Source organism: Myotis yumanensis, unplaced genomic scaffold (assembly GCF_028538775.1).
Source record: "Myotis yumanensis isolate MYYU_CA2020_CCGP unplaced genomic scaffold, mMyoYum1.0.hap1 SCAF_8, whole genome shotgun sequence".
NCBI lineage: Eukaryota > Metazoa > Chordata > Mammalia > Chiroptera > Vespertilionidae > Myotis > Myotis yumanensis.
In genome coordinates this window covers 50,612,518-50,677,416 of record NW_027223759.1, presented here as the reverse complement: position 1 = coordinate 50,677,416, position 64,899 = coordinate 50,612,518, and the positions used below count along the sequence as shown (strand labels likewise).

At 37.5% G+C, this 64,899-nt stretch overlaps 1 protein-coding gene across 2 annotated transcripts; it reads right to left on the bottom strand.

Annotated features, from left to right (window-relative positions):
• Positions 1-4,608: 4,608 nt before the first annotated feature.
• Positions 4,609-52,777, bottom strand: SLC38A11 (solute carrier family 38 member 11). Of its 2 annotated transcripts, XM_070423434.1 has the most exons (12): positions 52,728-52,777; positions 52,094-52,211; positions 50,282-50,356; positions 43,089-43,223; positions 42,151-42,216; positions 38,179-38,285; positions 35,553-35,632; positions 20,778-20,848; positions 19,939-20,100; positions 16,275-16,387; positions 13,249-13,380; positions 4,609-4,966 (listed from the first exon to the last, which is right to left on the bottom strand). In XM_070423434.1, the coding sequence occupies exons 1-12, from the start codon at positions 52,764-52,766 to the stop codon at positions 4,673-4,675; spliced, it is 1,392 nt and encodes a 463-aa protein (XP_070279535.1). In that variant the 5' UTR covers positions 52,767-52,777; the 3' UTR covers positions 4,609-4,672. The 2 variants fall into 2 exon arrangements, with proteins under 2 accessions (XP_070279535.1, XP_070279536.1); XM_070423435.1 differs by lacking the exons at positions 42,151-42,216; positions 52,094-52,211; positions 52,728-52,777 and having other exon boundaries at positions 50,282-50,342.
• Positions 52,778-64,899: the final 12,122 nt, after the last annotated feature.

The following is a 64,899-nucleotide window of genomic DNA, read 5'->3' as shown; positions in this document are numbered from 1 at the left end:
CCATGACATTAGTTCAGGTGTGAGGTGGTAAGGACCAGCATTAGGTGGGAGTTAGGAAGGCAGGGCAGACTAAATCTGTATGTGCCCTTAAAAAAATAAAATAAAATAAAGCATTTAACATGTTGCTATAAACATATAATAAAATTTCCAAAGCTAAATTTACTGGTAATCTTTATTGTTGAAGAGCAAACGTTAGTGGAATGACTATGTACGTATCCTATAAAAGACAGCTACATGAATTTTTATCTGCATGATGACTATAACCCATTTTTACTTCTGTTCCCTGAGTAATTTTCCAATTAAGACATTCCGTTGAGAGTTTAGTCTGGCGTATTTTCTTTCTTCTCATATTAAGAGCTGAGAAGCCCAGGCAATCTTCCCTGAAGACATGTAGGTTCCGAGCCAGGCTTTCAGTTTAACCACTGCAGCTGTGTTGACTTGACAGTACATTATAACCTCTGTTTTCTCCTTTGTTAACTCTCTTCTCCTCTTACTCTTCATGAATCTTACCATCTTGGTTCCTCCTTAAGCATCACCAAATGGTTTTTCAAGGAGGAAAAGGATGAGTACACTTACTAAGTGCCAGTAGCTCTCCCTCCTGCCTCCTGCCTGTTTTTTTCTGAGCTCCAATGTGGCATTTCTACATCTTGCTTGTATTTTTGCCCAGCCTCTAAACAGATGGCCCTAGCTAGCATCTCTCTTATGTCCAACCTCCTACCTTATTCAATTGTGATCTTATTCAATTGCAACACCGTCACCTATCTGGGAACTTTTCTGAAATGTAGGCCAGGCAATGTGTGTTTTCACAAGCCCTCCAGGTGGTTTGGGCCCGTGAGAAGTTTGAGAACCAGCTGCTTTAGCGGATGACTATACTCTTGTCTTTCTCTCCTAGTCCAGGGGTTCTCTAGTTCATGGTGTCTCTTATCCACTCAGTGTGCTCTGTTATCCAGGCAAATCCTTTATATACTTTTTAGAGTAATCATAAATTCTTAAAGGGGCCTGTTTGGTGTAGTTAATTATTACCCCACCACAGTCAGTGAAGCATATATGGTACCCTACCGCCCGGTCACTGGCTGGTCCATGCTTGAGCCAGTCTTGGCATCCTGGCCAATACCAGGTCCTGTCAGGGGCCAGTGCTACTAAAAAGGAGACTAGCACTGCTTTCCCAAGTAGAGTGCAGCAGACAAACCAGAAGGAGGCTTGCTCCGACCAATAAATTAATCTTTACCGGAGTAGCTGTGTGCAACAGAGGAGTAATCAGAATTTTCTTAGTTGGGTAACCTGGACTTCAGAGTCTTTTAAGAAAGACAAAAAGCAACAATTATTGCTTGACACCATTGCACACAGTCAGAGGCAAGGCAGTCTACCTGTTCTGATATTTAAAAATGAAAAATGATTCCAGTTAGGATTGAGATGAAAGATCCTATCATCAGTGACATGGACAGGGACCGAATTTATGTTATACAGATGAAATCCCATCTATATCCTTAAAGGAAATGTATTGTTGGGCATTTGCATTAGTGTGTAAAGATACTATCTCCTCCTTTCTTTAAAAACTAAGCATTTTATAAGTTCAAATGTAGTGACAACTTCAAAAATTGGTTTAAAAATCTCAAATTGCTTTTTTTAAAAATACATTTTATTGATTTTTTACAGAGAGGAAGGGAGAGAGACAGAGAGTCAGAAACATCGATGAGAGAGAAACATCAATCAGCTGCCTCCTGCACATCTCCTACTGCGGATGTGCCCACAACCCAGGCACATGCCCTTGACCGGAATTGAACCCAGGACCCTTCAGTCCACAGGCCGACGCTCCATCCATTGAGCCAAACCGGCTTCGGCTCAAATTGCTTTGTTAAGAACAAGAATTATCAGAGAGGGCATGAGTTTATTTGAAATCTCACTGAGGCAGAAAATAGATTGGGGGGTTTCTTAAGGTTCTGAATGGTGGCAAAATAATGAAACAGACAGATATTCTTGCAAAATAGATGTGAATTTCTAAGATTTATTCTATCATACCTTAAAAGCATGATAACTGCATCCAAAGCAGTCTTGTTCTACAGTGGACTTGGAAAAACAACAGAACAAATATTTATTTGGCCTTAATGTAGCATTCAGTTCCTATCAAAAACTTTTGACTTACTTGAAGAGTCAAGGTTAATTTATCTGAAGCCATAACGAAAGTACAAGATAATAGGCAGTTAGGTGCTAAATTACGTTATCCTTGACGTGTTTCTCTTTGTACATTCTTGGCAATCTCATCTCTCATGATGTTATCTAATAACTATGTAGGCCAGTGTTTCTCAGTCTTGAGTAATGTAGAGATAGGCTGCTAAATTTTTTTTTTCTTACACTCCCTCAGTATGGAATGAAAGAATTTTTATTATTTTACCAAAACATGTAGCAATCTAAAAATAGCCACAAACCACTTAACCTTATGATTCTTGAGCAACTGTAAAATCTACAAATTAAATACAGGAAATCTTCATAGTCAATAGAATTTAAATTGATTTAGTGGCATGCGCGATGCTGAATTGAAGCAAAATCACTGCTCTAAGCCTGAGCATGGATCTGCCTGCTAAGGTGCAGCTTCCTTTGCTTTCAATAGGCCTTTCTTACTATGCGAGACACATGATGACTCAGCCCTCACCACTTCTTTATTCAAACGACAGTGAAACTCTCCTTTATATGCTTCCTGTGGAATTTTTTTTTTTGTGCCTGTGATTTGTACAAACACACATGTATGTATGTATTAACCCGGCTTGTGATGCTGTCTCGGTATTTGGCAATAGTTAATGTAATACTATGGATTGTCAACTTGATTGAAATATAAATGAAAAGGTGAGAAATAAAATCTTGGGTGATACTTGATATAAGGTAGCCACTCAGATGGTCCCAAAGTATGTTGTTACTTTTAAAAGACTGTCATAGAATGGTGCAAGATGGGTACTGGAAATATCGAGGGAACACTTTGTAAAGTATAGGAGTGTCCAATCACTACGCTGTACACCTGAAACTAATACAAAATAATATTAAATGTAAATTATAATTGAAAAACAAAATAAAAGATAGTCATAGATATAAAGACATAAAATCCTCATTTCCTGCCTTGGACAGTGTGGCTCACTTGGTTGGATCATTGTCCTGTTCACCAAAGAGTCGTCGGTTCAATTCCCTGTCACAGAACATACCCAGGTTGTGGGTTTGATCCCTAGTTGGGGCACATAGGGGAGGCAACGGATAGATGTTTCTCTCTCTCTTCCTCGCCCTTCCTCTCTCTCTAATATCAATAAAAACATATCCTCGGGTGAGGATTTAAATTTAAAAAAGAGACAGATATAAGAAATCCTAATTAAAACTGAGGTCAGCTGTGGTGGACACAGCTGTGCCTCTCAGGTCCCCTACAAGGAAGCATGTGGTGCCCCAGCTACCAGCAGACAGCCTCCAGCTTTCAGTTGCTTTAGCATTTGGTTGGCTGCAAAGAGCTGCCTAGCCCAAGGGCACGTCCTTCCACTGGAGCCCACCTTCAAGGACTGATGCAGGTGGTGGTGCTGAAACCCGGCCATTTCTCCTGAACAGGGACAACTCTGATGGGCCAGGTATGCTCCAAACTCCCTGTGGACTCGGCTGAGGCTCTGTTGGTCTGCACTGCAGTTCCACTTTGCCCTCCCAATCCTGCTTTCCTCCTCGCTCCCAGTAGCTGTGATCCCTAATAAATACCCAGCATGCCAAACCTCATCTCAGTGTCTGCTCCTGGAGAATCCAGGCAACCAAAGCTCCCAAGAATTCCTCTGAGGAACGCCCCCACCCACCCCACCCCGCCTCCGGAAGGAGTGAGAATTCCTTTTCTGCAGCCCTGATTGTTCTTGCAAGTTTCTTGTCTGAAAGTTCAGCTTCCAGTTGTATATTCCTGCCAGCATTTCAAATTCAACAGGCCCAAAGCTGATGCAAAATGACCTCGTGAGCTCCTACCTCAGAACAACTTGTGGGTTTTTCCCCTCCTGTTTCATAATTCATATAATGGCACTACCCTCGTATTCTCACAAGATCAAAAGTTGGGAGGTATATTGATTCCTCACACACCTTGCTCCGAAAATCCAGTCTATTATTCATGCTCTTAACACAGCAAGGACCTTACTCATTTCTCCAGGGATTCCCTTCCCTCTAAACAAGGGATGCTGCTGAAATTATAATGAGAGCTTCACTTTGCTTTCAGAATATTTACTCTCTAGCAGTTTCCCTTCTCTTCCCTTCGATACCAGAGACTTTAAAAGACAAAAATTATGGGGTTTTTTTTGTTTGTTTTTCATAACAAACAAAATTTATACCAACCATCACCCACTTATTTGAAAGCAGAGTATGTTGGCTCACAGATTAAATAACAGAATAATGCTTTGAGAGGATGACAGCAAATGTCAAAGGCTTCACTTTCCTTCTGAAATTAAGATGAGTGCAGCCGTCAGTAAAACAAGACATTTATTTTGTCCCAGCGTAGAATAAAATGGATTTGATTCTCCTTTTTACATTTCCTATTGAGCTAAAGAATAAGGAAAGCCAAGTCTTAATAAATGCCAAGGCAATAATTTTATAATATAGACACTAAAACATGTGTGAATGCCATGATGTGGTTAAGAAGTCTATGAAAATGTACATATTTTTTAAAGCAGTCAACTCATTGAAAGGTACTGATGTTTAAAACTGAAAGTTGAGTTGTCAGTTGAAAATGAGAAACTGAGATGTTCGTGTGAGAGACATTGTCAGGAAAGCAATAGAACATTTCCTGGCCGTGCGTGCAGTCCTGCGGATTTGTCACAGCCATGACGAACCCCACGACCATCACCACAGCACCAATGGGGAGCATGACACAGGACATGATCTTATCGGAGTGTGTCCTCGGTTCTTCAGACAGTTTCAGATAACATGCTGATGGAATGATAAAAATTAGGGGAGCTGCACAAAGCACACCCTGCGTATTGAAAATGAGAAACGAGATAATGTTATCGGGTGGAACATTCCTTGGACAGTTTTTAAAAACATTTACAAACTGTATTTGTCACTGCACATGTTAAAAGTTAGATAGGTTTGGTTAACTCAAACAAAGGAAAGAAAAAAAAATCCCCAAATAAATTGAGAAATAGGGTTTTTCTTTTCTGGTGGCATATTTACAAACGAGAGAGTGAAATAAGAGTGGAAAAAATATACATACAGTAGATTAAAATATAATTCAGTAACATAAAATTGTATTAAATAAGATAAAATAAAAATTTTAAGACTAGAAAAATAATCAGAAAATAAAAATGATGGTAAAACTGACTTCTGAAAAACTTGAAATTTTTCATATTTTCATTATATCATAATACCTTATACAAATTATTTCGTATGTACTATGCCATTTAAATCTAAGAGATCTATTTGTCATTGTGTTTGAGAGGGAACTATTGAGATGCATGTTGGACATATCATCTTTCCTTTTTTACTTGAGTTTGTATAAAAGTAAGTGCCTATTTGAGAAAGAATAACTATAGCCCTAAGGGCACTCAACATGAAATTGTATTTCTAAATCATCTTTCAAGTAAAGTGAAACACATTAATTACCCTAGAAAATTGACAGTAGAACCTAAATGAGTGTGACTCATTCGCCCTCCCCCACACTAGTTTATGGATAAGTCTAACCCGAGGGGAAATGTTGGATTGAAAATTATGAGTAGTGTTTGTCTAGCATACAAATACCAAGAGTGTTTGACTTCAAAGGAAAAGAGACTTTCCCCTGGAGGAGGCCAAATTTGCACTGGAGACAGATTAATAGCAGGCAGACAGCTCTGGTTGAGGGGAGGGGTATTGGGATGGTGGAGGGATTAAGCAAAAAAGAAAAGTGAGAGAACTCATGGACATTGCGGGGGGGCGGGGGGGAGGGAAAGGGAGGTGCAAGAATGCATAGAGGGGATAAATTGTGATGGGAAAAAAATAAAATAAAAAATATAATGTTGCCCAGCTGCGGTGGCTCAGTGGTTGAGCATCAACCTATGAACCAGGAATTCACTAGTTCCATTCCTGGTTAAGGCACATGCCCAGATTGCAGGCTTGATCCCCAGTAGTGGATGTGCAGGAGGCAGCTGAGCAATGATTCTTTCTCAACATTGATGTTTCTCTCTCTCTCTCCCTCTCCCGTCCTCTCTGAAATCAATAAAATATATTTTAAAAATAAAATAAAAATATAATGTTAAAATTTAAGTCATTTTAATAGATTTACTAATTCTATTAAATGTTAATTACTATATATTAAACAAAATATGACACATATTAATTAAATATAATTATATAACAAATAATATTCTCTTAAGCCATAAAACACAAGTTGTTTTTTTTTTTATAACATATACTCAATAGCAAATGTGACATGGGTTTAAGATTAAAATCAAGTTTCCATAAAATTCATGTTTTGCTATATTTGAAAGAGTTATGAAATTTGTAAATGTACAGAAACAAAGAAAGATGAATACTAGTATAATGAAACCTTATACACCTATAATCTATGATCTAAAAGCTTTTTGATGACACAGTATTTGGGTAATTTTAAGTTTAAATATTTTTCTAAAAAATTTTGAGCCCTAGTCAGTTTGGCTCAGTGGATAGAGTGACAGCCTGTGGACTAAAGGGTCCCATATTCAATTCAGGTGAAGGGCACATGCCAGGGTTGCAAGCTCGATCCCCAGTAGGGGGTGTGCAGGAGGCAGCCATTCAATGGTTCTCTGTCATCATTGATGTTTCTAATTCTCTCTCCCTCTCTCTTCCTTTCTGAAATCAATAAAAATATATTTTAAAAAAAGATTTGAAAGCTTTTTGACACAACTGTAGTTATTTGGTAAAATCATAGAAAACTGATTTTGAAGTTGGATTATGTAAAACAACATTTTATACCCTAAAAATAGGTTTAAAGAAAATATTTTCTTCATATCACCATTTACTAAAATTACTGGGTTTTATAATAAGTACCATCCGCATACCAGAAATATTACAACTATGATTCCCAAAATATATTTAATTTTTTTAACAAAAACAGCAAATGCACAGAAGAATGGAAATTAAGGAGGACAGGTTATAAAATCAGACTAGCCAGGCAGCATCTAAAAATCTGGGGATGAATAGGACTGACCACATTTCATGGAAAATATTTCTACAGTCAGAGATATAAGAATGACAAACTACTAAGAGGTACCAAATTGTATTCTAATTTAAAATATATGGACAATATAATTTTGCCATTCAAATGGATACCTATAAAGGTACACACTATACACATGATTAGTTTTCATACAGAATTGAATGAATGATGGATCCCTTAAGCTCCATAGTGACATTTGAAACTGACATTCTGTTTTAAATTATGGGAAATCCTGGATGACTTAGTCTGTGTTGATAATAACTATTTTTCAATATCTTGGAAATAATTTTTGAAAACAACAAAAAGACAATTAACACACACACACACACACACACACACACACATATATATATATGTATGTATATGGAGAAAGTCTTTTCTCTTTATAGGAACAAGCTATAATTCATCTGGAATTGGGACTGTGGAAGTGCCATCAGGGTGAACACTGCCACCAGCTGCTGCTAAGAAGCTGTTGTCAGTTAGCATTCTGGGACTGTTCCAAACCTAACTTGCTGGGCAGTGCAAAGCATGGGTGTTCTGTTTATATTATAATTCTTAAGCATTGAAAAAGTAGCAACCCTATATAATAAAAGACAAAAAGGGAAATTGACCGTACCTTCGCTATGCTTCCCATTGGCTAATCAGCTCCATATGCATATTGCAGGCAGGGCTGGTCAGCGCCAGACGCCATCTGGGCCCTGTGTTTGGCCCTGGGTGGCTGGGCTTAGGCGGCGCGATCATGTCACCTAAGCCTCGCTCCAGTCGGAACGCCCGTGTGCCGCCTAAGCCCCCGCCGCCTAAGCCCCACCCCCAGCCAGGACCCCCATGTGCCGCCTAAGCCCCGCTGCCAGCTGGGACCCCATGGCAATTCCAGAGCAGGCAAGTGCAGAGGGCGGAGGGCCCCCAGGTGGGCCTGCTCCTGGGCAGCACCCAGCAGGGCAGCACCCAGCAAGGCCTGCCCCCCGTTTCTGCAGTGATCCGGTAATCCATGAGCAGGAAAGTGCAGCCTGTAGGCAGCACCCCATCCTGGCCACAGCTCAAGGGAGAGAAAAACATGCAGTGGAGGCCAGGAGCCTGAGAGGTCAACACAGAGGGGCACCTGCTCCAAGCCTCCACGGTGTGGCTGGGGGCAGGTCCCCAGCAGACACACACACTCACACACACACAAACACACAGAGGACGCCTGCTCTGAGCCTCTGCTGCCAGACTGTGGCCGTCAGTAGGACATCCACTGAGGGCTCCTGGACTGTGAGAGGGGCAGGCTGGGCTGAAGGAACTCCACCCCCCAGTGCATGAATTTTGTGCACCGGGCCTCCAGTTAGACTATATAGCTGATGTTTGTACTGGAAGAAGTCCAGTTGGGCATCTTGTCTAGGTAGCCGTTACTTTATTAACATATGAAAGCCCAGTCTTGCTACAGGTTGTTGTGAGGACCCAAGATCAAGTGTAAAATGATCGAGCAGTCCCAGCTGCTGTACTTCTCATAAAGAAGTGCAGCTTATTTAATCTATTTAATATGGCCATGATTCAGAATACACCACTGGGTTTGGAATAATTTTTTTGAAATTGCTTGATAGGACATAAAAATACCATAATTGTTTCTTAAAGAGATAATAAAATATAGCCTTATTTATAAAGCCAGGACAGCATTTCCTTTGATAATAACACTTTTGATGCCAGGGCATTTTGTAGTCTGCTGTAGGGAAACAACAGAAGGTGTTAAAGATTTTTATTGGTAATACAGATGGGAAAAGTATCTGAATTCTCCTACCTGAATAAAAACCTCTCAAATGATGAAATGAAGCTGAAAACTAAATAAAAGAATGCTTTTAAATTTATACTCTGGACTCATGAAATGTATTCCTATATCTTAAGAACAAACTCTGGCTGGGGAGGGCTTTGATAGCTTGGACCATGTCCTGCTCACCCTCGTGACTGGCGCTCTACATCTGGGCACTGGCTTACTTCCCCCCCCCCCCCCCCCCAACTGTAAGCTGCACACAATGCTTGTTGAGCTGGTTACTCTGGCCACAGGCACCAGCTGCTTCATCTTTTCTGTTTGTGCTGCTGCAAGTGGGAACCCCTAGGGCCCAATTAACACAGATGCCTCTTTTCTCCAATGGCAGCATCAGTGTGAGATGCTACCAAGAATGGGACTTATATTTATTTTATTTGCTTCTAAAATGAATCCTTTAAAACCAAGGATGAGTTTGCTTTGGAAAAACTTGTCATTGTTGTCTATTGCCATGAAAACTATGAAATTACAGGGAAGCTAAGTTCTAAATAAGGTTTTGCTTTTTATTAAACAAATAATATAACACTGAATAATTTATCCAATTTTTTATTATACTAAGTAAAAGCATTTCGATAACTTTACAAATTGAAGGTCTGATTCTATTGTACATCTCATCTGTGAAGATCATTATTCTACTTAGTGATGATTCAGAAGCCACAATAGAAAATAATTCCTAAAGTATTACAATTATTAACTAAGATAAAATCTATTAGTTAAAAATTATTAGTTTAGATGAAAAGCTTTTAGTCCCATTTTATTTCATCTCAGGGTATTCATTTTAAACCATTATTAAAATCTATCCTATATATTATGGATTACTCTTACTGGTAAACTCAATGCATAGATTTTTAACTTAAAAAATGAATAGAGAAATGAACATATTTATTTTACATAATTTAGAGCCCATGCTTTGGAAACCTCAGACTAGCATAATGATTAAAAATGTGGGCTTTAGGTCTGGAAACCTGTGTTCAAGTGTTGTAAACACAGTGACCTATTTAATCACTTTGCACCTCTGTTTCTTCATCTGTAACATTAATGCAAATGAAGGAAAATAGTGCATGCAAGATGCATGGCACAAAGTAAGTATACAATACATGTTAGCTCACATTGTTGTTCTGAAGTGGAACACAGATGCGTTCATTACGTTTAGTGATATATGATCCAGCCTGCATTAGTTACTGACAGAAATGATGCCTGATGCGACTCTATTAAACATGACAAATGTCCACACCAAAGGGAGCTGAGTGAAGGCCTAAATATGTCATTGTGTGTACCAAAAGGCTTTTCTTTGGAAAAATATGCTCAGGTGGTCTAGAAGAGAAAGGAGATCTTAGATTTTATTAACATACCAAGTGCTTTAAAACTAGTATAACGGTTTATTGGATAATAACAGAAAATTTAGCACTCTTCTTTAGTTGTTTTTTTTCTAATGAATGTCTATATAACCAAGTTTTTAAAAATCTAAAGAACTACAAGCATGTTTTAATTTTTTTAAAAAAGTAGTCCCCTACAGCCAGCTCAGATCTTGACTTTATTATGCATACTCACTGAATATTTTTCTCTGATTACAATACCAGAATTCTGCCTGAATCACAAAAAAATTTTCAACATAAGTACAATAGAGAATATTTAATGGATTGAATACTTAAAAAAGGAACCCTTCTGCACTGCTGGTGGGAATGCAGACTGGTGCAGCCACTGTGGAGAACAGTATGAGTTTACTCAAAAAACTAAAAATGGAACTCCCATTTGACCCAGTGATCCCACTTCTAGGACTATATCCCAAGAAACCAGAAACACCAATCAGAAAGGATATATGCATCCCTATGTTCATAGCAGCACACTTTACAATAGCTAAGATTCGGAAACAACCTAAGTGCCCATCAGCAGATGAGTGGATTAAAAAACTATGGTATATCTACACAATGGAATATTACACCGCTATAAAAAAGAAGGAACTTTCACCATTTGCAACAGCATGGATGGAAATGGAGAGCATTATGTTAAGCGAAATAAGCCAGTTGGAGATATAAATATCACATGATCTCACTCATATGTGGGATATAATGCTCAACATAATTTGATGAACATGAATAGATCCAGAGGCAAATGGTAGGGGAGGGGGGTGGTTAAAGAGCAACCAAAGGACTTGTATGCATGCATATTAGCATAACCAATGGACACAGACACTGGGGTGATGGGGACTTGCCTGGGGTGGGAATGGTTGGGGGGGGATCAATTGGGGAAAAAGAAGACATATGTAAAACTTAAGACAATAAAAAATAAAATAAAATAAATGATTTAGGGTGAACCTACTAGGCTTTGGCCTATGCAAAAATGAGGAAGTAGGTACAGGTTACTTTGAATTTTGCCCATTTCTCCCATGAGATTTCTTTCTATTGCTGGTCAAATAGATGGTTCCCCAGTCCTCTGTGGTTTGGGAAGCTATTTACTCCCTACTTTCCACATACTGCTACAAGAAATTCGTATAGTATGTTCCTGACTGAATCTCCCACTGCCTTTGTCTGGAACTTCAAATCCAAATGGCATCTGGAAGGAACAGTGTCTTGGACACTGACAATAATACCTTTACCTATCCCTCAACTATCAATGGAGTGAGTAAATAATGACTTGGGATCCCACCTGTAAAAGTAAGCCCTCCATAATTAATGACTAATAAATGTTAAGTGCTGTGATTCTGAGGCATTATTCATGTCTCACCAAATGACATCATTATCCTAGTTCCCCAATGTAGAACCAAGGAGTCATTCTACCTCTTTGTCCCCCTAATTGAATTGAATCCATCACCAAATCCTGTCAATTTTTTTCTCAAAAACGTCATTGGGAGTTCATCGACTTCCCTCTGTCTTCTTTATTGCCTATATAGCAACTGAACTTCCATGTTTATCTGTGAGGTTGTAAGCTCCATGAAAGCATGAATCTTTCCTGATTTCCTCCCATTGTTATATCATTATTGTGTGGCACACAATGATTATTCAACATATACCTGTTTAGTGAATAAATGAGAAGCTACACTAAACCTTAAATCTGTGTACAGATTTGTACAGAAATGAAAGGGAATTAATAATTATAAGAAAGAATAAACATAAGCTAAAGAATAAAATAACTAATATGACTTGTAGGCCAAAAATAAGATGGACTAGAAATGAGGATAGATTTTGTGTCAATGGTAAATAACTTTCCATGGAAGGCATAGGAAACAGAGTTTATGGGAAAGTGGAGATTTTTTAAGCAGGATGGTGATAAATTGGAAGGAAAAGTTAAATATGTACTAGTTGAAGCAAAAAAGCCAGTATTAATTCAGATGTGATATGATGAGGACCCGGATTTGGAAGGTAGCAGTAGGTTTTACAAGAGAAAGTTTCAGAGAGAGAAAAAATGTTTTATAGAAAAAGAACTTGGGTCATTGTCTGAATGTGGGGCATGGATATCACTCTCTCCATGTATTTTAATGAATTTCTCTAGACTTATTTTTACTTGGCAATGAAATTCCAGATACATTAATTTATAGTTATTTTTAGTAATATCTATGTATTATAGGAAATAAAATATGAAAAAGTGCTCTAAACCTGGGTGTTTAAACTTCAACCACTTTGACATTTTGGATTGGACAGTTCTTTGACATGGGGGCTGTCCCGCGCATTGTGGGATGTTTGGCAGCATCATGGCCTCTAGCCCTTAGATGCCACTAGCATCTGCCTACCCAGTTGTGACATCAAATATGTCTCTAGCCCTAGTTAGTTTGGCTCAGTGGATAGAGCGTTGGCCTGCAGACGGAAGGGTCCTGGGTTTGTTTCTGATCAAGGGCACATGCCCAGGTTGCAGGCTCCATCCCCAGGAGGCAGCTTATCAATGATTCTCATCATTGATGTTTCTATCTCTCTCTACCTCTCCCTTCCTCTCTGAAATCAATAAAAATATATTGTAAAAATACATCTAGACAATGCTAAATGTCCCATGGGGAAGGAAGGGAAAAATTTCCTCTGTTGGAGAACCACTATTCTAAAAGTAGAGTCCTATAAAGTGCATAATATCATCATTATAGGAAGAGATTAATGGGGGTCAAAGGGAAGGAGGATCTATGTAATTCTTTCAACAATAAAGATATTTTAAAATATCATCATTATAAATAGTTACTATTAAAAAACACATTTTAAATTTACTTCAGAAAGTGAATTTTTAAGGAAAACACATCTTATGTTAAATGTAAACATCATTTTTAAAGGGATGTTTAAAATGGAAGGAGTAAACCTTTAAATGTACTTACATTGAGTTCTAAAACGATTCCAAGGCAATCAATCAGCAATGACACGAACGTGGCTATGGTGATGATAACCACTGTTACAATTATGTGGAACACTGATGAAAGATTCCCACCAAAAAATACATTGGCAATTACCTGCCAAATAAACAGATCATTTAGAAAGGGATTTGCAGACACAGGCAGGATTTATTAAGAGAGTATTTCATATTATGGCACTTAGGACTATATAAAATACTACCAATCTAAATTTAAGCCATATGAATGTTGTACATTTTCCCAAGTACTTACACATAGACATACACACATCAATAACAAAGATTCTTTGTTGAACTATTATACAGGCAGTACATAGCATACTAATGTGTGAATAAATGTATTTCTCAAGTGTAAGAAAGACTTTTGAAAGTTGCCTATCATTCTTCCTTGAGTCCAACAAGGTTACCACTAAGACAATCCACAGATGCTACTGAGATTATTTGAATGATCTCTAAGAAAGGAGTTACCATAATTTTCTTTAATAATAATGGATGTGTAATATCCTTTACTGACAGGAAATTAGTTTTATGAAATCTAAATCCTATTTGATACAAGTCAAATCTATTTTATCTTGCCTTTCCTCAACATAAATGGAGAAAAGTTGATCATCATTTTCCACTGATACTTAGATTAGGAAATCAATCAACAGTTAACTATTTAATATGTCCTAAACTGTGATATGTTGGCAAAGAGAAAATGTCTAGGAGCTTTATTTATCTAGCTCTGTCTGTCTTAAAGTAATTGGCTTTACAGCATTACTGAAATGTGCTTTTCCTACCTTGTCTTGAGGTGGGGCTGGAAACATGGATAGGATTTAGAGCAGAATTATAAACTGATGCACAGTGTAAAAAAGAACAATGAGGTAAGAACAGGAATGAAACCTATGAAGGACAAAGAGGAGACAGTCTCGACAGGATGGTGACTGCGCCACAAAAAGCATGAGGCAAGAATTGGAAATGGTAGGAGATCACCAGAGGGTGGGGGACCTTCACAAAGCCAACTCTTTAAGCTGTGATAAGTAAACATCCTAAATAAGTAACATTCTCCATAGAGGGATACCACTGTAACCTCGGCAAAAATGTAATGGGGATACTAATAACTTTTACTCATTTATGGTTTTACAATTGGTATTGTCTTTCCAAATATTAACTTGCTTAAGATTTGTTTTTATAGAGGCCTCTAGATAGAATTGTAATTGTGGAAAGTCACTAGTGAGGCAGGATAGTGAGACACGTGTTTGGACACCCTTGTATGCGGCTGGCTGCTTTACGTATAACCAGAAATGGCTGTGATTATGTTTTTACCAACTGTATATTTGTGTGTGTGTGCGCGTGTAGAAAAAGAAAAAGAGAAAGAGAAAGGAAGTGAATGGGTGAGGTATATGCAAGGTTCCTCTGCCTAGTAATTGTTCTGATGGCAGAGATCTTGATTTAGTTCTGTCTTCCTGCCGTGGCAGCTAGAAAGGAAATACAAGTTCCAAGCATTGAAGACATAGCTGTGCAGGTGGAATGACTCACACTGTCCACAGACAGTTCACCAGAAACCATATGAGGATGACCATCTGTTATTGCTCACCTAGAGATCAGATCTGAAGCTAAAGTACTGGCAGAAGCTAACATAAAACCATTTCCTGCCTCCAACTTTAGTTGGCAAAATTCTAAAGGCTCTTAGATTTTAAAAATCAACATAAATTCAGTCTAGGTCAGCAGTTCTCAACCTGTGGGTCGCGACCCCTTTGGGGGTCGAACGACCCTTTCACAGGGGTCGCCTAAGACCATCGGAAAACACATATATAATTACATATTGTTTTTGTGATTAATCACTATGCTTTAATTATGTTCAATTTGTAACAATGAAATTGGGGGTCACCACAACATGAAGAACTGTATTAAAGGGTTGCGGCATTAAGAAGGTTGAGAACCACTGGTCTAGGTCTTCATTATATTCAAAGTGGAGAACTGACCAGTGAGTTACACATTTGCAGGTGAAGGCAAGTGCTGACTGTAAAGGACCTACATAGTGCTGAACATTTCCCTTATTCCGTGTTCCTGTGCTGTTCCTCGTCCCCAGCATTGGCAGAAGGTAAGCACCGCTCTGCCTCTAGAAGCCTGCCCATTAGTGTAGTTAAAGCTCTGTAGGAGTTTCACTTCATACATTGGAGCCATTCACATGGTGCACTGTGTAAACAGCCTCTAGGAATAGATCCTAAGACTAATCCCTTTTCAGTGTGATTCCTGAAAGAACCACTGTGAAGCAGGATCATGTTTTTTTGCTAACTGGTACAGTGGATTTTTAGCTAATTTGCATAAAGGACTCCGGACAAGCCATGTTCTCTAAATTTTATACAAAGAGGATTAGTTCTCTTTCACCTAATCTTCCTCCACAAACCTAGGTGGACTAGATAACATAACTTGGAGTTGACTTAAAAGTGAAATATATATAATACTATTTATATTCTTTTATATGGTATATAAATACAAATAAATTTGTATAAACATATAAAATATATCCATAAAATGAATGGTTTAAATGGAATTTTGGTTTTCCATGGAAGTAAGATATTTTTGTTTTTAAAATATATGAAAACTGATCAGAATCTGTCCTATGGTGCCTTTAATACATGTTGACTTATAAAATATCTTAGCAAAAAGATAATTTTGTAAAACATGTTTTAAACTTTAGTACTTAATTTCTTTGCAAGAATGTTGTGTTTTTTGTTTGTTTGTTTTTAAAAACTTAGTTTGGCTCTATTAAAGACTGGCATTCATTTTGGAATGCAGTTGTGTAAATATTTACACTTATGCTAATATAAACGAAACCAAATCTAACTTTAAAAAGATATATCTTGTAAACACTGAATATAAGTTTATCTTTAAACTGATTGAAAAGAACATTTTGGGAATTTGCAGATTCAGGTTATTTACAAATCTTTCTAAATTAAATGTAGTAGAGAGATCCCCCTAGACAAAGTGTTGGAAAGGAATTGTGCTTACCTCTCTAGTCACAAAGCATTCAATTGGGTAAGTCAAAATGACTGTGACTCCATAACAAAACCTTCCAAAGGTTACCAGGTCATCATTTCTGCAATAATTTTCAAATAAGTCTCCTAGAGAATGATATAAAATAGATTTACTTAATAAATATTATACATTGATATAAATATCTAATAAAGTAGATGGTGGATATTTATTATATCAATGAAGCTACATAAACTTCATTTTATTTAATCCATAGAATAAATTGCCAAATCTAAATATGTTTTTGAATTCAATAACTATATAATTATTATCTGATATGAAAACTAGTCTATATTCCACCTGAAGATTAATTAATCACTAACAGTTTTCCTCTTATTCTCATTTTTTTCTTTGGTAGATTTGCTTAAATTTGTATCAACTTCTGAAAAGTATTTTTATCCATTGTCTTCGTACACCAGAATCAACTCCCTAAATTCCTGTGCATTGGTTTTATAAACTTGCTTCTGGTCTTTGTTTCTGGTAAGTAAGTGACTTCATTATTTTTTTAAAGGGTCATTTAAAATAAACAAATTTCCTTCTGAAATGCTATTCATAGATCAAGGACAATCCTGAAAGGAAGAGTGGACCATTGCGTCTGGGGAGATGAATTTCCTGTGTATCACACCACAGGGTCTAATCACAAACGCAGGGCACAGCAAGAAATTCTAAACATACATTATCTTTCATGGTATCCAATGAACACCACTGTATATGCACCGATTCAAAACTGAAAATATGGAAGAGTAGTATATTTCATTAGTTCCAAACTCAATGAGGGACTATATATCCCTTGAACCAGTTCTTATTTAGAGACTGTATTTTCTCAGGTCCCTCTGTAATCTGGTGAGGGCACAAAAGACAGGTCAGCAAAAAAAGTTTCCCAATACTGAAACAAAAAAAAAACAAACCTTTGGTCTGTTTATTTCCTAAATATAACATACTTATGTCTTAAAATTTTGGTCAGTTTTCATTAGACTGAATAGGAAATTAGTTCAAAGTCACACACTACTACATTGTGTAAAAAGAAAACAATACTTTTGTACTTTCTTTCATTAAAAAGCAAAATGACCGGCCTCTTCCTAAGACTTATTTCAAGTGACTCTTCTCTCCTCCCACCATCAACTAGAACAAATGTATATTACTTCCTAGTGTTTCTGTGGGGCCGAAGGGGATTAACCACAGAGCAGTAGTGGCAGAGACCTGTTTTAAGGTTGATGGAAAAGGTTCCAGCACTTTAAGAAAACAGGACAGACGCTCCCCTTCACTAACCTCCACTAAAAAATGAGCCTGACACCGATTCAAAAGTCACTGGGAATGTCAAGAACAATCTAGAGTTCTGACTGCCTCCTCACAAGCTGAAATTAATCTACTTAAAGGGAAAAGAAAAGAAGCACACAGTTTGCACAAACAAGACCAGATCTGCCTTAGGTGAAATGGCCTGAAGAAACAATGTCAGCTTTTTCTAGCTTGAGACTAAGTGTGTTTTAGGGAATTATAGCTAGGGAAACACACACACACACACACACACGCACATACACACACACACACACACACACACGCACCAACCCTACCAAACCTGTCAGCTTTGTTATATAAAGATTTAATTGTATCTGAGCAATTACCACTGTTAAATACACCAATGAGGTGTGACCAATAAAAAGGGTTTGTGTGTTACAGAGAAGGCATTTAAAAACCAAGGTTTTGTAGAGATTGGAGCCACAGACCATTCATCTTGGCAAAAATAGTGACACGTGGCAATATTTTGAGAAGATTCTTAACAAGACTCTCAAGGGACTTCATTACTGCACTTTTATGGCGCACACACGTATTATATTTTTACTGCATTGGCCTTATGTTAATCACTCTCTTTTGAAACCATCTTTATTCCTCAAGTAATATCTGTCTTTAATCACAGTCACCTGTAACCTCTGTTTGAAAACTCACCTAAGGGGAGCAGGCAGCTAAGAGACAGCTTTTAATGGGTCACCCTTGACCAAAATGTGGTAAGCAGCACAAAAAATGAAAATAAAATTGTACTGGAAGTCTGGAGACTTGTTTTCTACTTTGTCACCAGCCAGCTTGGGCAAGTCACTTCTGTTTGTGTTTTAAAAGGGGGTAAAGCTGGTTTTTCCACTTACCTTCATGGAGTTGTTTAAAGGTCAAATGAGCTAATAGACCTGCAAAATCTGGGCGATTCATGAATCACAGCATTTAGCAGGCTGTCACACTGAATATCATACTACATAGCTGAGGGAATGTGAGGGTCAAAGGCAGAGAACGGTGACCGCTCAGTTGTTGGGCCTGGCTGAATGGAAGACCAGAGGAGAAAGTTTGGTGCGGTGCCGTGAGGTGACGTTGCGGGGAGGGAAGAGGCTGGTTTTGAGAATAACGATGTTTTGTGTTTAAGGCAAGAATGGAACAACTAAGTAGAAATGTCCTGCAGGCAAGAGGCTGAAGATAGCTATAAACAGTTCTGGACTAGTTAAGATAATGAAAGTCTGCAGAGAATTTGTTAAAAGGAAATAAGGCAACTTGCCTGAACCAATCAATGGGAGGTGAGGGTACAGAGGGGGAGGGATGAGAAAGCAAAGATGAATTACTTGGAGAGAAAAAAATTATTAACAGAGCAAATGAGGGCATGGTAGTGCTCCTTTCTCTTCAGGAGGAAAGGATGTTCAGTACTAATAAGTGATTCAGAGAAGTCTATGAGAATCAGAACCAAGAAGAAGATTCTTAGCTTTGATTAGCTTTGAAGCGTGGGAGGATATTGCTGTTTTCGAAAATAAATTTGCAGTGGAGTAGCAGAGAAGGAACCTAGAATTCAGGTACTCTGAAGGGAAAGCATGAAGGAGGGAGAATGGGCTACAGAATTTTAGCAGTTTTGCCGGGCCACTGTGGCTCAGTGGTTGAGAGTCAGGTTGCAGGCTTGACCCCCGACAGGGTACATGCAGAAGGTATCTGATTGATAATTCTCTGTCATCATTGATGTTACTATTTCTCTCTCCCTCTCTCTTGATTTCAGAGAGGAAGGGAGAGGGAGAGAGAGATAGAAACATCAGTGATGAGAGGTAATCATTGATTGGCTTCCTCCTGTACGCCCCCTACTGAGGATTTAGCTAGGGATATATATATATATATATTTATAGCCCTAGCTGGTTTGGCTCAGTGAATAGAGCATTGGCCTGTGGACTGAAGGATCCCAGGTTCGATTCTGGTCAAGGGCAAATGCCCGGGTTTCAGGCTGGATCCCCAGTAGGGGTCGTACAGGAGGAAGCCAATCAATGATTATCTCTCATCACCAAAGGACTTGTATGCATGCATATAAGCATAACCAATGGACACAGACACCAGGGGAGTGAGAGCAAGAGGGGGGGGGGCAATAAGGACACATATGTAATACCTTAATCAATAAAGAAAATAAAATTTAAAAAATATATTTAAAAAAAAGAAGTTTAGCAGTTTTAAAATGAGAAAATTAGGAGACAGAAGCAGTAGAGAGGTAAGAGATAGAGGAAAAAATAGGTAGAAGAGAGAACATTTGTCTGAAGTAGAACATGGGGTATAATTGTACCCAAAATGAAAAGTGATAACACCACTCCATGTGAATACCAAACATGGTAAGACCAAGCCTCTCATTTACCTTGGGTGAAGCCAGTAAATGTCAAGTATCCACATGTAGCAAAGAGAATACTGATAAGCACAGAAACCAAGGTGGACACGTGGATGATGCGGGACCACTTAGCTACTGTGCGTTCCTCCAAAGAACCATACACTAAGAAGCAGTTATGGTGGCAAATAAATGCTGTAAACAAACAACAAAAATCATTATTGAACAAGCACCAGTGTCCTCTTTTTACTTCTGAAAACTCAGAGATGCATGCTACTTTGGAATGAAGATGAACTGAAGTTCACATATACTAATTTATGAGATATATCAAAAAATAATCTTTCTAATAGCTTTGGGAACGAGAAATTTCATTCACATTAGGCCTGTGTAGTCTCTTCATGTCACTCTTGATATAAACCAGGCCTATTCAATTTTCTCTCCCATTTTCCGTTTTATAGTGGCCTTTCCAAGCCTAAGGGGAATATAAACAACACTATATTTCCGGTCCACGGCTTCTCTTCCAATCTGTGATGTAACAGAGGCACTTTAGACATCTGGCCAACTCCTAATACTTTGTGTGCAAGGTTTTAAAGAAATCCATAACATTTGCTCGATTTTTAAGTGAAGAAATAAGATGGTTTTTATGAATGTTCTGCATGAGAAAGAGACTTGTCCAAATGGAAGCAAATTTTAGTGATGAGTGAGAAAAGTTTGGGCCTAATTTTATGTTGGCACAAACTAGATCATATGCTGCTAATAGGATGTCTAAGACATAGGACATCTGTTCGCCAGACACAGATCTGAAACACAGCACTTCTTCACTGTACAGAAGACTCCATATTGAGAAAGAGCCTTTGAAACCATATACTCACCAAACGACATGACACCAATAGCCTGGATGGCATTGGGTTTTGCAAATACCCAGGCATCTTCTGTTTTTGGTCTAAAAGATAGTTAATTTAATGAATAATTAAACAGATACAAGCATAACCATGTCTGAGAACAAGGAATGCTGTCACAATATAAATGGAATATCTTTATGTCAGAAATAATAAGGGGCCTCCATTAATTGTAAACAAATTCCTTAGGTATATCAATGCTTTCTGTTAACCCCAGTCCTCTAAAAATGCATGTCAAATACTTGTAAAGGCTATATTACCTATTTTAAATATCCACTGATTACTTAATTTTGTGACTATTTGGTCACAACAAACCAAACATTTGTTATGCACTCATTTGATATAATTGAGAAAGATACAAAAATTAATAATGCAGTGTTATTCCTCAATTAATAATATTGCCCTTTATTCCCCTCCAACTAATTCTTCCAGTTTCATCCTACACAACAGAAATTCAGAGTTGGCACTACTTTATTGAGGAAGGTGGACATGAACTAATGTCAATCAATGATGAACTTAGCCATGTTCGGGAAACTATCTTATGTTATCTCAATCTTCACAATAACCTAAGTATTATTATCACCATGTAGTATATTAGGAGAGTAAAGTTCTGGGTGGTCACATAATTGGTCAATCTTCTCAGATAGTAAGTGAAAAAGTTGAGATTTCTCCTTGGTCTGTCCATCTCACTATCTCTTCCACACTGAACTCTCAGTCACCTTGTTTCCTCCTTTGGACATACTTCTCAAAAAGGTTGAAAACATATACTCTTTAAGTGACTCAAAGAAGCCTCTTTCTTGGTGGAATTAAAATATTCGCTAGCCTCTCTGTTGGCAGGGATTGGTTTCCCTGATTAACACATTCCCCAGTAATGGTGAAGAGCATAGGCTCCAGGTAGGACAGCCTGTTTGGGTTTTCTGGCTCCTTCCACTTATTAGCTGTGTGATCTTAGGGAAGTTACTTAGCCTCTCTGTGTTTCAGTTTTGATATCTACAAAAGGAGGATAATGATAGTACCTTATTCTTTGAGTTCATATAAAACTCCTGACAGAGAGCCTGGAATATATTAAGTGTTCAGATTATGCACTGTATTGTTGTTATTATCCACTGTCACGAACTAAAAGGTAGCAAAAGTCTAAAAAGTATGGCTAGTTTCCCTGAAAAGAAAAAGATTTAGCAAGACCCAAAGAATGCATGAAATTAGAAGAGGGGGGGTGGGGAAGAAAAGTCCTAAAAAGCACAAATCCATCTATTTTATGTTTGTTATTAATTCTAGAGGTAGACACATAAACATACCATTAGTTTTATCAAAGTTAGTGAGATTTATGCATTATGCCTTTTCTTTCCACTTTTGAAATGAGCAGATGCAGACACAAAGCAACTAGCTAGCCTCCAAGGGAGGCCTCCAGCTGGTACAAGGCTTGCTCCACTTCCCTTAGTTTTTTGAGTGGGAGTTGCTGCCACCTGCTGCCTCCACTACTACCTGTCAAATTCCAATGTTAATGTGAAAAAATACATATTTTGTCCATGATCTTTAAGTATTTTTTTAAAGGCAGTACTAACAGTTGCAGAAACTTGACTATTTTTAACTTTCTAATATATTTTAAATGATGTACTTTTCCTGTTAAAGTATTTGCAGGCAAATAAAACTCATTTTTTTCTGTTCAGTATGGATTGTAGTGGTGTCTTTTTAACTATTATTTAGTAATGAAAAGATAGGAGTTTGATATTCATTTTTCTTTTTTATTTAAGTTTTTAAAAATGTTTTTGGCCCATATGGTTCCTTCAGTATATTCCTAGCAAAGATGGAGTATGGAACAGTAACTAGAGATCATTTTGGATTTTCTGTGTTCAGCATAATGATGCTGATTTTATAAGATGTAAAGTGCCAAAAAAAATATGTTATAGCTTGGGAAAAAAAATATGTATACAAATCTAGATAAAGTGACAAAAAAGATATTGAATATAGCTTTGCAATTGTTTATGAAATAGCCTGTGATTGAGTTCTAGACAACCATTTCAAGAGAAAAAAATGAAAAAGTGTCTTTTTATATTTTATGAGATTGCTGAAACCTTGATACCCAATGTGGATGAGAAAATGAACATACAGATTGTTCTGACTTTAGGCTTCGGTGCTGAAAGAGAAAATGAAATCTCAAATGCAATCAAGAAAATAAGTAAGAAAAAATCATGACTAAAAAGAGTTTTTCCAATAAATGCAGGGGTAGTTCAATAACTGAAGAATCTATTAATGTAATTCATCACATTAACAAGTTAATGGAATTAAAAGCTAACAGCATTGAAAAATATTTTGAATAGCCTATAATCCAGTATTTATTTTGATAAGCAAAATATTAATAAATAGAACTTCCTTAACCTAATAGAAATATGACATACTTAGAAGTGGCAAATTGGGGAGAAACCAAGATGGCGGCATAGGTAAACACGGGAGTTTGCTGCCTCGAACAACCACTTCAAAAATACAACTAAAAGACGGAACGGACATCATCCAGAACCACAGGAAAGCTGGCTGAGTGGATGTTCTACAACTAGGAGGAAAGAGAAAAGCACACCGAGGCTCAGAGGAGGCGCAGTGCTGAAGTAAAATACTAAGGTTCGGAGTGCATGTGGAGCGGGCTGGAGGCTGAGGGCGCGGTTGTTTTCAATCGGGAGGGAGTCTCAGGCTCTGAGCTCCAGTTCCGGGCGAGTCTCTAAGGACCCAGACTCATACGGGAGAAGCGGGACTGTCTGGCATCGCTCAGAACCCTAGGGCAGCTTTCTCTCCGTGGGGCTTGCAGCGACTACTGGGACACTGAGAAGCAGAGCCTCTGAGGGCAAGACTGAGAGCAGCCATAATTGCTAACCCTGCCCTGTTGATCCCGTGGGACCCACCCCGCCCAAGCCCTGCAGGGAGGCTTTTGCTGGATAGCCTCAGGCAAAGTCTAGATTAGCACCTCCCTAGAGATCCAGGAGCCAGGAAGCCCAGAGGTCAGAGTGGGACCATCCAGCTTTAAGCTCCGTGGAATCATAAAAGACACACTCAGGAGGCAGACTCAGTGAGCACCAAAGCCCCATCGAAGCAAGTCTAGCCCCAGAGGGGTGTCTCCAGCACAGAAGTTCTCCCACCGCAGACACAGCTGATTCTCACAGCCAATTGACCTGGAGGTCAATTCCTCACAGTGATAACTACAACAATCAAGGCTTAACCACAACAAGACTGTGCACAAAGCCCACAAGGGGGTGCACCAAGAGTGTCTACCTTAGGTAATTGGGACACAGCACAGAAAGGCACTCTATCGACACAGCGAAGCATAAAAAAATGCCGAGACAAAGAAACAGGACACAAACGACAGAACTGGAGGAAAGCAAACTGTTGGATATAGAGTTCAAAACCACACTTTTAAGGTCTTTAAAGAACTGTTTAGAAGCCCTCGAAAAGACTGGTAAGACCGCCGATAAATGTAGTGAGATCCTCAAGAAATCTAATGAGACCCTCGATGTTGTGATAAAGGACCAACTAGAAATTAAGCATACACTGACTGAAATAAAGAATATTATACAGACTCCCAACAGCAGACCAGAGGGTTGCAAGGATCAAGTCAAAGATTTGAAATACGAAGAAGCAAAAAACACCCAACCGGAAAAGCAAAATGAAAAAAGAATCCGAAAATATGAAGATAGTGTAAGGAGCCTCTGGGACAGCTTCAAGCGTACCAACATCCGAATTATAGGGGTGCCAGAAGATGAGAGAGAGCAAGATATTGAAAACCTATTTGAAGAAATAATGACAGAAAACTTCCCCTACCTGGTGAAAGGAATAGACTTCCAAGTCCAGGAAGCGCAGAGAACCCCAAACAAAAGGAATCCAAAGAGGACCACACCAAGACACATCATAATTAAAATGCCAAGAGCAAAAGACAAAGAGAGAATCTTAAAAGCAGCAAGAGAAAGAGACTCAATTACCTACAAGGGAGTACCCATACGACTGTCAGCTGATTTCTCAACAGAAACTTTGCAGGCCAGAAGGGAATGGCAAGAAATATTCAAAGTGATGAATACCAAGAACCTACAACCAAGACTACTTTATCCAGCAAAGCTATCATTCAGAAGTGAAGGCCAGATAAAGAGCTTCACAGATAAGAAAAAGCTAAAGGAGTTCATCACCACCAAACCAGTATTATATGAAATGCTGAAAGGTATCCTGTAAGAAGAGGAAGAAGAAGAAAAAGGTAAAGATACAAATTATGAACAACAAATATGCATCTATCAACAAGTGAATCTAAAAATCAAGTGAATAAATAATCTGATGAACTGGTGATTGTAATAGAATCAGGAACATAGAAAGGGAATGGACTGACTATTCTTGGGGGGGGCGTGGAGAAAGGGGTGTGGGGGTGAGTGAAGAGATTAGACAACAATCGTGCACCTATGGATGAGGACAGTGGGTGGGGAGTGAGGGCAGAGGGTGGGGTTGGAACTGGGTGGAAGGGAGTTATGGTGGGAAAAAAGAGTAACTAATGTAATAATCTGAACAATAAAGATTTAATAAAAAAATTAAAAAAAAAAAAAGAAGTGGCAAATTATCAATATTACAGTTAAAGATGGAAACCAGATAAGGATATTCACCATCACTTCTTCCATAATACATGTGTTAATTCTAGGGGAAAAACAAGTACGTAAGAAGAGAAATACTGTATAATTCCACCTATATTTTATTCCAGAAAAGACAAAACTATGAAGACAGTAAAAAGATCAATGGTTGCCAGGAGTTGGGGTTTAGGGCATGGGATGAAGAGGCAGAGTGAGAGGAATTTCAGGGCAGTGAAATACTCTGCATGATACTATAATGATGGAGGCATGTCATTATACATTTGCCCAAACCCACAGAATGTACAATACCAAGAGTGAACTCTATTTAAATTACAGACCTTGGTTGATTAGGATGTACTAATCTACATTCATCAATTGTAACCAATGCGCCACTTTAGTAGGGGATGCTAATAATGGGGGACCTATGGTGTGTGGTACAAGGTATATGGAAAAACTGTTATGCTTGCCTTTCAATTTTGCTGTGAATTAAAAACTGCTCTAAAAAAACAAAGTCTTAAAAAAAAATCTGAACTGGACATCTAGCTAAACATGTTTAAAAACAAAGCCAAAAGCAAGTGTTAATTTGAGAAAAACAAGTGTGCAAGAAGAGAGCTATAACGATTTAATTTTGAACACTGTGTTATATATTTGCATATTATGATATAGAAGGAGAGAAATTATCATTTGAGAGAGCTAAAGCCTCATTTACTATATGACAAGAGAACAGTGAGAAACCAGAAATAGCAATTACAAGCATATTATGTAAAGTAAAAAAATATAAATGCTAAATGATACATATGAAATAGGAAAAGATTTGGTAGTAGATCTCTCTGTTTCATTAAAAGCTATCAGTAATATTTGACTGTGTAGAAATATATGAATGTATTCTTTTGAGAAAAAAATAAATCCAAATGAAAGTAATATTGGGGAAAATCAGGATCCTTTGTCCCACAAAGCTTCAAATAGATCAAGGCAACATAATGGAGGCTTACCGTAAGGTTAAATGCTTCAAGTATTTTAATATATTTTAATATTAACAAAAATAGAGGCTGGCTTATAGCAGTTTGCAGCCTTGGTATGGCAAATACTTTCAAAAGTATAATTGCTTGCTTCCCTTACTCTAAAAAATCCAGTCATATACGTAGTTACATTTTTTAAGAAGCCTTTTTGTGTGGGAGTGGGGAGGTTTGGGGGAGTTCTTCATTTTGCAAAATTACCTCAGCTTGTATTCTTGGATTCAGGCATTTCATCCTATTTTGAAAGACAAATTCCACGTTGACAAGAGTTGGGTGGAAGTAATAAGGCAAAGCAATAGGAAGCAAGCCCTAACAAATATGCCTTCAGTCTTCACAGACTTATGAAAACAAGCTTCAGGGGGCTTGCTTCTGATCCCCAGAACATAAGACTTCCGATCCGAAAGATCAAACATCACACCTCTCTGTGGTACCTGCCCAGATTCTTTTCCGCTAAACACAGGCACTGCCTCTTCCAAATCAGATCGTCTCGGCAGGGTCTGCATTTTTGTTAAGAGAGCCTTACATATTAACCTCTTCAAGCAGACACATCGGAGAGTTAAGTGCTCTGTCTGGCAGGCAAACAAAAGCTCCACGTTTCCTGTCAGGCCACCAGCTATTAATGAGGGAGGCAGATCTGCCCACTTCCCCAGCGTGGCCTTGGCTGACAGTTGTCTGCAGCTTCCTGGCTCCCAGCTCACATTTCTTCTGATTCTTCTGATTCTGTTCTCTACTCAATTGTGATTTACATGAATATATAAAGCTATTCAGGAAAATTCTTCTTGGGAATCACTCTAAACATCAAAACTGACTCTTTTTTTTTTTTAGAAAAACACATTTTACATAAAGCGAATCTTGAGTTAAAATGTGCATAAGACATTATGCTGAATTTTTTTTTGCCAAAATATCTTTTTTATATGAATCATATAAAAAGCTTGCACAGCTTGGCACCACAAATATCACAAATACTTCTTTTTTCTCATTTGGGACACTAACCACTTTTAATTTTATTGTCTCTTTTCTTTTCTTTTCTTTTCTTTTCTTTTCTTTTCTTTTCTTTTCTTTTCCTTTCCTTTCCTTTCCTTTCTTTTCTTTTCTTTTCTCTCTCTCTCTCTCTCTCTCTCTCTCTCTCTCTCTCTCTCTTCTTTCTTTCTTCCTCCATTATTGGCTCTAATTCCTCTGTTAACTCTTTACAAACTGGTGTTAACTGTTTTGTCAGTTTGGATTGAAAAAAGCAGAGAGTGGATCAGAGGGGGCAGGATTTCACTTTTTATTTTTTATTTATATAATTTTTAAATTAAATTTATTTTTTAAATTGATTTGAGAGAGAGAGGTGAGAAACATCGATTCAACTCATTGTTCCACTTATTCATTCATTGGTTGCTCTTTGCATGCAGGCTGACTGGGGATGGAACACTCAACTTTGGCGCTTCAGGAAAACGCTCTAATCAATTGAGCTACCCGGCTAGGGCCTCACTTCTTCATATAATAAAAGTTTGTTAGAATTATGAGTGTTGTTTTGATTCTCAACTGTGTTTTTTGCAGAACAGAATTACATTAAAATATTTTACATTAAAGTAAATGTAATGCAGTTAATTATTTTCTATTAGGATTCTACTTGGGTTTACCTCTCTTCACCTTATACACTGTCTCTGCACAATCTTGTGCATACCAGACTGTCCCTAACCTCCAGTCTTGCATTTCCAAAATGCTGGGTGACTTCTCCTTCTTCTTCCTCTCTCTGAACACCAGGTGTTACTCAAAATAAAGATATTAAAATATTAAAAACTCATTATTTTTTCCCAGACTGCTTCCTCTCCTATCCTGGTTAGTAACTTAGAAAAATCTGGGGCCCTTCTTCTACATTTCAATACACCTGCTCATAACTCTACTAAGTAGTCTGCTGAGGTTACCTTCTATGTGTTTGTCCACCCACCTCACCCCCAATAAGCTTTAAGAGTCCTGCAAAAAGGGGTTGCGCTTTATTGATTTTCCCAGGCCCAGTACCTGAAAAGTGATTAAAGCAAGTAAGCACTTAGTAAATGCTAATGGACTGAACAGACTCTTCCATTTCCTCATTTTGGTGGTGAGCTCTGGACCATCTACCAGTCTGGTTATCCAAACAGAAAACCTTGGCATCACCCGCCTCTTTTTTTTTTTTTAATATATATTTTTATTGATTTTTTACAGAGAGGAAGGGAGAGGGATAGTTAGAAACATCGATGAGAGAGAAACATCGATCAGCTGCCTCCTGCACACCCCCTACTGGGGATGTGCCCACAGCCAAGGTACATGCCCTTGACTGGAATCGAACCTGGGACCCTTGAGTTCGCAGGCCAACACTCTATCCACTGAGCCAAACCGGTTAGGGCCATCACCCCCCTTTTTGCTTCCTCTTCCCTTGTATCATGTCTTTCTACCCCCAACCTGTGCTCACCTCTGCTGCAACATAAAAGCAAGATAGAGTTTCTGAGGACATTCTTAAGGGAGACACCTTTATTTTTATTTGATAGTTTCTTAATCAATGGCAAAGTGTCTGTCCTCTCCATGTCCCTCTCCTAATGTGATCATCTTGAACTGATTCTGTCATTCTATGCATCGTACCTCTAGGCCTCACACACTTATGTCAACAAAGGCTTCCAACCTCCTTCCACTCTCCTTTTCATCCAATTAATGCCAGCACATTTTAAGCAGCAGAGCACATATTGTATTATCTTGAAATTATATTAAATAGTCTAGGGTGATTACCTTCTATGTGCTTGTCCACCCCACCTGCCTGCCTGCCCAGCTTGTGTTAAGGACTCTTCCTCTGTTTCCATGGCACTTTCCTATAATTCTATTAAGTATTTTATTCAGATTATCTCTCCAGTGTCTATTCTCCCCATCTACACGCTATAGATATCTAAGGCCAGAGATTTGTTTTCTTCATCTTCACAGTCCCAATACCTAGAAGAGTAATTGCCATCAGCTGGACATTTAATAAATGCTTGTTGGCTGAAAAAACAGGCTACTCTATTTTTGTTCTTTGATTATAAATCTATACCAGAGACCAGTATGTGTTCTAACTGGCAATAACAAACAGGTTGTCAACCTCACTAAGGCAGCCATTTATAAAAATATTAATGATGAACCCTGGCCAGTGTTGTGAGGTGGTTAGAGCATCAGCCCAGACACCAAAATATCTCAGGTTTGATTCTATTTGTTGCTTCATGTAGGCAAACTGGTAAAACTTACCAGTAGCTCTAACAGTGCTGCAAAACTTGGAGTCAAATGATATTTTAGCAATGAGTTAGCAAATTTTTCTAGTATGAAAATAACCTTAGGAAAATTTTCTTTGACAAGGGAATATTTTTGTATGAATTTTTTTATTGATTAAGGTATTACATATGTGTCCTTATCCCCCATTGCCCACCCCCACCCCCTTGTATGAAATTTTTATTGTCCCAAGATAATTTTAATTTTTTCATTACTTCAAAAATTTGGTCAGTCAATCCTCAAGGTGAATCAACTAAAATCAGAAAAAGCATAGATTCATTCACTTATTCAACTGATCAACAGTTCTTTGCTGAATTCTAATTGTTTGTTAAGCACTGTGCTGAGTAATGGGGATTCGGTGAGAAGTAAAACAAACGTGATCTCTGTTCTCATGGAGTTCACAATGTGGTGAGAAGTACATAAAACACACAACAAAACATACAAAAGATGAATAAAGATAATTTTACAAATAGCATTATTATTGTATTCCTATATGTAAGTCCCTTCTCCCGTCCTATGGTAAAATTCCAAATTTCACCAACCAAAGTATTCAAGTTCAGAACCTACTCCCGTCTACCACACTCTCAGATAATCCCATTTCAGAAAAAAATAGAGTGTGCTGCACATGGACATGCAAATTCCCTTTACTGGTCTTCAGAATGAAACCATATTTACTCTCCATACTCTTACTATTTCAACAGGAAGAAGTATCCCAACTCCTCTCCAAGGATTACTCTATATCGTAAATTCCAACTTTTCAAGATCTCCTGGCTTGATCTATAACAAGTTCAATATCTTCTACGGTAAAAAAAAAGATATTCTTTAGGGTTCTTACTCCCTCAAACCACTGTTTTGTCATGTCATTTGCATTTACTTATGCTCTTCACACACAAATAAGGAGGAGGAGGGAGAGGATTTGCAAAATGTACTTTCCTATCATTTTGCTTTCATCTTCATTCTCTCTCATCTGGCTTCTACCCATATTATGTGATTGAATCTCTGGAAGGTTACCGGTAACTTCCTGTCACCTGCAGTAGAAACCTGTGGTTTGCATCAGGCAGTGTCTGCTCCTGGCATCATTGCCTTGCTTTCCTTTGGGATCGTCCTCCCCCCACTCTGAGTCCATGTGGTTTAGTTTGGTTGACCTTTTCCTTTGCATGGAGGGTAATCAAGTAATCTAAACATGAGCAACTCAAAGAGGCCATGATGATAGGGTTTGTGAGTGTCACAGGTCCTCAGCAGAGACAATCAGAACTGACACTGGAAGTAAAGTTGGAGATAATTTATAAAACAAAGCTCTTTCTTTTTATATGGACTTGAACTTGAATGGATGTAGGCTGAGACTGCTGCTGCCATCTTGTCACGATAAAGAGAAAGCCTGTCAGAAACTAGAGACATAACAGGAAGTGAAGCAAGAGATTAAAAAAAAGAGAGATAAATTATGCCTGATTTCATTGACTGAGCTCCTAAATTCAACCAAATCTCATAAGAGAACTACCCTTGAACTTTACGGTAATGTGAGCAATAAATTCCCTTTGCTTCATTCAGTTAGGGTCCTGTGGTTGTTGTCATTGGCAACAAAAAGAACAATAATGTATACATTATCAAAACATTCCATTTAACAAAAATAATTATTCCATTTTTTCAAATATGCACTGTTCCTCTATCTTAACACATTTTTTTCTGATCTTTTCTTTAATTCCCTTTATTCCTTCTTATGTATAGGATTATATTGTAGAATTTCAGGATTAGAATGGATAAGGGGTAGAGGAACTAATATGTGTTGAGGTCCTTGGGGAAGGCACATTTTATGTGTATAAATTCCTGGGGAAAGTGTAGCTGCATTTTTGGAATTATATTTGTAACACCAACCACACACACTATTGTTTAAAATGCTGTAAAAGAGATGCCACATGAAGAGAAAATAGCTGTAAATATGGACTGCATACTATCATTTCTATTTTAAATATAAAGAATTGAATATTAACAAAGCACAGAATGAAGGTTTTCATAGCAATAATGTCTCTGATCCTAGTTTAAAAAATGATGGGAGGCCTGTGTTATTGCATTTTAATACTAGCACACTTTCTAGAAAGCAATTAAATTGCTTTGCTGCCTCAGTTTTTCGAAAACAAAAGGTTTGAAAATACAATAAACTGACCATTATTTCCAAAAAGAACTGAAAGTCATTGGACTGTGAGCTATTTGACATCATATCAAAAAGCAGAACTTACGGCCCTCTGAGTTCTGAAAAAGGAAATTGAACTGTGTTTTATTTTTAAAACACAACCACTAGAAAGGTGTTTCCATAGTAACAAGGTCAATACCAGTAGCCATTAAAGACCTTCCTCCTTTCTGATAGTGGGTTTAAAAATCTTTCAAATACCAATTTAAAAGCCCTACGAAAAAATATAGTTTCTCTGATCATTCATCTGAACCAAGAATGAGGAAAAACACATTGGGGTACTGAATTTCTCATGTTTTATGGATTATGAGCATTTGTGGCTGTCATATTTTCAGAAAGAAGCCTCCCTGGCTAGCTGCTATGCCAACCCCTGAACATGGGATTTGATTAGCCTGATTGTAAATCTGGACAAATAGAAGTTGTTTGCAGTAGTATTCAAACAGAAATAAAAGGCGCACAGTATTAAGAAACACACTTCTTTAACATCTAAATATTGAAAGAGTGAAGTAAATGACCACTGTTATTAGGAAAATTTCAAAGGCTCAGATAAAATAAGACATAACCATTAGAGGAAGCTTAGAAAGATGCAGGCCTCATTGTGGTTACAACAGAAATAAATAGCTCTGTGGCCATAAAATCAATTCATTAAGCCCAACCAGGAAGTGTCTTCTCCTTTCTCTTTCTTTGTATTGAGATATGCTGCCTTTATGATGATAATTTGTGAGATGTTTTACTTCTCTTTGTATTCAAAATAGTATCTCACATAACATTTTGTATATAAAAGATACTAAGAAAAAAGTGGAAAATGAATCCTGAAAAATAATGACAAAAGAGTAACTAAAATAACATAAAATCTCCCTTCTATTTTTAGAAATGATGCATCAGTTAAAAGTGTACTCGTAATTTTAATCTCTTTAAACCAAGGGGCTCTAGATCCTTGTTTACAGATTCATAACTGTTAAATAATGAACCTAATCGCCTGGTCACTATGCAGATCCCTCAGAATCTCTGCAGGCAGGGATCTGACATCAGTATTTTGAAAAGCAGCTCAGCTCAGGTAATTCTAATGAGAAGCCAGAGTTGAAAAATCATTGCTTTAAATGGTTTTCCTGAAGGTCAATTAATGAATAATTTATTTTCCTTCAATTTTTAAGGACTTGTTTTTCCTCCTCAATATTGTAACATAGTGCTATGCCAAATCGATAAGACCTTTTATTATAACCTACTGATTTATTCTCTAGAATCACTTTTCATAATAAAACCTTCAATGAAAATAGTTGTCTTATACAATTGAAAAATTAAGCCAAAAATTATTACTTGAATTTTGTGTTCAATATATTTCTTAGCTCTTTGTTGCTGTGCAATCAATTTTTGAAAATCAGAACTGAATACAGACCAACATAATAGATGCTAAGTAAATATCAGTAGAATTTAATATATGCTTTCGGGTTTTTATGCTTTCCTTTCCTGGGCCTGTATTGCCTTTTACACCCTTATCTACCTGGAAAAGTTCAGATTCTTCCTTCAAAACATGCAGATCATGTTTCTCTTCCTCCAGGAAGCCCTCCCTGATTCAGACAGACTATTAAGGACTCTCTTCTGTGGCACTGCTGCTACCCCTCGTTTATGCTTCTATTTTGCACTCCTTTTACTATACTGTCATTTCTTTTTCTTTTTAAAAAATATGTCTCTTCTCTATAACTGATTGTGAACAACTTGCAGCAAGGGCTGACTTATGCCTCTCTGCTCTTTTTCTCTCAGGGCACACACACCAAAATAGCCAGAAACAATAGGCATTCTGAGTTTACTATATGAAAGAATAAGTGGCCACATTGAAATGAACCAGGTGCATTTCAAAAACTCTATTGTAATGGACTGAATGGTCTACCCCAACAATCTTCAAGTACTAACCTCCAGTGAGATGGTATCTGGAGAGGGGGACTTTGGGAGATAATTAGGTTTAGATAAGGTCATGAGGGCTGGGCACTCTTGATGGGATCAGTGCTCTTATAAGAGGAGACACCAGAGAGCTTGTTTTTTGCCACATGAAGGCACAGCAAGAAGACCAGGAAGAGATTTCTCACCAGAATCCGACCACACTGGCAGCCTCTAGACTACCCTGTATAATAAAAGGCTAGTATGAAAATTGACCAAACGGTGGAATGACTGGTCGCTATGATGCTCACTGATCACCAGGGGGCAGATGCTCAATGCAGGAGCTGCCTCTGATGGTCAGCATGCTCCCACAGGGGGAGCACTGCTCATCTATAAGCCCTGAGCTGGCCTCATGACTGGCGAGTGCAGCGGCAGTGACAGGAGCCTCTCCCACCTCTGCAGCATCCCCTGAGTGCTTCCGGACTGCTAGAGGGCACAGGCAAGGCTGAGGGACCTCCCCCACCCCCTCAAGTGCATGAATTTTGTGCACAGGGCATTTAGTGAGAAAATAAATGTCTGTTGTTTAAGCCACCCACCTATAGTATTTTGTTCCAGCAACCCAAGCTGACTAATACAATTATGAGCTGGGATTAAGTTGTTTAAAGAGAACATTAATATAAACATCATAGATAATTACACATTTCCCTTTTATTTAAGTCTTTAAAAATTTAAGTGTTTGTTTTTACAAAGGAAAGGCCATATCAAATGCAGTTAGATGAGATAATTCATATTTTCTTCCCAATAAATTTGAGGCATCATTTTTGGTATTTACCTGACAGCATCGAGTAACAAATGAAATGATTTTTGCATAAGAACAGTTAATCAATAGAAAAAAGTAAGCTACCTTGGGGACCACATTATTAATTGTAGCTATTCACCAGGCTTTCTTTTTTTCCCTCTCTCACGGGTCACATTCTTTGAAGATCCAGCCTGTCATTATGTCTTAAATTAATTTCATTTTGTCTTATTTGGGATAGTGAAAATATTTAAGGTCTCATGGAAACTCCATAATGTATTATGTATTTATTCAACAAATACTTATTGTGCATTATGGGAATCTAATTTTGCGTTTAAAGCCAATTTAGTTAGTTTCATTCCAGCATTCTCGTGGGACTATGGATATGAACTACTCAGTCCTTATCTGATGAATCTATTCTATAACCAAATAATAAAAACTGTGCAGTTTAGATCAGCAGTAGCCACACTTTGAATTTCATGGGTGAGTAAATAAAATTTGGGAAACTGACACCAAGTTGCCAACATTTATTTGGCCAACTATTAACATTAAAAACAAATAGCACTATCATCTCACTATTAGTTCACAAATGACAAAGCATTTTAACGTAACATAATTAAAGAATATAATATTAGTAGAGAGTAAAGGGTGGCTTTCAATGTGACTACATTTTGTTTAATGGCCAAAAGCATTCACAATATTCTTTATTCCTCTCATTTCAACCTGGATTGATGAAATTTGTTAAGAACAAGTCTATCTCTGAGGTATATATAGAAATTTCTATCATTTACCACTTTTCCTCCTGAGTGCTCTATCTAGATCCTATTTCTCACCATTCTCATCAGCCATGCAGAGTCCAAGGTAAACATGCATGCCTACCTACATGTAATTATTTTCTCTCATTTTTGCAAATAATAAAGAAAGAAAATGATGCTTCTGGTACCACTATTACTTTACATTTCAGAATTTATGCCAAATAAATATCTATGTGATGATCATAAATCAAAGACCAATCAATATAGCAACAAAACTTACATGTGTGGACCCAATGAAATTACCCTGGCCATTGCAATTCCAAGAATCACAGTTGTTAAAACTGTGGAAATAAGAGAGATCTGCAAAAGAAAATGTAAAGATACCATTAGTTGCTTCATAGGGCAGTGTGTGTGCTGCATTAATATTTAAAAATGCAATACCCGACTATTTAGTCAGGGGCACTCACCTCTTTTACCCTAGATTGTCAAATAAAAAAATGACAACAGCCAACACAACAATAGCCACCTGGTGTGAATGAATCAATATGCCTATTTCTTTTGTCATATCAGAAAATAATATATAATATTTTTTTGGTGTGCCACAGAATTTTAGTAATTAGGTTTATGTGTGCCAGGAGATTAAAGAAGTTGAAAATCGCTGATATAGGAGTTATTTTATTGAAAGTATTAGGTGTTTCTCTTTTTACTTGAGTAAATATATGCCCAGTTTCAAATACAATAATTTAACGGTTTATTCTTATAGATTGGGTTGATAATTTCAAGTACATAACTTTTTATCAGATCATAGTCTGTTTTTTTTCCACTTAAAAGGGAGAGCAAGTATCATATATGACTGTTGTAATCTTGCAAGATGGCTTTACATGATTTTAGTGGCTTCCTGTGTAGAACACAAAATTGATGATTTTCTTTTATGAAAGTGAAAGTATGTTTATTTTTCCTCAGGCCCTATTTTAGTGTTGACTTATGCTTTTTTACTATCTATAGTTGCTCCTTCTGCTTGTCTTTATCTTACCCTCACCCTTCCAACCCAGCAATCCCCTCCCACATTTTTTGGGGTGCCTCTGATGTTTCCTTTTTGTTCTCTAGTTTTAGTTGTTTGCCTTTGTGATCTTGCCATTTGGTCTGTATTTCTAAGTCTTCTTTGCTTCTTCCTTTCTCTTTGGTCACTATTTCAACTGGTTAAAACATAAACTGATCTGTGTATGTATATGTTCTACACACTCATTACATTAGATCTATATTTAATCTCTTAATTTTTATGGATAAACACATTTTAGACTTCCTTCTCTGATAAGATAAATATAAGACAAACTTTATTTCATTTCATTTAATGGTTGTTAGCCTTGTTTTCTGTGTTGTTAGTTTTTAGAAGGAAAGTTCTATTATGAGCCCTCTGATCTACTGAGGAACAGAAATATTAAGTAACATTCCCAAGGTCACACAGCAAGAAAGTGGCAAAGGAGAAACTCAAATGTAAGAATCCTGACTCAAGATCATGGCTTCTAACTACCCTGATTTACTCATTAGGAAATTTATTTAGATATTTCAATATGACACTTTGAAGGGGCATTTAGGAGAAAATGTTTAGGTAATAATATGATAGAGTATTAGCAGCCTTCTGTTCATGAATTCCTTGTCTTATGCTCTGTGAAGGCAACATTTATGTGTACATAGAACATGTGAATGGAAAATAGTTCAACCATTTCAGATATTTTACCATAAAAAGCCCACTTTGATATACCCTTGTTTATCTCCAGATGACTGTTAGGGAAGGCAGGCAGAATAGTCAGAATACTCAGGTATCATTTCCATTCTCAACCCTACCTGAAAAGAGGGACTTCTTAACTGTGGACACACATCAAACATCACAGTAAAAAGTAAAATTCAATCAGCTATTGGATTTTTCAAAGCAGAATACAAAAATATATGTATAATTCTTTTTAAAAATGTTTCATTGCAATATTTGGCATCATGTAGGTACAGCATCAATAATATTTTGGGTAAAATACAAATATCCTTGACAGTAAGGAAATAAAATATAACCAGATAAAGGCTACTCTATGTTGATGGGCATATTCAGAAAATTGAATAATTATGTGATTGATCTCATTAGAAAGAAATCAGCATTTGTTTTTAGCAATACAAATCATAAATATTGACTAAATTCTCAACAATTAATCAATCAACACATTGACATGCAATGAATGAAAAAATAGGCAAAACAGACATTGTAATTTATAAACAAAATTTTAAGCCAATAAAGTGATTCATCCCTATTTCTAAATTGTTTACTTTTAAATTAACTTACTGTCTGTAAAAACAATAAAACTTTTTTGGAAATTAAACTTGGTTTAAGTATAGTTCTTTGTATTTTCTAAATGTGAAGGGTAGCTGCCTGACATCAGTTAGAGTTCTACCTCACAAAGGAAAAAGGGCCTGACCGGTGTGGCTCAGGGGTTGAATGTCAACCTATAAACCAGGAGGTCACGGTTTGATTCCCAGTCAGGGCACATGCCTCGGTTGCAGGCTTCATCCTCATTGGGGGGGCGTGCAGGAGGCAGCCAAACAATGATTATCTCTCATCATTGATGTTCCTATCTCTCTCTCTCCCTTTCCCTTCCTCTCTGAAATCAATAAAAATATATTATTAAAAAAAGTAAAAACGAAAGGCATATTTAGTTCACACTCATCAACTATTTAACCTCCCATTCCCAAAAGTAAGCTAAAGATTCAACCATAGTTTACTCTAGCACAATTATAATTAAACTAAAAGAAACTGACGATAAATACTGTAAATAAGAACTTAGCCATACAGATAGCAGTTGGACAAAATTAATGCAAATTAGGAAGTACATTTCTGTGCTAACTTAAAATGTAAAAATTACCTTTCCAAGCTTTGCTATGTCTCGGTACAAGGACAAAGGCAGAGTAAAGACAATCGTGGAAAGCACAATAATGAAGTGGCGACCAATAAACAAGTTTTCAGGATCAACTAAAACACAAATTTTATAAAGTGTTTACAGGTCTGCATAACATACCAGTGACACAGTAAATATTGAATTATCAAATGACTTTAATATTAAATAATATCTAAAAGAGAAAGTTTTAAGAGTAAATATGCTTCATAAAACCATGTAAAACTAGAAATAATACATGAAAATATAAATACAAAATAACTTAAGGATAAACCTATAGTTCAAATAATGTTAAAATATTTTACATTTAAATATTTTCATAGCCTCCTGGTCAGTTTCCTTGTTTCTACCTTTTTTTGTCTCCTTCAGAGTACAGTGTAGTCTTAACCTGGAAACTACAGACATCTTTTCCAAAATCAAAAAAACATTATGTCACTCCTTGTCCAAAGCCCTCTAATGGCCAAACTGTTCATTCAGAAAATAAGCTACATAGGGACAAGGCATATTCTGAGGCTTTTTGGTTTTTAATCCTCAAAGATATATATTTACTGATTTTTTAGTGAGAGAGAGACAGACAGAGACATTGATGTGAGAAACATTGATCAGTTGCCTCCCCTATATACCTAGACCAGGGATTGAACCCAAAATCTAGGTACGTGCCCTGACCAGGGATTGAACCCCGGGACAATGCTCCAACCAACTGACCAACCCAGCCAGAGCTATTCTGAAGCTTTAAAAAATATTTTTCTGTATTTCCAAGAAACTTTTAGAAATAAATATTTAGATAAAAATATTCACTATATACTTTTTCTTTTTGTTGAGAAAGAAGTATTTTCCTTGAAGGAAAACAGAGAGAAGCAACCTGAATAGAGAAGTAAGTCAGAGGGAAACTGCTGAAACCTAGAATGCAATGTCTTAGACTCTAGAGCAGCGGTTCTCAACCTGTGGGTGGCGACCCCTTTGGGGGTCAAACGACCCTTTCACAGGGGTCGCCTATGACCATCGGAAAACACATATATAATTACATATTGTTTTTGTGATTAATCACTATGCTTTAATTATGTTCAATTTGTAACAATGAAAATACATCCTGCATATCAGATATTTACATTACGATTCATAACAGTAGCAAAATTACAGTTATGAAGTAGCAATGAAAATAATTTTATGGTTGGGGGTCACCACAACATGAGGAACTGTATCAAAGGGTCATGGCATTAGGAAAGTTGAGAACCACTGCTCTAGAGAGAGAGAGAGAGAGAGAGAGAGATTGAGAGAGAGGATGTGTGTGTGTGCGTGTGTGTCTATCATCAAATACCCCCAAAATTGTAAACATAAATTAAAACATACTTACAAGGATTTATATATATTTTAAAGCTGTGCTAATCACAGTACTGTATTTGCTTCAGGAGCTCTACATCTATTCCAATGAAGACACCATTGTTTTAATTTTTTAACTCATATTGAATTCCTTCAGAGATCATGTAGTTATATTTTTTAAATATCCTTAGTGGTACCAAGTCTTTGTGTGTTTAATTCTGTGAAGTTTAAAGTCTGTAGAAGCCAAATCTGTCAAATAAGTGTGTGTAATTTTTAAAAAAAATAAAAAAGAAGCTATTAGTCTGAAAAGTGGGACTAATTTTCTAATATGGCTAATTAACTAAAAGAAAGTTCCAAGATAGGAATTTCAAAATGGCATAAATTTCACACACACACACACACACTCACACACACACACACATGAATGGAAAAATTAATCATGAGTATTTAACTCAGCCATAGCTAACAATCATCATAAAGTTGTGAATTAAAACAATAAAAGTTTAAGTCCCCAAAACCCTGAATGTAAATATTTACATATTTCTGGTGAACATAATTTGAATTAAATTATTTGTATATCTGTTTCTATTTACCCCTTCAAACCGCTCCCCCTATGATATATTTAGTAGAAAATATATTTCCTTTACTGGGAAAATTCTAAGGCCTAGAAAAACACTAAAATAGACTGCTATGAACAGCCTAGTGGAGCTTAGTAACGGGATCTCTATTCATGTAAAGGACATTTTTCACTAATGATCCAATGATGAGATCTATTACCTCTACTCATCTTTTAACAAAAATGCACCCAAGTACGCATTCTAAATGTTTTAACAATAGTAGGGAGTACTGAACATTGTAATATTTCAAAAATTTCAAAATCAAAGACATACTACTTCTTACACCAACGTTTCTCATTAATTTGACTTGTATCATGATCCAAGAATTTAGTTATCTGGAAAAGGTATGAGCAATTGCCAACTTGTCAGTCTAAGACATTGGTGATCTATTTCAGGAGAAAAAAATACTAAGGATTTTATCTACTTCTAATCTACTTCTAAAACTACTTTGGCATCATATTAATCTTTATAAAAATAATCATACATTACAAAACAACATTCAATGATATAAAGAAACTGTGATAAGAATAAAAGTGTGTTCTTTGCTATGTAACCTATGTTTTAAAAGTAATTTTTAATGTTTTATAAAATTAATAACCAGGAATGGGTTTCAAAGGGAACTTTAGCCTTGTCTATGATGTTTTATTTATTTATTTTTAAAATATATTTTTATTGATTTCAGAGAGGAACTGAGAGGGAGAGAGAGATAGAAACATCAATGATCAGAGAGAATCATTGATTGGCTGCCTCCTGCATGCCCCCTACTGGAGATCAAGACTGCAACCCAGGCATGTGCCCTTGACTAGAATTGAACCCAGGACCCTTCAGTTTGCAGGCTTACACTCCACCCACTGAGCCAAACCAGTGAGGGCCGGGTTTTGTTTTGTATGTCTTTTAGAATGAGTGTCTCAAGTACTAAGAGGACAGGCATTACGGCATCAATCTCAGCTACAATAACAACTATAGAGCTAGGTCACAATAAAATGGGGATTATGTGGCTTGGATGAGAAGCTCTTCAAAGCACAAAGACTCTGAATTATGCAAATAGCCATAATAGAATGAAAGGTTGAACAGGGAGGGGGCTGTGTCACCTGGCAAAAAGGTCCGCTTGAGAATATTCATAGCTGCTTTTTCATAATCACCCCAAATTGGAAACAACCGAAATGTCCCTCAATTATGTGACAGATAAACTGTTATTCATTCATACAATGGGATACTCCCCAGCATTTTTTTTAAGAGCAAACTACTATATACCAAAAGTCATGGCTGAAATTCAAATGCACTATGCTAAGTGAAAGAAGCTAGTCTCAAAAGGCTACATACTATATGATGCCATTGGTTTGGCTTTCTGGGAAAACAAAACTAGACAGAGAAATCAGATTTCAGTGGTTGCCAGGGGCTGGAGATGAGGGAGGGTTTGACTAAGCAGAGAAATAAAGAAAATTTGGATATTAAGGGATTGTTCTGTATTTACATTGTGGCTATTGCTATATGACTACATGCATTTGTCAAAACTAATAAGACTATCCAATAAAAGGTTAATTTTACTATATTAAGTTACATATTAGTAGAAGTCATAGGGGAAAAGATCGCTTGCTTATCTAAGAAATGATGTAGTAAAAATAGTACATGAGAAAATATTACTAACAGATGGTGATTTGTAGCATAAGATATTTCAAATATACAGTATTCTAAATATAGTAATAATATTTATTATCATAATATTTACTATTAATTATAATACATATTACTGTTAATTCTTACTATTATGTTAGGTATAGCTTAATAGTGATAATATTTCTGAGTACAGCAATAATAGTAATAACATTTTTAAATAGTTAAATAAGAATTACACTGTATGTAAAGGTAGATTAATACTTTAGGAACAGAATGGATCATAAATATTGCCAGATATTTGAGGTCATCCAGCTCTTGAACTTGCAGATATTTTACTTATAAGCTATTATGAACCACATTAACTATATGTAATAAATATATTACTTACCTCCTGGGATTCTTTGGAAAACTTTGCTCAAAGTGTCTCCAGTTATTATGTTGTAACTTATCATGGCTAAATACATAATTAAAATAATACAGTCACCAACAATTTTCATATTGAATATTTTGAAAATAATCAGTTACTACTTCACAAGTATTGGTATAATCCTACTACTTTCAAATATCAATTTTGATTACCAACATGTACAACTTAAAAATAACTAGACAATAGATTTTTGGGAGATTATCAATTTGTATTAAAAATATTTTCACTTAAGCATTTTTAAATAATGGTGAGTCATTTAAAATGTGACTTACTTGTCATTAAAATTCAGTTTCCAAATCATTTTTCAGGAACACATGTATTGCTCAAAGTGAGTATTAATAACAGAAAATTGTAAAGGCTCCAAGATATCTCCTCATTTAAAAAGTAAGATTTTTGAGAAATATGTTCTTAGTCTTTGGTGGAGACTTAAGAAACTAATGGTTTAAATAATAGTTTCTGTATTATTATTACAATTTGGCCATTGTTGAATGTTAACATTTTACTTAAGAAGTACTAGGTGACATTTTCACCATTATGGTACATGGCTTCCTTCAATCCTTAGGTTTTCAAATTGTATTTCAGCCTTAGAAGAAATCTATTGTTCCTCTCACTCACTTTTAATCACAGATCATTCTATTTTTCACCAAACTAGGGAAGCACAAGTACTAACCTAATGAAAATTACTCTCATTTTTGTTAATGAAATACGTACTCAGAAAACCAACCAAAAGGACCAGGAAATAAGTAGAAATGGCTAAAGAAGTAAATGCTTAATTTGGAATATATTTCAATGACTGGTACTCTTTAATGACTAAGCAATGACTATTAAAACTATTTTACTCAGAAATAGAAGTATGTTTATGCAGATAAGTAGAATATGTACCTTCACATTCATCTTACCTATAAAAGGATACAAAAACTGTAGAACAGAGAGGAGGAGATACCCTGGAAAGCCAAAGGTTTTATTGACCAAAGACTGGTAAGTGTCTGTTCCAGAGAGAGTCCCTCCTTTTATCAACAAAACAAGGGAAAAGTCTGTGGCAAAAATAACAAACAAATGTCAGATTATATTTAATACAAAGGTTTTTCATGTTTTTGACTTAAATAAAAAGAGATTTTTTTTAAAGTTTAATTTCATGCTACAGTAAATTAGCATAGCAAGCCTTACTTTCTTTTCATTATATATTACTTTTCATGAAATGGTACTGTTTCCAGTTATGTATTTTTCAATCAAGATACCAGTATACTTAACACATCTATGCAATGAACTGGACAGAAGAAGGTGCGGAGACTAGAGTCAAGCATTAGTTTTTCATTTTGCTTCCTAATTAACCAATGCAAAGACTATTACGATGTGGCTCAATCATCTATGCAATGGAATGTGGGTAATCAAATATTTCGTAGGCATTCAACATCTGAAGACTGAGAATGAAAAATGCTGTGAGCATACATAAAAAATAGATTATGAGACTCAGATCATTTGTTTTATAATAAAGTACAACTAGTAACTCTATTTTATAGTTATTATGGTTGAGAGCACTCTAAGAATTTTTGAAATTTATAATTTAAAGATTTAAGTTTCAATTTTAGAGTTGAATATTATATAATTAAAAGTTAATTTTCCCCCCATTTTACTCAATGAACCTAGTGAATGCCATTTAACCTAGTGAACAACAATGCAATGTATTGGGTACATAGCTATGCACAGGGTGTGATAATTGCTCTTTTCTCTTACTCATGTTTCCACCCACAGGTGATTTTTTTGTTTGTTTTGGTCCTTTAAGTAACTTGAAAATGCATTAAAAGACAAAGATGAAAATGCCAATAATTGTAGTATGATTTCCACCCTGAGTCTCTCCCACATCATTGAAACCTCTTTCAAGTTCTTCAATAACTCCAAGTTGATAAATCCAATTGTCACCCTAAATCTTAATCTCATTTGTTCTTTCAGTAACATTTTTTTCCTGTTTACCATTTCCCTCTTTTTCGATCATCCTCCTTTGGCCTTTGTGACTTCACTTTCTCTTGAGTTTCCTCCTACCTTTTTGGCCATTTATACTCAGATTTTCACCAGTTTTCTTTTATCCAGAATTCTTAGACTTTTTTCTCACTCTTCAAGATGTCCTACTGTGATTATATTCATGTCCATGGTTTCAATTTCCCATAGATATTAGTAACCCCCAAATTTGTATCTCTAACCCAGAATCCAAAACTCCAGATTTCTACATCTAGCTGCCTAATAAACACTTTACATTGGAGATCTCATAGATATCTCAGTTTTAAAATATCCAAATTCTAATTTATATATTTGTTTTCGAACCTGTTTCTTCATCCATATTTCTCCAATCCCTGAATAGTATCAACAGAAATTTAAGAATCACCTAGATTTCTCATTATCCATCATCTTTTGTATTCCTGTGGTCACCAAGTTTATTACTGCATCATAAATTATTCAACTGTAGATGCTCATTTCTAATACTTAACCTGCTTTATTTTAGTCTGGTATATGATAAAAGCTTAGGATTACTGCAATAAAGGATTACTGCAATAACCTTCAAATAGTTTTCTCATCCACCAATCTCTCCCCCTACCAAAACATTTTTTACATCTGCTAAGATGTTCTTAATATTCCTTCTCAAATGGGTCTTAACCAAATCATAAATCTGATCATGTCTTTTGCTGAAAATACTCCAGGGGATCCTTTAAAGACTTTGAATAAAAATCAACTTCTTTTTATGAGGCAGAAAAAATTTATGTATGAGCTACGTGACCTTGGGTGAAATACTTGACTTTTCTGAATTATTACTATACTAGAGGCCTGGTGCATGAAATTTGTGCATGGGGAAGGGCGGGTGTAAGTCCCTCAGCCTGGCCTGCAACCTCTCCAATCCAGAACTCCTCGGACATCCCTCTTGCAATCCGGGACCACTGGCTCCTAACCACTCATCTGCCTGCCTGCCTGATCTCCCCTAACCACTCTGCCTGGCTGCCTGATCGCCCTTAACCACCTCTGCCTGCCTGCCTAATGACCCTAACTGCTTCCCTGCTGGCCTGATTGCCTCTAACCGCCTCTGCCTGCCAGCCTGATCACCCTTAACTGCCTCTGCCTCGGCCCCACCACCGTGGCTTTGTCTGGAAGGATGTCCAGAAGACATCCAGTCTATCCAATCTAATTAGGATATTACCCTTTTATTAATATAGATTACAACCACAAAAATGCTAGCAAATACTTACACAATATTTCCACAGGCCTTTTTCTAAATGCTTTACATATATTAACTTATTTAATATTTACAACAATCCTAGGTAGTTGCCATTATTAGCCCCATTTAATAAATGAGACAAGTGAGGCACAGAAGGTTAATTGCCAGACTTCCCAGAGTTAGCAATGGAGCAGTCAGGCTTTAGGTCCTGGTAGTTTGGCCCCAGCATCCAGGTACATAATCACAACCTCAGCTCTGTTGCATGTAACTGTAGACCTTGAGCAAGTTATTTTAATCCATTAAAATTTCAATTTCCTCCTCCATAAAAGCAGAACATGAATACCTGCTTCTTGGAGTCAGAAGGATTAAGTATAATGGTGGCTTCGTGCTCAGCATCTGGCCAGTCCTCAGGAAATGGTAATGATGAGAATGACTCATGAGAGCCTTCATAAACACCTCTGCAAACTCTCTACCAGCATCTTTCTCTACTTACAAACATCAGCCCTAAACTTCAACTGGCCTGAATATTTACACAGTCCCTTTTGTATTTCCACATTTCCATCTGCACAGAGTAACCTTCCATTTTCTTTGCTCACTCATATATTTTCATAAACATTAGTGGAGATATCTCCTACTCCCCAAAATATGCCTGCTCCTTTGAGGCTGTGTTGCATGCCAATGTCCCTATCATCATGCACATATTTTTATTATGGTATTTTTAATGAAGTGTTGTAACCATGTATTTTTGTCTGCCTGAGACCCTACATAGTGAGCTTCATACAGGCAGGGATAATGCTTTTCATTGCTAAATGGCAGCAGTGTCAGTAAATATTGAAATCAATCAATGATCAATATATAGCAGGGTTCAAATTTAATTTGATAATGACCTAATAAATATATTTTAAACTATTTTGCAAGCACAAAGGGCATATCAACTAATTCTAATTCCTTTGTTTAAAACTAGGAAAAGCTTCACAGAAGAGTTGAGTAGTGCCTTAAAATTTGAACAAGATTTTACCAGGTAGAGAAAAAAAAAAGAATGTCAAGCAGGGGGACTATCCACAGGAAGGCAGCATGAAAGCATATTCTCTATGTGAGGAATGATATATCCTGAATAGCTAAAACATAAGGTCCAAACATGACAATGTAAAAGAGAGGTTAGAGTAGTTGGAGATGAGACTGAAAATTCATACTGTGACTACACTATGAAGGAATTTGAATGCAATACTTCTTTGTTCCTGTTGTCATTGTGGAATCTTGGAATGCTTTGATTGGGGGAGTAACAGGTATCAGGTCAAGGTTTTATAAAGTTAACTTGAAGCAGCATGGAGGACTGATCAGAAAGTGGACAGATGCTAAAGGCAATAAAATAGCTACTTATTGGCCAAAGAAGATAACCAATGAAAACCTGAGTATCAGAGAGGGAGTAACCAATTTCACAGGTGGTGTAAATTTTGGTGAAGAACTGTATGCTTGGAATGAGAATGTTGAGTTTCATAAAAGTTCAAGAGGTATTGCTTAAAGTTAACAATTTGGTAAGAATTTAGTCAATAATAAATACAAGCTATAAATATATTATCTTAAACCTTTTAGGAATCTCAAATATCAATCACTATAACATTTTGATCTCAATTTAAATACATTATATGAAAATTTTAGTTAATCCATGAATGAGTCTATGTTATTCAACATGAAAATTTTCTTTTAAATAATTCTGTATGTTTGGACAATAAAAATTATTTTACTCTAATCAACAAATAAAATCTTAGGGCAATTAAAAATAAAACTGTTGTAAATAGTTATAATTCTTTTTTTGTTTCTCAACATTTCACAAACATGCAAACAGAACTTTGAAAAACTACCTGTTGAATTGGCCATATTTCATTAAAGGCCTTAAAAAGACAAAAAGATAATACTAGAGACAAATTATTTTTTTTTTTTTTTTTTTTGCTTCCCCACCACCCCGGGAGATGGAGGAGGAGCTGGTATCTGCTGGCTCTGAGCCAGGTAGGTGCCTGTGGGTGCAGGGTGGAGCCGGGTGGCCGGGAGGGCAGTGAGAGGGGTGGAGGCTGAGCCCGCATTCTGTCTTGGAAGGGGTGGGGGAGTGATGATTCTGTTGAGGTGGGAGGGAGGAGTGCAGGATGAGTTTGAAAGGTTCTCAGTTCCTGGTAAGACCCTTTAGAACAGTTAGAGGTCTTAGATCTACAGCAGATAAGAACAAGCTAACCTTCCAAATGATGTGGGTAATGCGAGTGTTTTTCGAGGAGGAGGCGGGGGCCTAGATGAGAAATGACGTGTACCTATAGGGATTTGAACCCAGGCCTCCTGGCTCCTGTCTATAGACTCCTTTCTTAGGCTAAGCCGAATGAGTGGATGATAGAGGTTTCTGTTAGGAGGGCCGTGGCAATGAGTAATCCCAAGCGAGACAAATTATTGTGTAATTACAGTGTCAATTTAAAGAAAAATTTAAAGAAAAGTGTAATATTATACCTTACTTATAAATTTTGCTTTTAAAAGTCTAATTAAAAACAAAATTAATCATAATCTTTAAAAAATTTTGCTTTTGTGTGGGTATCTTTTATTTATCAAAATAATATAAGGATTTTTATCACATAGCCAAATTAATGAGTCAACTAATATATGACTTTGCAAAGGACTGCTCATAATGACTGCTGTAGGTTTATATATAGCATCAGTTGAGAAAGTTATTCACAGCATGATTTATTTGTATATAATACTAGAGGCCCAGTGCACAAAATTCGTGGGGGGGGGGGGGGAGTGGGTGTCCCTCAGCCTAGCCTGCACCCTCTCCAATCTGGGACCCCTTGAAGGATGTCCGACTGCTTGTTTAGGCCCAATCCCTCTGGGACAGTCAGACATCCCTCTCACAATCCAGGACTGCTGGCTCCCAACTGCTTGCCTGCCTGCCAGCCTGATCATCCCCTAACCACTCCCCTGCCAGCCTGATAGACGCCTAACTGCTCCTCTGCCAGCCTGATTGCCCCTAACTGCCCTCCCCTGCAGGCCTGGTTCCCCCCAACTGCCCTCCCCTGCAGGCCTGGTTCCCCCCAACTGCCCTCCCCTGCAGGCCTGGTTCCCCCCAACTGTTCTCCCCTGCAGGCCTGATCTCCTCCAACTGTCCTCCTTTTCAGGCCTGGTCCTTTCCAACTGCCCTCCCCTGCAGGTCATCTTATGTCCACATGGGGGCGGCCATCTTTGACCACATGAGGGCGGCCATCTTGTGTGTTGGAGTGATGGTCAATTTGCATATCACTCTTTTATTAGATAGGATGATTTAGTATTAGTAAACTGTTCATTCTCCTTAAGTATTGAGTTCTTAGGTGATCTATATATTTTAGTTTATTTAATGTGTGTAAATATTTACAGTGCACTTAAATAGACCATGGTTATTATGCCTGGGTGAAAATTAATTATTTGTCAGTGCTGATTGACTGGGAAGCAGGAAATTAGAAATGATAAGGGTAAATCCTTAAATGAGGTATTTTTTTATTGTATGATAAATGCTTGTATGAATAGGATGCAATTTTTAAACACCAGCAACTCTGAATGTTATGGAGCCCATTACTAAGTTACAAATTAAGCTACAAATTAAGAACTATCAAAGCTAAAAGCAGCTCAGGTTTTGGGTGGTGAGGAGAAGGCAGGAGGAAGGAGGCCAGTGCCTTTGCAGCCCTGACCGTGGTGTCTTCTTCATGCTTTACTCTCTCTTTCTCAGCCTGAGAAAATGAGCAGTTACAGGCTGGGCTTGGAAGCCTGAGAGTTTATGGGAGATAACATCTTGGTAGGGTCTCTGGAGCAGAGCTCAGATTCTTGGGCAATTGAGGGAGTGCTCCCAGAAGAAGGTGAGTGAGAGGACAGGGCAGGGGAAAGGGCTAAGCAAGGATGAGGTCCCAGGTGGAGACCAGCTATGCTCTGGAGCTCCAAGTGCACCACACATCAGTTCTTTCCTGGAGGCAAGTTCCTATGTCATCAGTCAGTCATTGGCTGGAGGCTGTGGGGACATGGCAGCTGGGGCATCGTAACCTCATCAAGGAAGGCGGTGCCACTGAGGCTCAGGTCACCACTCTGGAGAAGGGGACACTGAGGTGTTTTGCATTATCTGGTAAAAAAGCATCAGGGTGGCTACACATAGCGGCCACCATAGCAGCAACCACAGCAGATGGTTTCTGTGATTGCTGCCTCTTTCACAGTGATCCTAAGGTAGAGGAAAGACCCTGTATTTGTCATGACGTGAGCTGATGGTATGACAAGGCAGAGAGGAGGACAACAGGAAGAGGAGCTGATTACAAGTGTATAGTCCGCACTTAGAGGGGGGAGTGGCAAAACATGGGTGTGAATGAACATGGTACGTGAAAAGGGGGAAGCAGAAGAGAAGTAGTAAAAAGCACCCAGTTGCTGCACTTAAAGACAGGGGTTGGTGGGGAGCCTGAGCAGGCGTGGGGTGGGGAAGGTGGGAATACCAGGGCTTTCAGTTCCACCTGCACAGACGTAGCTGGAAAAGGCCACTCATTCTTGTGCACCTGCCCATGGTCACTGTGGGAAAGGAGGTCCTGATGAGGGCCCTTTCAGCACGTGGCTGACTTGGCTTTACTCAGCCTTTAAAATGACTTTCCCACCTACCACTTTCTGCATAAAGTGAAAGGCACATGAAAAGGATTTAGCTTGGGAATATATAATGCTTTTCTAATCTGTTCAGAGGATTAGCAAGAAAAGTAAATCTCCTCAGACATAATGTTTAAATTTTTAGGATTCTTTGATCCAGTAAAATCAATTGCTGTACAGTGTGTGTGTGTGTGTGTGTGTGTGTGTGTGTAAAATAGTCCTTGTGCAATTTAAGTTGCAGGAACTAGCAATTATACAGTATTTTACCTGTAATATATGAAACCCAGAATAAAAGCAATATTCCCAGAGGAAAGCCAGCTTGCTTCATTGAATATGGCAATCCTGAAAAAACACACAAAATGCCCCACCCATCATATTAATAAAACATATAGAAATACAGAAGTTTTCTCCAACTCCTGTATATAATAGGCTAAGTAAACTGACATAGTTATAGGGCATAATTATAAACAACGCATATGACTACTACATTTAAACATTAATATATTAATACTTATTTCAGAATAAAATGTTTTAAATTAAGGACATGTCAAGAGAGCAAGTTTATAAGGTGATGACATAAGAATAAGAAAGAAGTAAATGAAAAATAGATGTCAGTTCACACAAATAATGTTCACCTCAGAGTGAAGGAATCATATGATCTAGAATATGGAGAGTAAAGACCCAAAGCTTTCTTACCTGGGCAAACAGAGAGGATAAAAAGAGCACAGAAGGGTGATGGGATTTAAGGAGTCAAAATGGGCAACTATGTAAAGAAAGGAGAGAAAAATGAGAAGGCAAAAATATTTTAATAAAGCTGAAGGGGGAAATATGAAATATTTTCTTATGAATTGTTTGGAAAATGAACAACAAAGTATTTAAAGTAAAATATATTCAAAATATGTCCACCCAGAAATTTTACTTTCTGAAATATTTTTCTTTTAAAAAGTCTGCTGAACAGATTAAGAGGCATTTTAAATGTTGCTGACATGGATCAGCATAAAATGTTCACATCAGGAATTAAGTCTGGAATTCTGCCAAGTAGAGCTGCCCACTCATCAGTGGTACATGGAGGCAAAATTTCAAATAAATCTTTAACTCTGTGTCACTACTCTGCTTCAGCTTTCTCCACTTGATGTACCATTTGAAAAGAAAATTATCTATATATTGGGACAATATAGATAAAATTAAAACATTAAATTATGAAGGGTAACTATTCAATGATGACTGTGGTTAAAATGTCAAAACTTTACAGGAAAAAAGAATATTCTCAGTGAGTAGTGCAGGGTTCAATTTTGTCCCTACTTTTTCTTAAATTAGATTTTTCAAATAACAAAAAGAATAGCAAGTATGAAAAAAATAACTACCTTTATTAATATAATGCCATGAACTTAATTTTGTCATAACTTTCCCCTTGCTTCAAATTGAGAAAATATGAGCTGATCATTTCTTTCCATTATGATTTGGCTCCTTTGTTTAAAAAATCATATACACTTCTATTTAACCAATTTCTATTTATTTAGTAAATGATATTTAACATTGATATAAATTCATAAGTTTGTGCTTTAAATTTAACACTATATAGATGGGTAAGGAAATATTGTCTGGATTTAATTTTTCACAAGATTGTTATATTTTCACATTAAACTTTTGTACCTCCAATATTTCCAAATATTGAGGTCTTACACCTCAAGAAGGTCATAGAAAGGTGATTCAAGTAATGATGGACACTTCAGGAGGAGGAAAAAAGTAAATTAGGTCACATTATCAATAACCAGGCCGCCTATGAAAAATTTTCAGCATCTCTCATATGATGCTCCCCCTACCCTAACCCATGTGGAGGATGTTCTCAAACTTAGAAACAGTGTGGATCATCATCCAACCTTCTGGGAAAAGGGAACTTATGTAACGCCCATTGTTACACTGGAAAAAAAAAATGGAAGACTTTTATGAAAGAAAATTACCAACTTATCATTTAAGATCTTTACTTTAAAAAATCAATAAACACCAGGAACATAATAAGAGTCTTAAATTTGGCCTATTCACTTAAAATTAAAAAGACAACAACAAAGCAACACTTACCTATTATACCAGATCCTATAATAGAGTTGACAACATTAAAAACAGCAGCAGACTGACGGCAAGTTTTCCCTTTGTGCTTATGTTCAGAAACGAGGGTTTCTTTGTCAGCTAGATCTCTCTATTTAAACATACAAAATGGCCAATAATTATAAGATTAAACAAATATTTACTAGTTCAAAAGACAGAAACGTGTCAGACAAATATGCAATGTAGGAGACTAACGATATCAGTAATGATGATAACATCAATCATGATGAGAAAATAATGAAAATAATTATAAATAGTAATAATAATGGCTAGTAGCTCAACAGAGCTTTGTAAATAAACTCCATCCTAAAATGTCCTGATTACAGCTTCACCAAGTTCAAGGGCTGCTACATGGGACCCCATAAAGGATCTGTTAGGGAGCCAATGATGTGATTTTATGAAACTAAAGGGGTTACATTAAAAGTGCCTGCGAAGAAAAAACAAAAAGAAGCAAAACAAACAAGTCAAATCAAGGCAAAACTTTTTCTCCTGGAGAACTCCCCGTGGTGCTAACACTGGACCCAAAGCAGGTGAGCTGACCTCCCTTGCAGGTGAATGAATCTTGCGGGGACTTGGCTTCAGAACCTGCCCCAGCCTCCAGCGTTACCTGTGGCGGGATGATGGGCTGCTGCCCCTGGTAGCCCATGGCAGCAGCGGATCCTTAGCAGGTGGAAGGTGAGTGGTCCTGGGTGCCCCACTCTAGCGGCACCTGCCTCCTCCGAGACCTCTAGCATCCGGGGTCCGCGGCGGGAAACCTCCGCCAGGCCCGCGGTTCCTTGTCCTCTGGCCCCACCCCCGCCCCTCCCGCCGCTGCTGGCTGCAGCCCGCAGCTCACTAGGCTGGCTCAGCCCTGGGTGATTTCCCTGAGGGTCTTGTGCAGTTAAATGCACCTTCTTCCTCCTGCAGAGAAGCCACCAGATGTTTCTGATCTGGGCAGCCAGCCCTCTTTCCTCCCTCTCCCACCCCAGCTCCAGCTGCAAAGTATAGTTGGTTCTGCCCCCGGTGCCTGTCCAGAGTGTACAGTTACGATGGCCTCGTTTTAGTCCACCCCTAAGTTAGCAGCTCCTTGGCTGGACTGATGCCCAGGTAAGCACGCAGTAGCACCCTCACCCGCAGTATCTTTTCCATTACCTCCTCCTCCCCATACCACTTGTATGGCAAATGTGACGGATGAAAATGCAGGCTTTTTCATTTAAGTGGAAAACAAACAACTTTCCTTGAGTTTTAGCGAACCCGATTACTGACCATGCTTTGGTAAAATATTTCCTGTGACTTTTCAGGAAAGGAGACTTGAAGAGGGGAAAGGAAGATGGATTGATAACATTCAAGGAGTGAACTTTAAAGGGGGTGGTTTGTAAGGTGATGGGAAAAGGAAGACAGCTGAGCTAGAAAAAAATCTTAAAAATGTCCATTTATTCACCCTTTTATGTTACAGATGAGGAAAAGGCCCAGCAAATATTCAATCACACAGAGGATACATAGAGAGCAGTTTCAGGGACAGTAAGAGTGGTAATGTAACATGGTACTTATCAAAGAATTAAGCAGGTTCTTGTTCCTAGACATTTATTTACAATTATGAAGCATTTTAAAAACATGGAAAATCTAAGAGAATTCTAAAGCATCCTATACTCTCTTCCATCAAATTAACAATCATTAACATCTCATCATATTTTTTTCAAATTGCAAAAATAAACATTTAATGTCACAATAGAAACCCCACTTATTCTGCTTCACTCCTAGAATCATCTAATTCAGGAAATTGGTGTGTATCTTTTCTATCCATGCTTTATATTTTAATTCATTCATTTGTAGCCATAAGTGATACATAACATTGAGTTTGTTCAGCTTTTTACTTGTTTTGGTTGGAGTGGAGCATTCCAGCTTCTGGTCCCAGCTTTTTGTATACTGGATCAGAAATTGGAAGTTCATTATACATATTTCAACAATTTATCTTAATTTTTTTTATAATTTCAAAAGTATTATTTGTTTAATATAATTTTAAAGTACTATAGTGCTAATGACAAAACATGAAGAAGAAAGAATTGGATACGTAGAATCACTGGCAATTCACCCATGCAGAGGTAAACATAGTTAATGTTTTAGAACCCTATAGTTCACTCAGATATTACAGTGTTTGAGGTAGAGAATAAATGCATATTACATGCACATAAAGCAGTTTTATTAAGTCTTTCTTTGCCCCAGGTAAAGGCCATGGGAGCCAGACTTTCAGGAATGTAGAAAGCCTTAATCTGAACTTTTTATCAGATGGTATAATTAGGTAGGTAGCATATTATGCTCATGTAGGATTATCACTTTTCTTCATTATTTGGTTACAGTGAAGGCTATGTGACTTCTAAGGGCATCTAGCTCTCTTAGAAGTAACCAGAGAAAGAGCTCTCTTGGCAGAAGTCTAAATTTATAAAGCTCTTCCTGATGGCTAACCTGACTCCTTTCTGACATTGTTAAGATTCAAATTTGCGTAAGAATAGAGATAAAAACTTTCAACCCACATCCTTAAGGAAGTTACATTTTCCTCAGCCTTAGAAAGGAGTCTGAAGAGGGGTATAATTTTGTCCTTTTGTAAAAATGGCTGCTTGATATTCTCTATAATATTAGGTCATTGGCTTAGCTGCTGGAACAAGTAGAGCCTTAGTATTAGTATGTAGTGTCTCAAATAAGATCTCTCTCTCTCTCTCTCCCCCCATCACCCCTTTCCAGAGGTAGGGCCCCCGAATCTGCCAAGGGCCATTTGGATATGTACAACATCATTCACGGGCTATACAAAATTATCAACTTAAAAATTAGCCTGCTATATTTGGTCAAATATTTAATTGACTCACCCCTAATGCCTTGGCTGGGCCAGACATTCTCCACACCCTGGACTAAATAATCAAAATATATTCTTTTGGGGAAGGGAGGCATTGATCATCTTACAAAATCATTCTTATAACTATTTTCTATGATCTATATGTTACTCATTATCAAGGGATGTCTTATTCTTGTGGTACCATGTTATTATTATTTTATAGTTTAGGTATTTTTGTTGTTTTCTAAATGTAATTATTAGAATTGTGTAAAGCCATTATCATGCCATTTTTGGTTAGAAGTCAGGGGGAGTAGGGCCCTGAGGAATGAGTTTAAATTAGTGTGACTGTAAGCATTGGTTTGTCCAAGACAGTCCTGGTTTAGGCTTCTTGTCCCAGGGTAATTATGAATAGCATCTTTTTTATTCTCAAAAGTGTCCCGGTTTGAATGACAGGTTACAATATTATGCGACAAAGGCACATTGGGGATAAGAGTATAATGTAGAGGGAGTTTTGGCAACTGTCTGGTATTGGCTCTAACTCTTCTCCTTTCCTCTAGCATTATAGAGCCTCTCATTTTTGTCTAAACCACAGCTACCTGAAAGGAGGAATAAAATTCACATCTTCACTTGCTGCTGGTTGTGGTTAAGTTCTGAACAAGAGGATGTGGGGAGAATGTATATCATTAAGAAGAAGGTTAATACCTTTACCTCCTTTTTGCTCCTTCCTACTAGCTGGAATGCAGAGACATGAAGGCTGAAGCTGGAGCTTTATCCTGGACCAACCACCTGTTGGGAACTTCAGTTTGAAGATGATGGAGTAACAAGATAGAAGGTGCCTGCGTCCTGGTGAATATGCTAGATCTGGATTGCTCAGGTAATATGAGAAGGAAATAATCTTTCATCTAGTTTAAACTACGCTGTTTGGGGGTTTCTGTCATTTACAGACAAAATAACCCTTAGTAACACCTCCTGTGAGGTGTTAAGACTGTGATTCTAATAGTCAGAAGGATTCATGCAAACCAGATATTTTTAAATAACAGCACCTAAAGAAGTTCTTTAACTGAGCTCTTTGTGGGAACAATAAAAATGTTCATTGTACTTAATTAAACTCTGTATTAAAAACATACATCGTTTACTATTAAATGCATATATAATCAACTATAAGTCAATTGATTTTGATATTCTTAGTTTTTCCTCATTAATGAACTGGTAAAAACCTTGGCTCGTATGGCCAGGGGGATGTTCTCTCTGTTGATATGGTGTGAGTTCCCTTCTGTGTGTTTCGTGTTGGTCATATTCTTAGATTGTTTGGTCAGCACTGGTTATGCATGTCTTCCTTCAGGGTCTGCATTGCTTATCACAGAGAATTATTACTAGATTTGGATCACTAACCCAAGGATTGACCCAGAAAAACTGGAGCTATGACTCTGCCTTGAGTGCACTCTCAGCACCTTCTGCTCTACTGCCTGTATTTTCTACACATGTGTTAGAGAGTACATTTAAAGTCTCTCTGCAAAGGAGTGTTTCTATTGGGGATCGAACTCCAATTTGACCTACCTCTGTACAGCTCACAGTATTTACTTTGTAATCTCAGAGCTGTTCCCAAGCTCCAGAAGCTGGAGGTGAGCAGCTATTATGCATTAGCCACTCCACACCCACTACAATATGAAGAGCATAATGTAACACAATAGGTGAGCAAGCTGTGATTTGTCCTCAAATGGTACCAGTTTTTATCACTCAATAAATAAGTCCAAGCACCTGGAAAGTGACAATGTTGGAGAAATGAAATTGGGTGCTACCTGCCCATTTATACCTTTTATGTAAACTTCATTTATCCTATGAAGGTTACACTAGGATAAATAAAAGCTGATTTACCTATTTTGATCTTGATCTATTTTCTTTTGTTTTAATAAACTTCCATTTGCAATATTTCAATCCTGTATCAGTTGAACTAAACTGGGAGAAATGAAATTCTGTGCCCTCAGTTGAGCTGGTAGGAAGATCAGCGTCTCTCCCAGATAGTGCTCTAGAGACTATACCATCTCGAGGACTTGCAGAGAGTGAGATGGGACCCTGGCAGCGGAAGTGTAAATGACACCTATGGGTGTGTACTAGTATTCTCTCCTAGCTGGAATGCTGCCTTCTCATGCATGATGTGTGACAGAAATACTCTTCATCACAAAGACTAGCAAGTAGCCCTAGCTAGTTTGGCTTAGTGGATAGAGCATCAGTCTGCAGACTGAAGGGTCAAGGACACTTACCTTGGTTGCAGGCTCGATCCCAGGCCCTGGAAGGGTGTGTGCAGGAGGCAACCAATTGATGTGTCTCTCTCACATCTATGGTTTCTCTCTCTGTCTCTTGTCCTCCCTTCAACTCTCTCTAAAAATCAATGGAAAAATATCCATGGGTGAGGATTGACAACAAAAACAGCAATAACAACAAAAAACAATGGCAAGTGGGCTTAAGATCAGGAAGTGGGATTAAAGGGACCAAAATAACTTTGTGACTAGAGCCTGGATTGCCAATAGTATAGAAATAGGGGGTTGGCAAACTTCTTCTAAACCTCCTAATCTGACTGTGTCTCTTTCTTTCTGGTTTCAGGTATTTTTGTTTATTCCTAAAATATAACACCCAGTCATTTACTTAGTGCTCTATGTAATTGTGGAATGTCTGTGAGAATGGAATGGATCACATCTATATTGTTCTTGTTGATGATGATTATTTTATTTCTTCACTGAACCCAGTATAGTTACTGCTGCTCATTAAAAATGTACCAAGTAGAGGAAACCATCTCAAGAGAAATCAGTTAGTAAAAAGTCTCGTTAAGAGAGAGTGAGTTTAATGTGGCCAGAAATCAGGGCCATCAGGAGAACATTTCAGTAATGAGATCATGATGCTCATTTGCCTCTAGGGCATCTGAGAAACAGAAAGGCCTGGATCATCTCCATTTATTAATACAACCAGAATATTGAAAAAATAAGGAAAATATAGGAAAAGATGACACACAGTTGTGACACAGTTTTAAATGTTTTTATTTAACAAATTAATCCTCTGCTGTTAACTCCAAAATACGATGTAATATCACTGTTACTCATCTATATATGTAAAAGCCTAAGCGACCTAATGACTGAACGATCAGTTGACTGGTTGCTAAGATGCACACTGAACACAGGGGGCAGACGATCAATGCAGGAGCTGCCCTTGGTGGTCAGTGCACTCCCACAGCGGGAGCACTGCTCAGCTGACCTATGGGCACCAGACTTGGGGCTCGCAGCTGGCAAGCGCCTCTATGGCGGTGCGAGCCTCTCCCGGATCGGGACTGAGTCAGCAGCATGAGCCTGCTGCAGGCACAGTGTGGGGCCAGGATGAGCGGGAGTGGCAGGCAGAAGCAGCAGGTGGCGTTGGACTGCCGGTTTCAGCCCAATCCCCACACACCATGCCAAGGGACCCCACTAGTGCACAAATCCGTGCACCAGGCCTCTAGTATGATAATAATAGGCTATATTAAAATATATTTATTTAAAATGCATAGCAGCGTGATGGTGTTTTAATGTTTAAAATTGATTATGGAGGACAAAGTTTAATCTCTTTAATGCATCTCTGCAACTATATGTATAACTTCATGTAGTATTAAGGTCTAAATTTGAGATTCATCAAGCACTGAAGACTCAAGTCAAATAAATGACCCTTTCAACCACTTGTGACAGGCACTGTCTGTCTTACAAATGTTTTTTAGACATGCCCCAAATACTAGCAATTGAAGGTAACAATTAGCCACTCATGTTTTAAGAGGATTATCTACTCGTCCTCTATAAGGAAGGGGGAAATTTACTATGCTCCATTTCACAGTCCCACACTAGTCACATATCTGGAAGTGCATAGATTCTGACTAGAAAAGTAGTGTATGATCCACCAGGTATGCTCACATTTTTTTTTTCATTTTTTGAACATTATTACTATGGGTAAAATTTTTGTGTATAGTACTCTATAGTTTCTGAAAATAAAACATATTAGCTCTGTAATTGGGAGCCAACCTTCATTAAAAGATGAATAACTTGATTAGGTAATTAGTGTAAGTAATGTACCAAATGAGTAAAATAGATATATTTGCTAGAACAATTCAAAGGATCAAGTTATCTTAAAAGGCTGGGTGAGTGGTCAGGGATATTTGATGGAAGACTGGAAACTGATAAAATTTAGCCCAGCAAAGTTGAAATTTAATTTGTAAACTTAACACCCTAACCTTGGATCTAAAAAACAAACGATATAGGTACAAGGTGGGAACATATGAGTTATCTGAAACTCATTTCAAAATGAGTTAGTGCTTTTAATTAACAGTAATTTTTAAATGATTCAACAATGTCACTGAAAAAAAACTCTATTGCAGTCTTAGGCAACAGGACTTGAAACATATGACACAGAACAAGGGAAGTAGTAGTCCAGGCCATCTGTCTTGGTTACACCACACATGCGTAGATTATTTTCAGCTATGGAAGCCACAATTTGGAAAATTTACAGATAAACTGGGCCATTTTCAGAAGAGAGGAATCAGAATGATGAAAGGTCTCCTGACTCTTTAAATAACTGAAGAATATAAGACTCAGGGGATTAAGGGTTTACTCAATATAAGAAATGGCTTCATAATCTAATTACCTAGAGATATACTGGGATAAATTGGGTGTTAAATTCCTACTGGAGATATTTAAACATAGGCATGACCACTGGGCATGGACGTTGTATTATAGAGTGTTCTTGGGGATGATGAAGGATAAGAAGTGGGCTGGGTGTACTTTGCTTGCAGGTAAGAGGAACTTACTTGAACTCCTTAGAAATGAGGAGGGGTAGCTGTTAGAAGTATTTATACACTAGATCTAGGACAAGAAAACTTGGCAGGGCTCCTGATAGCTCTAGATGTTTGCTCTCTCTGTCTGTCATGGCCAGCTTATCTTTATCTTATTTTTGGCTCCTCATTTCTCCTAGCTATTAATCACTCCTAGGCAAAATCTAGAGGAAGTGAGTTTGACATGCTCAGCTAACTATAGTCACCTCCCTCTGTTGAGCACAGCCTTTTGAACCACACATCCTCTTGAGTGGCTGCCAGCCTAGGAATGAGCTCTCCTTGGGTTAGATTCCAATCCCTTATCCAGTCAATGGCCACGCTGTAGGCCAGCTACTATGGTTTACCTGCCAAGCACTGGGGAATGGATTGGGGAAAACAGTTTGAAGAAAAGGTGGGCTTGGGCAGTGACCTGAACCATAACCAGTATAAATGAAACACTAAGTAATTTTAAGTTTCCTCTGGAATTGGTAACTCTTCAATCCCATGATGCTAGGTAAGGTCTGAGTTGGACCTTGATCATTGAAAGTAAGATAAGGAGAGGTTATGGCAATTTCTAATATGGGGAATAAGGCAGACACATGTATTATTGGGTTAAGTGAAATAAGAAAGAGAAGGTATTTGGAAATTGATAAAGGTAGATTCCAATTAATTGTATTATTAATTCTCAATATTTTTCAGTTTGTAATATTGCCTTGTATTATATACTTCCCTCCTGTTAACTGGAGAGGTATCATGGGTATATTAGACAAAATAAAAGGTGCTTGATTTGCAAAGATGTAAATGTGTTGTTGTTGTTTTTAATATAAAGTACTATTAGTGTTTCATGAAATTAAAAATAATATGTTGTAATAAGTGGCTTTATTCTTATTAGTGGCTGATTTCTGAATATAGAAAGCCATGTGGGAAAATGAAATAAAAGCAAGAATGAAGCAAGGCATTTTTTTTACTCCATCTTTTTTTAAAAATCCATTTGTTTTTCATTTCAGTTCCTTTTGCTTTAATTTTTCCTTTCTCAGCTGTGTTCCTTTCTCCCAGCTCTTCCAACCTATTTGCTCAATATGAGACTCTATATCTAAGATGTTTTCTAGAAAATGCCAATGTAAATAAAGTGGCCTCTTGCCAAATAGAAAGGACTCAGTGATTGTAAGCAGAAGTTTTAAAATAGTATGGGCAAGAATAATAAGAATTCATGCACTAAATACTACTACCTTCTTCAACACGATGTCCAAAAGGGCCTCCCTGAGGGCTGGAGAAGGAGCAGCACAGGCAAGCAGCTGCATTCTCACGACCTTGCTTCCCAGGGTCTGACCCGAGGTGGTGGGAAGCAGAGGACAGCAAAGCCCTTATGTTGGACTGGCCTTAAATGTCCCCACTACACAGGCAGAAAAAAATGGTAACTAGAGAATGTAAAACATACTGCTAGGAAAATGTAAATTATCTAAAGAGAAGGAACCATGGGCTTAGAGATTAGAAATGTAGAACAGTAGCAACAACGAGAGTAAGTAAACTGTAAGAAGACTGTGTGTGCTTTAAAGTTTAATTTTAAAAACCAGAGAACTTTTTGGTGTGTAGTATGTCCTACTTAAAACCCTGTAAAATTTCCCCTTGGGGCAAAAATAAGAGTAATCTAATAAGTTTAATGTATATCTCATCTCAAGCTCCTGGGTCCTGGGGGTGCCGCCTTGCTTTCTGATTCCGATCACCGGCTGGGGGGCGGGCAAAGGCGGCCCCGGTTCTTCGATCCAGGGCCGGGGGGGGCAGGGCCCTGCCCCCCAGCTCTTGCCTGCCGCCTGGGTTTCTGATCACCATTCTCCCATCCTTCCCCTTTCGCCTCCCATCATTGCGCCTATGTATGCAAATTAACCGCCATCTTTGTTGGCAGTTAACCGCCATCTTTCTTGGCAGTTAATTTGCATATTGCCCTGATTAGCCAATGGGAAGTATAGCAAGGGTTCGGTCAATTACCCTGTTTGTCTTTTATTAGATAGGATTATTGACCACATTTTCTTTTTTTTAAATTTTGTTTTATTGCTTAAAGTATTACAAAGAGTATTACATATGTCTCCCTTTTTTTCTCTCCCCTTGACCTTCCCCTGGCCTCCCCTACCACCCAGTGTCTTGTGTCCATTGGTCATGTTTATATGCATGCATACAAGTCCTTCGGTTGATCTCTTACCCCCCTCCCCCAACCCTCCCCAGCCTTCCCGCTGTAGTTTGACAGTCTGTTCGATGTTGCTCTGCCTCGGTATCTATTTTTGTTCATCAGTTTATAATGGTCTTAATTATCCATAAATGAGTGAGATCATGTGGTACTTTTCTTTAATTGACTGGCTTATTTCACTTAGCATAATGCTCTCCAGTTCCATCCATGCTGTTGCAAATGGTAAGAATTCTTTCTTTTTTTACAGCAGCATAGTATTCCATCATGTAGATATACCACAGTTTTCTAATCCATTCATGTGCTGATGGGCACTTAGGCTGTTTCCAGATCTTAGCTATGGTAAATTGTGCTGCTATGAACATAGGGGTGCATATATTTTCTGATTGGTGTTTCTGTTTTCTTGAGATATATTTCTAGAAGTGGGATCACTGGGTCAAATGGGAGTTCCATTTTTAACTTTTTGAGGAAACTCCACACTGTCTTCCATAGTGGCTGCACCAGTCTGCATTCCCACCAGCAGTGCACAAGTGTTCCTTTTTCGCCGCATCCTCTCTAGCACTTGTCATTTGTTGATTTGTTGATGATAGCCTTCTGACAGGTGTGAGATGGTAACTCATTGTTGTTTTGATTTGCATCTCTCAGATGATTAGTGACTTCGAGCATGTTTTCATATGTCTCTTGGCTTTCTGAATGTCCTCTTTTGAAAGGTGTCTATTTAGGTCCTTTGCCCATTTTTTGATTGGATTGTTTATCTTCCTTTTGTTAAGTTGTATGAGTTCCCTATAAATGTTGGAGATTAAAAACTTATGGGTGATAACATTGGCAAATATGTTCTCCCATGCAGTGGGCTTTCTTGTTGTTTTGTTGATGGTTTCTTTTGCTGTGCAGAAGCTTTTTATTTTGATGTAGTCCCATTTGTTTACTTTCTCTTTAGTTTCCAATGCCCTAGGAGCTGTATCAGTGAAGAAGTTGCTTCGGCATATGTCTGAGATTTTGTTGCCTTAGGATTCCTCTAGTATTTTTATGGTTTCCCATCTTACATTTAAGTCCTTTAGCCATTTTGAGTTTATTTTTGTGTATGGTGTAAGTTGGTGGTCTAGTTTCATTTTTTCGCATGTATCTGTCCAATTTTCCCAACACCATTTATTGAAGAGACTGTCTTGACTCCATTGTATGTTCTTGCCTCCTTTGTCAAATATTAATTGAGCATATTGGTTTGGGTCGATTTCTGGGCTCTCTATTCTATTCCATTGATCTATATGTCTGTTCTTGTGCCAATATGGGGCAGTTTTGAGAACAGTGGCTTTGTAATACAGCTTGATATCTGGTATTGAGATCGCACCTACTTTGTTCTTCTTTCTCAGGATCGCTGCAGCTATTCAGGGTCATTTTTTGTTCCAGATGAATTTTTGGAGAGTTCGTTCTAGGTCTGTGAAATATGCCGTTGGTAAGTTAATGGAGAGTGCGTTGAATTTATAGATTGCTTTGGGTAGTATGGACATTTTAATGATGTTGATTATACCAATCCATGAACACGGTATGTTCTTCTATCTCTTTATGTCTTCCTCTATCTCTTTTTTCAACGTCCTGTAGTTTTATGAGTAGAGCTCTTTTACCTCTTTAGTTAAGTTTATTTCTAGGTAGCTTAATTTTTTTGGTGTGATGGTAAATGGGATTGGTTTTTTAGTCTCTCTTTCTGTAAGTTCATTATTGGTGTATAGAAATGCCATAGATTTCTTGGCATTAATTTTGTATCCTCCTACATTGCCAAATTTATTTATTAAGTCTAATAGTTTTTTGATGGAGTCTTTAGAGTTTTTTATGTACAATATCATGTCATCTGTGAATAAGGACAGTTTTACTTCTTCTTTTCCAATTTGGATGCCTTTTATTTCTTCTTATGGTCTAATCACAATGGCTAATACTTTCAGTACTATGTTGAACAGGAGTGGTGAGAGTGGGCATCCCTGTCTTGTTCCTGTTCTTAGGGGAAATGGTATTAGTTTTTGTCCATTGAGTATGATGTTGGCTGTGGGTTTGTCATATATGGCTTTTATTATGTTGAGGTATGATCCTTCTATTCCCACCTTGCTGAGGGTTTTTATCAAAAATGGGTGTTGGATTTTGTCAAATGCTTTTTCTGCATCAATTGATATGACTATGTGGTTTTTTTCTCTCAATTTGTTTATGCAATGTATCACATTTATTGATTTGCGGATATTGTACCATCCTTGCATCCCTGGGGTAAATCCTACTTGGTCATGGTATATGATCTTTCTGATGTACTGCTGGATCCGATTTGCTAGGATTTTGTTGAGGATTTTGGCATCTATGTTCATGAGGGATATTGGCCTGTAATTCTCTTTCATTGTGTTGTCTTTCCCTGGTTTTGGTATTAGGGTGATGCTGGCTTCATAGAATGAGCTTGGAAGTGTTCCTTCCTCTTGAATTTTTTGTAGTAGTCTGAGGAGGATAGGTTTTAGTTCTTCTTTGAAGGTTTGGTAAAACTCCCCTGTGAAGCTGTCTGGCCCCGGGCTTTTGTTTGCTGGAAGCTTTTTGATTACTGCTTCAATTTCTTCCATAGTTATTGGCCTGTTGAGATTTTTAGATTCTTCCTGATTGAGTTTTGGAAGGTTGTATTTTTCTAGGAATTTGTCCATTTCCTTCATGTTGTCTACTTTGTTGGAGTAGAGTTGTTCATGGTTTTTTTAAACAATCATTTGTATTTCTGTGGGGTCTGTTGTTATTTCACCTCTATCATTTCTGATTTTGTTTATTTGGGTCCTCTCTCTTTGCTTTTTGGTGAGCCTGGCTAGAGGTTCATCAATCTTGTTTATCCTTTCAAAGCATCAGCTCTTGGTTTCATTGATCTTTTGTATTGTGTTTTTTTTTTTGGTCTCTATGTCATTTTTTTCTGCTCTGATCTTTATTATCTCCTTCCTTCTGCTCACTCAGGGCTTTTCTTGTTTCTC

Bases quoted from the DNA above. Each gene is read 5' to 3' on its own strand.
- SLC38A11 (XM_070423434.1), bottom strand. From the start codon at position 52,766: ATGGGCTACCAGGGGCAGCAGCCCATCATCCCGCCACAG. The intron at 38,286-42,150 runs GTAAGTAATATA...TTTGTGTTTTAG, and splicing joins TTTCCAAAGAATCCCAGGAG to TTGATCCTGAAAACTTGTTT. The intron at 16,388-19,938 runs GTAAATGAGAGG...ATCATTCTCTAG, and splicing joins ATTTACTGGCTTCACCCAAG to GAGACTTATTTGAAAATTAT.